Here is a 69,108-nt window from a genome sequence, read left to right as displayed (position 1 = left end):
ATCTACATCAACCCCTAGTCCCCAGGGTTCAGGAAACATCAAGGAAGGTAGGGCAGGAAGAACAAAGGACCTGGGATGGAGAAGAGTACTGCAAAATGGTACTTCCTGGGAAAGACATAGTTACTGGCCCAGGAACTCACTCTAGCTCTGGTCGCCTGGACAAGATCAAACAACATGATCAGTTCCTGGACAAGATCAAACAACATTCCAGCTAGTGGCACTAACTGGACTTAGGTTATAAAGTTGACAGTTGTATGAAGTGGGGAAGTGGACACATGATGGCTGGGGGAAACTGGAGGGGGGAGGGGTTGGTGGCAAATATGATGGAGACACATTGTTGATGTGCATAAAATTGAAAAAAAAAAAGATATTTTAAGGCCAGAAGGTAGAGGTTAAAACCAGCCCATTTTCTACCATGGGTCCATGAATTTGGACAGGAAAAACCTTTCTAGATGCTAAGAAAACTGGACTTTCCCTCCACTGTCAACGAGAAGGACAAAGCAAGGCGGCAGAAGCACCACAGCACGCAAGATGCTGTCACGTGACAAACCAAGAAAACTACAGAGTCGAGTGTGCCTAGTTTCGCTTGCTCTGCCCTGTCCTTGGGTCTTACTCAGCACACGAGCTAAGAAGTGCATATCTAACCGGTCACCACTCCGCTCAACACATTCTACCGAGCTTCACTGGGACTGCGCTCTTCCCAATCCTCGTGCTTTCCTCTGTGCTCTTAACTATTCTGAGGGGTCCAGGTCACTTCGCTGGTTGCCTCAGGTTCCCAGTTCAGACTGAGACTTCTCGGGCTCTAAGCAATGCCTCCCTCGGATCTTGCTTGAGGTTTCTGGAAGGCACAGAGCACAGGGCTCAGACCCTAAGCCTGTTCCTTCTACCTGTGGAGGTGTCTCGTCCAGCTGCCTCTCCAAGTACTCCAGCAGCGCCACCACCTCCTCCCCGCTGTCCGGGTGCTGCTCGCGCACCCAGGCCTGCAGCTCCCCTGGCAGGATGGTCAGGAACTGCTCCAGCACCAGCAGCTCCAGGATCTGCTCCTTGCTGTGCATATCTGGCCGCAGCCACTGTCTGCAGAGCTCCCGGAGCCGGCTCAGGGCCTGCCGGGGCCCAGCGGCCTCGGGGTAGCGGAAAGCGCGGAAGCGCTGGCGGGAGCGGTCGGGCTCAGGGCTGCCCAGCCAACTGGCCTCCTCTGCCAAGGGGGAGGCCTCTTCCTGTTCCACCTTCACCACCAGAAGCCCAGTCCCCTCTTGGGCAGATCGAGCGTTTAGGGCTGCACTCACTCCCGGCTCTCTAGCCATTCTGTGCTAAGCCTAGGCTCACGCTAGTTGCAAGCTGTGGATCCTCAGAGGATTCTCGGAAGATGGGAACTCAGTATGGACCTGTCTCCTCCCCCTATTCCCCGGGACACCCAGAGGCACAGCTGCACAGGCTTCTCCAAAAATCCTTGCCTTTGCAGAGTCCTCCTCTGCACCCCACCCTAACCCCACAATAAATATTCTCAACGAATGCCCCAGGGCAAATAAACTACATCCAGACACTGGCTGGAGCACAGGAAACATGGGAACCCAAGCCACTTCCTGGGCCATCTAGGATGCTCTTCTCAGTGGTTCTATTCGAATTAACTCATTAGTGACTCTATCAGTACCTCCGCTTAAGGGATAATTGTTGAGGAAAGGATTATAGCCCCTGAGTCCTACAGGAGTGGAGGTTTAAGCCCGGGATGTAGTGGTATTTTGCAAAGTAAGTTACCAGGAATCTTTGATTCTTTCCAATCTACAGCTTGCCTTCATAGTTGTCACAATGCTGACACGAAAATTCGGTTGGGAAGTACATTGGGCAGAATGCAAAGGTGAAACATGGTAGGAAATTTGGTACCTCTTAGAAACCACGAAAAAAGCAGGGCACTCACTTGTCTGGAGAGTATGCCTACCCCTGGTCCTGCCCTCTTCCTGCTGCTCTCTGTCCTCCCTCTCCAGGCCAAACTACCTGAGAGAAAATCATCCAGACCCTGACTTTAGACGCCCCCCACCCACTTCCCGCCACTTCATAACACACTGTAAGCAGTAAAGCGCCAGTGCAGCCGCGCTATGGCACCTGCCCAAATAACTAGAGTCCCGACTCTTCTGAGCTCTTCTTCGGCAACAAAGCTTGCATGTGACAAGCATCCAAGTTGCCTCTGTGCACTTCCAGAAACTCTCTAGTCTCCAGCCTCAGGGACATTCCGTTCCTGCTTCATTCCTTCCTGTTTTCTCTGCAGCCCTGACCTACCAGCAGGCACAAGTGTAAGATGCAGAGACTCCCTAACCTGAGAAAGGCAGACTGTCGTCAGTTAAAAGGAACTCAATAGACGGATCAGCCAGGTGCTGATAAAGATGATAAACTTTATTTCGACCCTAATTCGAACAAAACAACTGCCGTGATGGGCCCAAGATAGTGCATGAGTTCCTCCATCTTAAATTCCTGCTGAGGCCATTTCCAGGTGTAAGCAGAATGTGATCTCCTGGGGGTATCCCAGGAAACAGTACCCACCTCTGTTCTAGGAATTAAAGGTCAGGATGTCCTATCTAACTTACCTAACCTTTGTTGGAACTCCTTGTTTATGCGGAATCTTCTACAGATAACTCTTTGTCTTAGCTGTTTGTTTGTGCGGAATCCCCCTCGGGTGACCAGCCGCTTATCTTAGCTTCTGTTAAACTGCTCCTTCAAACTGCTTACTCTGCAAAGTCCCCACTGCAGCTGCCTAAGGAGATGCCTCGATGAGGTCTCTGCCCTTAAAAACATCACGTTCTGGACTCGACGGGCCGTACCTAGGTCCCAAGAACACTTGGGTATGGTCCCAGCTAGCTGAATAAAGACATCATTTGGCTATAGGCTGTGAATGAGTGGTCATCTCTGGTAAGCTTCCCATAATACTGTAAAAAAAAAAAAAATACAGCCTAGACAATGGGGAAAACTAGAACTCAGTAATAGTAAGCCATAATTGGCAATTTAACTGTTAGGATGATACTATCATTTTTATAAGATTTACTTTTATTTATTTGTGTCTGTGCATATGCCATATGTAGGCTGGTGCTTGTACAAACCAGAAGAGGATGTCAGGTCCCCTGGAGCTAGAGTGCAAAGCAGTTGTGACTCAAACTCAGGTCCTGTCATAGTTAGGGTTTCCATTGCTGTGATAAACAACATGGCCAAAAACAACTTGGGGGGAGGGGGGATGGGGTTATTTTCCTTACAAGTTCCAATCACAGTCCATCGTGAAGTCAGGGCAGGAACTCAAGCCAAGAACCCCAAGTTGAGAACTGGAGCAGAATCCTTGGAGGAATGCTGCTGAACCCTTGGAGGAATGACGTTCACTGGCCTGCTCTCCTGGTGTGTTCAATTTGCTTTCTTATATTCGCCAATACTACCTGGCCAGGGATGGCACAGCTCACAATGGGTTTAGCTCTTTCACCTCAATCATCAGTCAAGAAAATGCCACACACACTTGCCTACAGGTCAGCATAAGGGCATTTTTTCAGTTGAGGTTCCCTCTTCTTAGATGACTCTAGTTTTTGTCAAGTTGGCTCAGTAGTTAAGATCATTTACTGTCCTTCCAGAGGACCTAACTGCTGTGGGTGTCCTTCTGTACAATGTGAATATGTGTTACTCTCATTGGTTCATAATAAAAGCTAATTTGGCCTATAACCAGGCAGAACAAGGCTGGGCAGGAAAGCCAAAGAGAGATACAGGAAGAAGGGCAATCAAGAGGGTCGAGAGCCAGATGGAGAATGAGTCAGACATACAAAATGGGATAGAGATAAAGGGTACGAACCTGGGGCAGTACATGGATTAATAGAAATGGGTTAAGTTGTAAGAGCTAGTTAGTAATAAGCCTGAGCTAATGGCCGAGGATTTATAAGTAATATCAGCCTCCAGGAACTGGCGGGCAGGAGAGAACCGTCTGATTACAACTACCCAACATAGGTCCTCTGGAAGGACAGTAAATGATCTTAACTACTGAGACATCTCTCCTGCCTCTCTATCATTTTTAAGGTCATTCCTTAGAACCTTATATTGAAATACCTGTACAGATGGATGAGCCAATACAATGTCTGAGATTTGTTGAAGCAGATACTTAGCAAAAAAAGAAAGAAGGAAAGAAATAACACAAACATGGTAATTGTTGAAGCTGGGTGAAAGGCATACGGGGATCCATTGTAATGTCTCTATAGACTTACAAAAACAAAGTTTCCATAGTTATTTTCTTTTTAATTAACTCTACCTTCCTTCACTAGTGAATAATTCAGCCCAAAAACTATTACATCGATCTAAAAGAGATGGGAAAGGAGATGGCAATCCAGCCCTGAGTGACGTCCCATTCTGGCTTAACCAGTTGTGATATTAATCTTGTCAATTTGAGTGGATTCAGTGTGGGGGCCCACATGTGACTCAGTTTGAATCTGGAGTCCATTCTGACTTACAAGTCAAAAGAATTCAAGCTTGATTGCTCCATTCTCCTTGAGAGCTGTGAGAATGTCCTGATTAGCCCATGGGAAAGAACAAATTATCTAGCTAATGTGCAACCCTAGGCAGGCTGCTGATGCTAGCAGGAGGCGCATGATGAGATAAGGAAACTGCCTGTTCCTTGACTCCAAGGACAGAATAGGGATATGTTTTTTTTCTTCTTAAGATAGAGTCTGTCTGTGCTGTGCATTGTTCTACTTCTGCCTTTCAGTTTGTATATAAGCAGGCTGTGAAATAAACTTGAGACTGTTCAGCTTTGACTGGCAGTCCTCCCAACTCTGTTCTGAATCCTTGTCTCCTCTTTAATCTGCACGCCTCTATCCAGCAACTCAGTGGACTCATGGGAAGGCTCTGACAATTCAGGAAAAGCTAGGAGATTAATAAAACACACGCCTTCTGGACTGTGGTCACAAAGGCTATAACCCCTCAAGCAGTGTAATGTCTTGATGGATTCATTAGAAGACGATATAATTTGGGAGGAGGTAAAAAATCGGAGGCAAAGCCTAACTGGAGGAAGTAGGTCTTAGTGATTTTGCCCTCAGGGGCCATATCTTTCTCTGGCTCTCTCCTGTATTCCTTTCCTTTACTTCCTAGTTTGCTGTGGGACGGTCTGTATGTCAAATCTGTTGCTCTGATTGGTCAATAAATAAAACACTGATTGGCCAGTGGCCAGGCAGGAAGTAGGTGGGACAAGGAGAATTGTGGGAAGCAGAAGGCTGAGGCGGAGAGTCACTGCAGCCGCCGCCATGACCAGCAGCATGTGAAGACGCCGGTAAGCCACCAGCCACGTGGCAAGGTATAGATTTATGGAAATGGTTAATTTAAGATAAAAGAACAGTTAGCAAGAAGCCTGCCACGGCCATACAGTTTGTAAGCAATATAAGTCTCTGTGTTTACTTGGTTGGGTCTGAGCAGCTGTGGGACTGGCGGGTGACAAAGATTTGTCCTGACTGTGGGCAAAGCAGGAAAACTCAAGCTACACTAGTTAGCTGACATGTGAAAAGCCCCAGTCTCATACGACTGGCATCATTCCTTCCCTGCCATGATGGACTGAAATCCACCTAAACCCATGAGACAAAATAAGTCTTTCTTCCCAAGCTGTTTCTGTTGGGGATATTGTCACAGTGTGACAAAATTAACTAATATACCAGTGTTATTAGTTAGTTTCTCATAGTTATGATAAATACCTGACAATAAGAAGCAACTTAAGAAAAATGTATTTGGGTTCTCAGTTTAAGGGGACAGTCCATTCTGGCAGGAACATGACAGCAGAGACCTGATGAAGCTATTTGGTCATGTCTATATCTTGGCATATCAGGAAGCAGGGAGAGATGAATTCTGATGTCCATCTGCCTTTCTTCTATTTCTCATTTATTTGGTCTAGGATTCCAGCCTATAGAATAGAGCCACCCACAATCATTGTGGTTCTTTTTCCCTCAGCTAATCCTTTTGGGAAAAGCCAGTACATCAGACACATCCAAAGGTATCCTGTATCGGGGACTAGGGGGGTCCAGCCCCTCGATAGTCCCCTCCCAGGGTCCAGGAAGAATGTATAACTAGCTGATGATTAATCTCTGATGAAAAGAAATGAGTCTATGTGCACGAATCTCCTTAGTCCATACATTTTATTATTCTGTGTCGGTTCTTTCTCTACAAGCTTATACTCTGCTCTCATTTTTAGCTCCTTTCTTGCCCAATTTTTCTTTACATTTATCTGTTGTCCCCTCTAGGTTCTATCTTAATTCCTTCATCTAGTTCTGCCACTTCTAGGTTCTCATCCATCTAGTTCTTTCCCATATCAGTTCCTCTCCCATCTCTTTCTCTCTCATCTTGTTCTTCCTCATCTTGTTCTTCCCCATCTGGCTCTTCCTCATCTTCCATCTTGTTCCTCTAGTACTCTCTTCTAGCCTTTCAATCTAGTTCTTCCCATCTCAGTTTCTTCCTCTCAATTTATTACCCATCTAGTTCTTCCATTCTCTTTTCTCTTCTCCGACCCTCATACCCTGGAAGTCCTGGTATGTATACACTTACAAGCAGTATCCCCTTAGCAGTGCAAAACCAGGCTTCCAGGGTCAAATGGAGGGGTGATAAGAATCACATTGAGAGGCAATAACCATTAATTATCATTTGCAGCCCCAAAGGGAAGTGACCAATGGGGAAATGAATTAACTAAAGGCTAAATTCGGGTAATATCTAAGAAAAGGGATCTTATATGCTCCACTATAGTCTTAAACATGATTGGTAAAAAATGTTAAGAATCTGTAAGTTGCTAGGTCAATGGGAGAAAATAAAACTGCCTTCTTTTTTCCTGTGGCTCCTATCTGTTCAAGCTATCTGCCGTTTTTCTGCAGGGTGGGGGAAGTGTGCTCAGTCACTAGGCAACGTGTATACATCTAGATGCCTCTGGTGATAGTTAAAGCGAGATCTGGAACTAGAGGTAAAATTTGGGAAAGGAGGAAGTAAAGCTTAATTGGCACATCCGCCAGGCCTTCTCAAACAGGTAGTCTGGATGCTTAAGTCTGTTCTTAGAGAGTACAGAGGTATCTCTGATAAGGTACTTTCCTCCATCTGGGGATGGACCTGGCCGGATGCTGCCAATGATCATAATTACAGGGAGGCTTGAACTGGGGTTCTGGCTGAGCATAGTTGTTAGCGTACAGGTTATCTAAATATTCCTGGAAGTAGTTAGGTAAGGAGAGGTCTATAAAGTTAATAAGGCTGTAAGAAGAGAGGGTATGAGCTAAATTGTGTAAAGCTATTACTGAACATCCACCTGACCTAGGCAGTGTCTCCTTGTGGAATTTATCTTAAATCAGGAGACTTGCATGTGGGCTGTTATTACTGCTAGTCCTTGAAAGTGGCCAAGGGAGGTATCTGATTTCAGAGAAAGCCTTTCCTGAAGCAGTTCTCCAAATACCTGGAATGTGTATGTCCAGAGAGTGATCAGTCCACACTGTTAGCTCTTCTTGGGGAAAAGTCAGTTGGGAAAACTATGAAGGCACACATGATTTTCATAACAGAAGACAGCTGATATATAACAAGCCAAGTAACACCAAAAACTCCTTGGAATTTGGCTTCCTTTGGAAGATTCCTTGATCCCTCCGGGTAGTGACTTTGCCATAATCAACTGAGTTCTTATGATATAATCCTGCAGCCTGCAGCAATCCTGAATTTGTACAAGTTATTTATTTACTTGGGATAGGTGTGTGTACACATGCTTGAGCACATGTTCTGGGGTGTGGAGAGCACAGAAAAACCTTGGCATTTAAGCTCTGTTGGTCCAGAGCTCACCAAGTAAGCTGGGTTAGCTGGCCAAGGAGCCTCAGGGATCCACCCATCTCCACCCATTCCCACCCACCCCCCTCCCACCCCCCCACCACCCCCCCCACCCCCCGAACAAGGATTACAATTATTTTTACATGAGTTCTGGAGATCAAACTCAAGTCCTCATCTTTCACGGCAAGCGCTTTGCTGACTGAGCTGTGCTGACACCACACACATGCATGCATGTGCATGCAAATGTGGTTTTCTGCAGTTTTAACCGCTGAACAGACATAATACTGATTAAGGTTTTATCAACTTCATATTCTAAACATTATTCAATATCAGACTTTTTTCATTTTTATAAATAATTCTCATTAGCAAATGTCTCAATTGAAATGTAAAACATTGCCTTTATAGATGTTTTGTGAGCAAGTATATTAAATTTGCATATTTAACATAATATATATTGTATAATAATATAATATGTAGATGTTTTATGTGCAAGCATATTAAATTACATTAAATATACCAGTGAAAGCAGTCTAATGCAATTTGGAAAGCTGAATTCCAGCTTGCCCTTGCCCTTGCTATTAATTTGTTCATTAATTTGCTTGTTAGGAATTTCTTAATGAATACATAGTCAGATAAATTTGTAGATTTTACACTCCTCAAAGTTAGGAGAAGAAATGAAGTTGAGTCTTTTTTTTTCTCCGAGACAGGGTTTCTCTGTGTAGCTTTGGAGCCAGTCTGGAACTCACTCTGTAGCCCAGGTTGGCCTCAAACTCACAGAGATATGCCTGCCTCTGTCTCCCCAGTGCTGGGATTAAAGGCGTGTGCCACCAACGCCCAGCGAAGTTGAGTCTTTTTGATTGCTATAACTAAGTACCACAAACTGAATGACTTATAAACAACAGATATTTATTTCTCATGGTTCTGGAATCTGAGAAGCTGTAGGCCTTTTTCATTCTCAACTGAAGGCATCATCTAGCTACAGAAAGGGCGAGGCAGCTCTCTGAGACTTCTTTTATGACTGCACTGACTCCAATCATGAAGGCTAAGCCCTCATGCTAATAACTTCCAAAGGCCTCACCTCCTCAACACCAACACATTTGGTGATCTGATTTCAACATATGAATTTGAAAGGACAAACATGCAAGCCATTTATGGAGGTCCAGGCAGAGAAACTGTTACAGATTAAAGAGATTATATGTAACCCACAATCATTAAATGCATTTTCAATTGTTTTTTATTTTTACAGTTATTATTATTTTATGTGTATGGGTATTTTTCCTACATGTATGTCTGTGTATCAAGTGAGTACCTGGTGCCTGAGAGGTCAGTAGAGAGCATCAGATTTCCTGGAACTGGAATCACAGACTATTGAGAGCTACCAGGTGAGCACTGGGAACTGAACTCAGGACATCTGGAAGAGCAGCCAGTGCTCTTATCCACTGAACCACCTTTTCAACCCCTGATTCTAGATTGTTTTTAAAAATTTTTTTATTTGAAGGATATTTTTAAAACAGATGTCCTGTCCCATTTCTATTAAGTGTCAATTTATTTTATTGTCTAAGAGTCCTAGTATCAGAGCTGTGTGGTGACATATGCTTATAATCCAAACACTTCGAAGGCAGAGGTTGGAAGATCAAGAGTTCAAGGCTAGCCTCGGCTATTTACTGAGTTTGAAGTTACTCTGTACTATGTGAGACTTTGTCTTAAAAAAATCAAAAACAGAGGGCTCAGCAGTTAAGAGTACTTGCTGCTCTTGCAGAGGACCTGAGTTGGTTCCCACATCCGGTAGCTCAAAACTGCCTGTAACTACAGCTATTGGGGAGGCCCCTACAGGCACTCGCTGATGTTATACACTCACACAGACACACACATAAATAAATAAAATCCTTTCTAAAAGAAAAAACAAAAGCAGGTATCGCTTCAGCAAAGCGTCATTCCTAAATTTTGACTTATATTACTTGGGGAGTTTTTCAGCTGAGCTTGTTGTACCCAGAGTCCCCCAAAGACCACCAAGAGACTGAATCCGATGAAAAGCCAAGAGTCTCTGTACTATTACAAGTTAACTTGGGACTCTCTGTCCGTCTGATGCAGCAGCAGAGCAGGAGAGACAATGAGTAGCAATGGGGCAGGGATTTTAAAGCAAGGGGGGCTTGGGTGTCTATAGACTATGAGGAACAGACTCAGGATTGGTTTATGTGAATGGCAATCATATTAGTAACTTTTAATTGGCTAAGGTTAGTTGGAGGTTACAGTTACCATTTGGGAGCAGGCCTGGACAAATTTCAGCCTTTGTCCTTGAGCTGCCATGGAGACTGGCTGGCGTAGCACTTACTGACTGTGGGGGCCGACTCAGGGGCCCAGGCTCTGTCCTTGACTCATGCACATAGCTCTAAGTTGGTGAGGAGTCCCAGACAGTAAACAATTGGCTGAACCTTGAGCAGTCAGAGTACGTGCAGAAAGGGAGCTACTGCAAGGACTGTGTTCATGGCCCTTCCAGAAACTACTTGCTCAAGTCTCAGGAAACTGAAATTGAGGCCTGATCTCTGAGAGAAGACCGAGCAACCTAGTATGGCGTCTGCTGTGTCCTTTCAAGCTCAGCCTGCTAGACTGCAATGACTGCATTTTCAGATTAGGGAATAATTATCTTACATGAAAGTTTGCCATTTCAGATTATAGGATGTAAAGTGGTCTCCGGAGGTAACTCCAAGTGAAGAAATGTCCTTAAATAAAGAGGAACCTTCCAGACTAATGTGTCTATATCTCTGGAGCAGAAGTCTGTGAACCTAAGTAAAACAAGACTCTGGAATTACCTTTTACCTATTTACTTATTTATTTTCTATTATCAGAAAGTTAAGCTCAAACTTTGGTTCTAGAAGCAATCTGGTTTTTGCTTCTAAGAGGGACAAACAGGATTGCTTGCTGAGTCACCAGGCACTGAGCCTTCGCCTATGTGAACACCAGGCATACTCCACCGCTACAGCAACACTCCCAATGCTCTTCTGCTGTTTGACGCCGGATCTCAAGTTGCCCTGAGACCCTGAACCAGCCATCCTCTTGCCTCCGTGTCCTTGGTTGCTAGGATTGTAGGCCTGCCACACCAGGCAGCTGACAGGTGCCTTTGAAGCTGGTAATAGGAGTAAATAGGGATCCTTCACTAAGCAGAAAAAGTGGAGGCAGAAATGAAAGTGGTATAGTGAGCCCCATGGCGGTAAAACACAAAAATCCAGAGGACGAGATGGATGTGATACAGAGTTCGAATCCTCTGAGAAAGACTCAACTACCCAAATTTAGATTAAAATCAAATGATTTATTCTTCCCCTTAGCAGGAAGGATGACTGCCTTATAACCAAATCAAGAGCCAGAGATGGCTAGGGGAAGCATATTTAAGGTGGGCATTATGATGATCTCCCTTCGATGGGATCCACAGCTGCATGGGAAAATTGCTCTGCTCCCCTTAACTGTCTCTCACTTCCGCTACACAGGGATAGAGAAAACTGCTTTGTTCCCTTTCCCACCGGGATAAGAGGGTTTACAAAAGCCAAGGCAAGCAGTTATCTCACAGCTCGCTCACCATTCTTTCATTCTTATCTCACGGCAGTAACATCATTCTGGGGAGGACTCAGGCCTCTAGGAGACCATGGGAATTTTAGATAAACAACTATTGAGGAGGTGATTGGTACAGAGTTAAATGTTCTTAGCCATCACCGGTGCGGTGATGAAAATTTATAATCTTAGTGCTTGAGTGGTGGAAACAGGAAGACCAGAAGTTCAAGATCATCTTCTCTGCCTAGCGAGCTCCAAGCCAACTGGGGCTGCATATGCTCCACTTACTAATAATAGAAAATAAGCAGGCAATGGTGGTGCACTCCTTTAATCCCAGCACTCGAGAAGCAGAGGCAGGTGGATCTATGTGAACTCGAGGTCAGCCTGGTCTACAAAGTGAGTTCCAGGACAGCCAGAACTACAAAAAGAAACCCTATCTCAAAACAAAAGACAATAATAATAATAATAATAATAATAATAATAATAATAATAATAATAAATGTTATGCCCAGATCACAGGAAACCCCAAAAGACCACCACAGAGACTGAATCGAATCCCACATGTAAAAGCAAAAAGCCTTTATTCTCTTCAAGCTCTGAGCTTGGTCCCTCTGTCTGTCAGACACAGTGGTGAGTGAGAGCAGAGAGCCCTGAACCCAGGCAGGGTAGGGTTTTTATCATAGCAGTGGTTGGGGTGAGCGGATTTCCAGGGTTCACGACCCTGATTGACTGACAATTGTCTAGGGGTAGCTGTAAAACAAAAACAGGTGTGTGCTATACTCAGGGACATCTGGCCACCTTATCTAATGGTTGGAATGTTTGGGATGTCAGCTACTTCCTCACACCTGGGTGGATCCCTGGGTGGTATCAGCTTAAGGCTTTTCCTGGATCTGGGTGTTGCCTGCCAAGTAAGCCTGTCACAGAAGCTGTGTCTGGACCCCTAAGCCTGTCATGGCAGCTGTGTGGTCAAGCTATTTTGGGGCCCCTCCACAATAGAAAATACATACATACGTACATACATACATACATACAGCAGAAGGACTCATTAACTCCTTTTGTTACCCTGGGGGCTCAATGGAGGGAATGTAAATCATGAAACGTGGAATGAGTGAGTCTCCCAGAGGCGGAAAAGGGTTCTTGAGCAGCCTCCCGGCCACTTCCGCTTCCGTCAAAGGCTCTGCGCCTAGGAACCGACTAGGACCGCTCTGGGCCACCGGGCGGAGTTGCGTCCAGTGGCAGCCGGCCAGGCCGTTCCCAGTGCGCAGCCCGCGCGCGTCCCTGTGCGCCGGCGTGCGTGGCAGTGGCGTGTGTGGCCGTCGCGCTCTCCGTGATGTGGCTTCCGTAGTAACCGCGCTGCTGGCGGTTTGAGGCCGGCCCATGTCGCCTGTGTCCCGATCCCGCCCTAATGAGGACCCTCCGGGCTCTCCGAAAGGCGGGCGTGGCTCGGGCAGCCCACCGTCGGCGGCGTCCCAGACTCGACGATCCCCTCGGGGAGGCGGTTTCGGCCTCGCCCTCGGCGGGAGCGAGGGGCTCGGGCCTCCGCGGGGTCCAGAGGGGCCCCTCTCAGCGCACGCCGTCAGCCGCCCCCGGTCTGGAGAGCGGCCGCCGCCGCTGCCGCCGCCAGGGATCTGCATGTTTGTCCCTTCGTCCTCCTCTTCCATCTGTGGCGGGCACCGCTACCACCACTATGCGGGAGACCGTTTGTGGGCCGAGGACCAGGAGAAGGAAAAGGAGGAGAGCTATCGGCAGAGGAGGCTGAAGGAGAGAGAGAGGATTGGAGAGCTGGGAGCCCCCGAGGTGTGGGGATTGTCACCCAAGTTTCCTGAGCCAGATTCCGATGAACATACCCCAGCTGAAGATGAGGTGAAGAATCTGAAGAGCAGCGGCTCAGATCTCACCAATGAAGAAAAAAGGACAAAGACCAGTCACTCGACAAAGAGAAAAAGGAAGAAAAGGCCCTCCAAAAGGAAACATAGGAAGTATTGTGATGATGACAGCAATTCAGACTCTGACGTTTATTCTAGCTCTGGTGGTGATAAAAACAGAGCTAAAGCCAGGAAGAAAGAGAAGAAAAAGAAACACCGGGCAAAACAACCCAAGAAGAAGAGGAGGACTGAAAAGGAGTACGGTGACGTAAGCTGCAAAGCTTTAGAAAGGGAACTGCCAGAAGATGCGTGGATGGAACAGTCGATGAGTGCAGATGGCATGGATTTAATAGGTCCAGAAGCACCCGTGATACATACCTCTCAAGATGAGAAACCCTTGAATTATGGCCACGCCCTGCTTCCAGGTGAAGGTGCAGCTATGGCTGAATACGTGAAGGCTGGAAAGCGTATCCCACGAAGGGGTGAAATTGGGTTGACGAGTGAAGAGATTGCCTCATTTGAATGTTCGGGTTACGTCATGAGTGGTAGCAGGCATCGCCGAATGGAGGCTGTGAGACTGCGTAAAGAGAACCAGATCTACAGTGCTGATGAGAAAAGAGCCCTTGCATCCTTTAACCAAGAAGAGAGGCGGAAGAGAGAGAATAAGATCCTAGCCAGTTTCCGAGAAATGGTATACAGAAAGACAAAAGGGAAAGATGACAAGTGAGAACTTGTTTGTTGCAATGCAGGACTTTTAATAACAAAGGTTTTGTATGACCAAAACAATAGTAAATGACTTTACCATTTACCAGTGATATTGTACTTACTGTGTTACTAAGTACCCTAGAAAAACACTTTTTGAGATGTCATTAGAAATTTTTACAAACATTGCAGGAAATGAGTAAAAAGGTGAATGTCACTCCAGTCCCTGATTTACACCCTCCCCCCCACCAAGAGCAAAGTGTCTTCTGTATCCTTCCATGGTTTTGTGCATTTACAAGGTACCTGCTACTAAATGGGAGTGTGTCCCACCCCATCTGCTACTGTGATTTTAACCCCCTAGCAAGAAGATTTTACCTTTTGGAGTCATTTGTCCCAGGAGGATGAAAAGAACTTGAGCGCAATAATACCCAAGGAGGCAAACATTTGGATCTATTTGATTCAGTGGACTGTTTCTGCTGGCTGTAGTTAACAGACTTGGTTAAAGACTGCGGTTTATAACTGAAAAGCCTGGGAAACTGTTTCCAGCATAATGTTAATCGAACTTAGGACTTTTCTCTATCTTCCTTTTCCACCCCTCATTTTCTTTAGAGTGGTTTCCCTTATAGAAAAAAAGAGCTGCCAACTCTCTTGAAAGAATATTTCTTTGGAAGGAGTTGGACATTTTCTTACTTTGATACAATGCTATTTCTTCATAGTACAAAGTAGCACCTTCAACTGCAGTACATTGTAAAAGTAGGATAGTATTGTTCTTCATCTGACCCTAGGCCAGTTTCCCTCTGCTTCCACTTATTGCCAATGGGAAGATCATGGTTTGGGCCAAAATGGGATGCCTATAGGCAAATTACACTGGTATACAAGGCTAATGATAACAATATCCTGGTAATCTGTTAATATGTACTGTTGCTGAAATTATTGATGTAATAGAACTTTCATAACCAGTTTTTTAAAGTGATGTGTTCAAAAATTCTGAACATCAGAGCCTAGTTTAGTCTGAAAATAGATACAAAAATATGTATATTGTGTTTATCTGCAATCACTAGCAAGTTGAGGTATTTTCTCCCAGTAGCAGTATCTGAGTTATTTCTGCTCTATGTATATTACTAAATGTTACTGAAAGTTTTATCCATTATTAATTTAAGACAATCATATTGAAGTAAGTTGCTTCACAGTAGTTTAAGATGTCATATTCATTTCCATATTTTTGTGTATTTCTCATATGTTTCTTTACTGAGTTCTTCTAGTGAATGACTTAGAGCCATCTTTATGTGAAGCATTTTAAAACAGGATCTGCTGAGACACTCTGGGGTTTCTGCAAATTCTTCATTAACTATAGTTAATGAAGAATGATAGAGGATAGAAGAGCTCACTGGCAGCCTTCACATTTTCCAAAGCACCATCATTTTAAGTCAAGTCCCAACTTCCGGTAGACTATAGTAAACATCTCCCAAAGATTGCTCTGCAGAACTACCTATTCCCACCATTTTAATACCATTTTTGTTTTCCATTTGTTTCGTCACAGTGAGAGGAAGTGTGTATCTTGTGTAGTTTCCCAAGGGCCCCACCCTCAGCTACCAGCACCCAGTGAGCACACCATAGGCTGTATAGTCCATGCTTCTTACCACAGTGCCACATTTGTATGTGATTCTGAGATCACTGCCAGGAAAGAATATTTCTGACTTGGTATCCTTAACAATATTTTGCCTCAGTTGGATTAGTGTAGATAACATATCTACTTAAAATAAGTACTGTTGCCTGATGAACAGAATAGCTTACCCTGGGGTCAGTATGGAGGCTACATAGGAGGACATGACTTTCTTAAAATGCCATGTTGGACAGGGAAGATAGACAGCCAATAAATGCCTGCTGCAGTTCTGAATTTTAAAATGTGTGTGTTCATAACATGTGCTGGTAGTTTTCAAAGAAAAGCTTGATTTTATAGGTCAAATCCTGATTGAAATGGATGCAGGTTTTATCCATAAATCAATATAGAAAAGCTGAAGATCCAAGGTGCTGAAGTCTTCCAAAGAGTAGATTAGGACCACCTAGAAGGAAAAAAACACTTATGGAGATGCAAGGAATGAGATGCTTGCAAAGCATGTGAAGGAAGACCTTGGAGTGAGCTGCACTTAAGATCTACAATAAGGCTTTTGTTGTCCATTGGGATGATGATATTTACTGACACCGATATCTCAGCACTACCAAAACTAACTCATCTCATTTGAGAAACTTCCTTTGCAAGGCTCAAAACACTAGTAAGCCCCATAGAATTGACATCATGGAGAGAGTTCCAGAATCTTGAAGGACAGTACAGTATGGAAAGACACCTTCATTCAGTGTTGTAACTTGCTCCAGGCTGCCCCAAAGGAGGTTGAGGGAAATAGTCAAAGCTGTGCACATTCCATTTATAGAAACTTTACCTCACTATAAACAGGGGTGAACACTTTTTTTCACTTAACAGTAAATAATGGAAAATCTAATTTTTAAATGATTTTGTAATTTCCATTGTATGTAAGAGTTTCTGGACATGTGGGACTCTTCTGACTTAATGTCAAGAGAAATGAACTCAAGCCAACAAGACCTGTTGGTTCATGACATGGGTATGAGGAGAGCACTGAAGAAAGTCTGAGCAGGCTGGTACCTCAGGCAGGGCCAAGGACGGTGGAGGATTTCAGAAGTGGGTCATGGTCGTTCCTTTTCATCAGCTGTGAGAACCAACCCTGAAAGGTATTTTCTCTGTACAGATACTTATTGGGTAAAGAGGAAAATAGTGTTTTGTGTGTTGTAAGTACTGTAGATAAATCTGTAAGTTAGCCTTAGCCACTGCCACCATGGAATTTATGATCAACTGGGGTCAAACTGGAAAAAGTTAATTACAAATTGCAGCACACTATGAAAACATATAAGGCTAGAAATCTAAGAAATTGGCTTCCCTGGGACAGTTACTAGTGAAAATCTAAATGACACATTTAATCTCCATACTTTTGATCTTTAGGTTAGGGGATACTGCAATGGTGCTTTCTGGGAAGACTGACAGACTAACATCACCACCAGCATTGTACTCTTCAAAAAGCTTTATGTCTTTGTTTTTCTGGTCAATGAAAGTGGCTTTTCACTGTTAATTTTATTTTCCCTCTTCAAGAGTAAGGTAAAGCATCTTTTTCAGTATTTCTGATTTTGTAGTTCTTTTCATATAAAGTATTCACACTAATGTTTGGCCGATTTATTTGGGGAATGTTGACTTCTTATTCATCATAAAAGCTCATCAAGTAATAAAAAGTTAACTTCCTATCAACTGTCTTGCACATATATCTGTCACTTTTCTTTTTACTTGGTTTTCTGATCTTTGTCTTTCTCGCTTGAGAAAATAAACCAACTGAGCAACTACCAATTTTTGTTTGTTTGTTTGTTTTGTTTTTCAAGACAGGGTTTCTCTGTGTAGCTTTGCACCCTTCCTGGAACTCTCTTGGTAGCCCAGGCTGGCCTCGAACTCACAGAGATCCTCCTGGCTCTGCCTCCCAAATGCTGGGATTAAAGGTGTGCACCACCACCGCCCGGCCCGCACTATCACTTCTAAGTGTGTGCAACCTACTCACCATGGGATGTTGCCATCATAGAGACCAGGCTAGAAAATCTGCCTTCAAAGAAATGTAAAATTTGGTTACATATCATATTTGCCTCAGGGGACTATGATATAAACAGAGAACAGCTTTTTCTTTGAAGTGATTTTTTTGAGGAATTATGTAATTGTGGGTTGAAGAATAAAAATAGGACAAAATGTCTAACATTTTGATAAATCATTAGAATCACACACACCTTCCCTGAGGCAGGGTTTAATTATATAGCCCAGGCTTACCTGGAGTCTTGAACTCACTCTATAGCCCAAGCTTGTAACCAGAGGCTTTTCTCTTTCCTGCCCGTCCTGCAGCCATTTCCAAATAATCACTCAGAGGCTTATGTTAATTGTAAATTCTTGGCTGATGGCTTGGGCTTATTACTAGCTAGCTCTTACATTTAACACATTTATATTAATTTATGTATCTCCACATTGCCTGTGGCTTACTAGTTCTTTCACATCTTGCTTCTTGGGCAGCTTGCAGCATCTGCTCTGTCTCTGCCCTTCTTCACCTACATCTTCAGTTCGAATGTTCTGCCTTGCCATTGGCCAAACAACTTTATTAACCAATGAGCGCAACAAATATTCACAGCATACAGAAAGACATCCCACACCATATGTAGGTAGTCTTGCCATCAACTCCCAAATACCCAGCAGCTGCTTCCCAAATTATCACACGGAGGCTTATATTAATTATAGATACTCAGGCTTATTACTAACTAGTTCTTAAACTTAACCCATAATTCTTATCTATGTTTAGCCACGTGGCTTGGTACCTTTGTACCTTGGTACAGCATTCTCATCTTGTTTTCTCTGTGTTTGACTGGTGACTCTCTGACTCTGCCCTTCTTCCCATCAGTTTGGCTTTCCCACCTAACTTCTTGCCCAGCTACCAGCCAATCAACATTTTATTAAACCAATTCCAGTGACAAATCTTTACAGAGTACAAGAGGATTATTCCATAGTACAAGCTAGCCTCAAACTCAAGGTGATCCTCCTGCCTCAGCCTTAGCTTTCAGAATCAGTTTATCACTCTGCTGATACAGGAAATTGATCAAGTCTCCAGAATTATGCTGAGTTTTAGTCAGTGTGGAGAAACTAAATTAGTGTCACTACTGCTGATTAACTTATAATTTGAAGCATAATTTCTCATAGACCATTATTTTATGAGTTCATAAAAATACAGTATTTCACAAAATATAAAAATCACATAAAGTGACCTAAAATAAGTGTTTAGTGGTAGGAGTGTGTGTGTGTGTGTGTGTGTGTGTGTGTGTGTGTGTGTGTGTATTTGATTTGCTTTTTTGAAGCAAGGTTTCTCTGTGCATTCCTGGCTCTCCTGGAACTTACTTTAGAGACCAGCCTGGCCTCAAACTCAGAGATCCACCTGCCTCTGTCCCCTGAGTGCTGGGATTAGAGGCATATGCCACCACAGCCAAGCAATTTTTTTTTCTTTTGATATCTCTAGCATTAGGCTGGAGAAACGGCTTCATGGTTGAGGGCACTAGTTGTTCTTTCAGAGGACATGGGTTCAGTTCCCAGATCCACATGAATGCTCACAGCTGTCTGTACCCCAGTTCAGGAGACCCAGTACCATCTTCTGTCCCCTTCAGGCACCAGACACAAACATGGTGCACATACATAGATGCAGGCAAACACACACCAAAAAAATCATTCTTTATGTATCTACATCACAGCGAAAGGTATTTCTGGTCCTTGGCTATAAACAGCTTGTTAAGAATTGGGCCTGGTAAAACATATATGTAATACTAGCAGCACTCAGGAGGCAGAGGGTCAGTACTTCTCAAAAAAACAAACAAGCAAACAAAAACAAAAACAACAAACAAAAAATACCCCACAAATTTGGCAAAATTCTTTCTTGATTTTTTTTTTACATTTATTTATTTTGTATGTGTATGTACATACAAGTTTTTGTTCTTCCTTCCAGAAGTGGGTTTCAGGGATTGAATTCAGTTTGTCAGGGTTGGCAACAAATGCCTTTACCCCCACCCCCACCTGCCACGGCCCCCTGAACCATCTTGCTGGCCCAGAGTTGTCAAAATTCTTACCTTAGGCCTGTGGCAGGTAGAACATCGTAACAAGAGAGCCTGCTTTTCCAAACCTGTCCCTGCCCCTTCCCCTAACAAAGCAATTCCAAGGGCTTCTGTACCACATCATCAGGAATACTCACAGCAAGTCTATCCCTCATTACCAATGTTCTGCTAGATTTGTGTGGCTGTGACAGATGCCTAAAGCAGCTTAGGAGTAGGAAAGATTTGTTTTGGATTACTTTCCAAGGTTTCTGACTTTGGGCCGTTGACAGGCCAGGGCATCATGGCAGAGAACACTTGGCAGAGGTATGTTCACTTCATGGCATCCAGGAGACAAAAACAAGTTGAGGTCCTAGCATGTCCTCAAGGGAGTGCCCTTGGTGACCTAGATTCTTCCATTAGGCCCTTCATGAACGTTTTAACACAACCCAATAACAGGCTGGGAACGAAGCCTTCAGCACATGAGTCTTCGGAGAACAAAAGACAAACCCCTGTATGTTCTAACAAGTTCAGCTGGATTTTTATGTAAGTGCTTTTAATACTTCACCATCAAAAGGGAGCGTGGGTTGACAGTGTATTTATTTTTGCTTTATACAAGACGTGTCCCCTAATTCTTACTTTACTATTTCCTCTTGGTCATAAATGCATACTGAGTTTTACTAAAAATTTTAGCAAGAGAGAAAGTCACCCAATTTTATTTCATTTGTATGATGACTTAAAGTTACAGATTTGGTAATGTTTAACTTTGAGCTAAATGTATTAGGTTCATTTGTAAGATTTTTATTATTTATGATAATTATGGGTTCCATAATTTTCTGGGTTTTACATGTATTTTTATTTATGTGTATATGTTTGTGTGAATTTATGTCATGTCTGTGTGGGTAATTATGGAGGCTGGAAGAAGGTGCTGGATCCCCTGGAACTGGAATTACAGGCACTTGTGAGCTGGGTTTTGGGAACTGAACTGATCCCTCCCCTTTAAGATGTATTTATTAATATGTATGTTTTTGTGAATATATAGCAACTTTCTTTTTAAAAATTCAGAGTATTGGGGGCTAGGGAAAACAGTCCACTTGATGAAGAGCTCACTGCCCAAGCATGAGAACCTGAGTTCTTACCTAACAGTGGTGTAGAAAGCCAGACATGGCGGTGTACTTTTGAATCCAAGCACTAAGGAGGCAGATCCCTGAGGCTCACTGGCCAGCCTGCCCAGCTTAATTGGCAGGCCTCAGGACTCGGTTATAGACCCTGTTTCAGAAAACAAAGTAGACAGCTCTTGAGGAACAACATCTAAGGTTGACCTCTGTTCTCAACATGTACACACACACACACACACACACATTCAAAATAGTGACTGAAATACTGCTGTATTATAGAAGTTGAGAGGACAGAAAACATGTGGCTGGCAGTGCAAGGTAGTGCCTGGTAGATTTATTTTTAGCTTTTTGCTAATTCTCCCCCACTGACTTGACTCTTCACATAATGGAAAGGAAGAATGGACTCTGCAAGTTGTCCTCTGACCTCCATTTGCATGCTGTGGCTCACATGTGCACACACACATACACAAATACTTGTATAAGACACACAATAAATAAAGTAAATTTTTTTTTAAATCTCCCTCTGGGTGTAGTATCGGTGACTATGGGGTCCGGCCCGTCGATAGTCCCCTCCCAGGGTCCTGGAAGAATCTACAACCAGCTGATAATTAATCTTTGATGAGATGAAATGAATCTATGTACACGAAACTCCTTAGTCCACATATTTTATTATTCTATGTCAGTTACAAGCTTATATTTGTTATGCCCAGATTGTGACCCCCCAAAGAGTCCACCGTAGACCTTTGGATGTCCAGAATGCAACAGCAAGGTTTATTCTGCAGATACAAGTCTAGACAGGGACTCATTCCTACACCCAATACAGTGAGGCAGGGAGGAGTGCCTCTTTCTTGGGGAAGTTAGTTTTTATAGGCAAAACCCATAAAATTTCTTAGAGGGGAGGGGGTTAGTATGGGTCCATCCTTGATTGGTCAAGTTTTTCCCGGGCCTGGACTTTATCTTATTTTAGCTTGTCTGTTTGCCTTGTCAGGAGTTTTACAACTTCTCTCCGGGGTCAGGTCTTGTTATCTCTGGAGAGGGGCATCTCGTGGTTAATTGGTTACCATCAGACATCCTGACTCTGTTCTTTTGTTCCTGGGGCTGGCGCCATCATTTCTGGGGACTTGAAACTGGCCTGGCCTAGATCACAGTCCCCAAAGCCCCCACTGAAGACTTTAGGTACAGAATGCAAAAGTAAGGTGTTTTCTAAGTTTACAAGTCTCCAGAGAGGCTCTTCCAAACCTCTCACTCACAGCAGGGAGGTGGGAAGGAGGTCTCCCCTTTCTTTGTGAGGCTAGTTCTTAAAGACACAGACCATATAATTTATTTTAACCCGCCTCCCTTTTTAGTCTTTTGGTCGAATATCCTGACTGTTTTCCAAAGTCCCTGTAGCAGATACAGTCACCTGGGGAAAAGGGGTCTAAGTTCTTATCTACACTTAGGAATCCTGGTTTAAGCTTCTCTTTGTCTGTAGGAGATAGAGTGGAGGGTTTTACTGAGGTATCACATATTCGGCTGTTCTTTTCCATATCATCTCCTCTCCCATCTCCTTCTCTCTCCTCAGCTCATTCTTCCTCATCTTGTTCTTCCCCATCTGGCTCTTCCTCATCTTCCATCTCGTTCCTCTAGTACTCTCTTTTAGCCCTTCAATCTACTTCTTCCCCATCTCAGTTTGTTTCTCTCAAGTTCTTACCCATCTAGTTCTTCCATTCTCTTTTCTCTTCTCTGTCCTCCTGTGCCCTGGAAGTCCTGGTATATATACACTTACAAGCAGTATTCCCTTAGAAGTGCAAAACCAGGCTTCCAGGGTCAAATGGAGGGGTGATAAGAATCACATAGGGAGGCAATAACCATTAATTATCATTTGCAACCCCAAAGGGAAGTGACCAATGGGGAAATGAATTAACTAACGGCTAAATTTGGGTAATATCTATGAAGAGGGCTCTTATGTGCTCAACTATAATCTTAAACGTGATTGGTAGAAAATGTTAAGAATCTATAAGTTGCTAGGTCAATGGGAGAAAATAAAACTGCCTTCTTTTATCCTGTGGCTCCTATCTGTCCAAGCTATCTGCCGTTTTTTCTGCAGGGTGGGGGAAAGTGTGCTCAATCGCTAAGCAACGTGTATACATCTAGATGCCTCTGGTGATAGTTAAAGGGAGACCTGGAACTAGAGGTAAGGTTTGGGAAAGGAGGAAGTAAAGCTTAATTGGCACATCTGCCAGGCCTTCTCAAACAGGTAGCACAGATGCTTAAGTCTGTTCTTAGAAAGTACGGAGGTATCTCTGATAAGGTACTTTCCTCCATCTGGGGATGGACCTGGCCAGGTGCTGTCAATGATGATAATTACAGGGATGCTTGAACTGGGGTTCTGGCTGAGCATAGTTGTTAGCGCACAAGTTATCTAAATATTCCTGGAAGTAGTTAGGTAAGGAGAGGTCTATAAAGTTAGTAAGGCTGTAAGAAGAGAGGGTATGAGCTAAATTGTGTAAAGCTATTACTGAACATCCACCTGACCTAGGCAGTGTCTCCTTGTGGAATTTGTCTTAAATCAGGAGACTTGCATGTGGGCTGTTATTACTGCTAGTCCTTGAAAGTGGCCAAGGGAGGTATCTGATTTCAGAGAAAACCTTTCCTGAGGCTGTTCTCCAAATACCTTGAATGTGTATGTCCAGAGAGTGATCAGTCCACACTGTTAGTCCTTCTTAGGGAAAAGTCAATTGGGAAAACTGTGAAGGCACACATGATTTTCATAACAGAATACAGCTGATATATAACAAGCCAAGTAACACCAAAAACTCCTTGGGATTTGGCTTCCTCTGGAGGAATTCCCTGATTCCTCCAGGTAGTGACTTTGCCATAACCAGCTGAGTTCTTATGATATATTCCTGTGGCCTACAGCAGTGTAGGACAAGATTAACAGCCATGGGGGTATCACTGAGCCCATACACTCCTTTCCACCCGTCACCTCCTGAATTAAAAAAACTCAGGGCCATCTTACTAGGAAGACCACACAAGAGGGCTGATTCCCTTAGCTACATTTTGCCCTTCTTACTTTTGCTCTAATTGGGCAGGCATGCAGGCCCTGCTTATCCTCTCAATCCGACTTGAGCAGGCTGGTACTGGATAAGGGCAGAAGAGGAAACTGGATGCCTGCATCAAAACAACTGGTCAGGACTCTTTCTCTAGCCTCGAAGACAACTGGAATTTAAATCGAAATGGGCAGCAACATTCAGAAAGATATTGAAGATGTATCCACAAAGGACTTAGACAGGGGTCCCAAATCTGGGACTGAACAGAGTTCTGATGTTATAACAAAAATCCAATGAAGACAAAATTCTTGAAGCAACTTTATGAATTGTGTCAGAAATTGCCAATATGGATTCTAACCTGCTGGAAAATGTCATGATTGTGAGTATGATCTAGATTTCACAAAGTATCCCTGGTGTTAGAAAGAAATTACAAAAGGTAGGTTCTGGAAGAATGGCGAGGTTCCGACTGAGGTAAATCCTGAGGTCTGAGCATCCGAGGAGCTAAGGGCCAATGGTACAGTGAAGGAATCAGTCTGGTAATTTAAATTTTCTTGCAGTAGGATTTATTAGGTTATTTTCTGAAATCAGACTTATTGGAAATACACCCACACATTGCCAATAGTATCACTAATGGAGAAGGCCCAGTCTCATGAGTGCATTTGTATAGACCTCAAGGCCATTCTTGATGTTTTGCCAACTATACACTCGGCCCTCCTTTCCTAAGGCAGTCTGATGAACCACATTCCCTGAGACGACTCCCATTATTATTATTGGAATTGGAAGATCCTTTTCATTCTTCAGTGGTAAGACCAGACTCAACAATTTACAACTCTAAATTGTACAGCTTAGTACTTTGGGGGATTCGGTGGGGTGACTTAGAATTCAATGATCTTTGGAGAGATACTGGGTCAAGATGTGCCAATTGTCTTGTGTGTGTGTGTGTGTGTGTGTGTGTGTGTGTGTGTGTGTGTGTGTACTGATTCCTGCAGGGGGTCAGAAGAACCACTGGATCCCGGGCAGCTGGAGTTCCAGGCTGTTGTAAGCTGAGAACCAAAGTTGTGAACTGGGTCCTCTAGAAGGAGCTCTTAACTGCAGGACCATCTATCGAGGATAAGATTTAAAGGCCTAATATTGCAGGGAGGCATGTTACAGCATGCCATTCTGGTAACTAGAAACTAGGAGACTTTAAACCACTTACTAGGACTCTTAGCCTGCAAGGCCCAAATCTGTCAGAAGGCTGAGAAATTATTGGGTTTCCTCCTCCAACCTGGAAAGAGGAGCCTGTTTGGAAATCAGTAACAGACAATTAGACAAATGGAAAAAAAACTATTGCAATTCTCAGGCCATTAAAAGTATTCCTAGGCATGGCAGATTATTGTAGAATTTGATCCCAAATTTTGATCTCACAGCTAAACCCTTTATGAAGTTTTGAATGGACCCAGGAATATTTGTCGGTTTTTGAACCTTTAAGAAGGGCATTGACATCTGCTCCTGCTGTGAAAATTACAAGCTTGCAAAAGTCTTTTCGGTTATATGTTCATGAAGAGGGTAGAGTCCTATTGGGAGTTCTCACTTTGATGATTGGAGATGAACCTCAAACTGTAGCCTATTTATCAAAGTAAATGGATAATAATGGGGAATGATGGGAAGAAGAGGGTGGTAGGGGACTTTGTGTTAGACACCATGGGAAGGACTCTGCACTTACACAAAATGGTTTGTTTGTTCTGAGTTAATCTGCACACAAGCCATCTTAATGCCCTGTTTGTTCTGAGTTAACTCTACATCCCATTGGTCTGGAAGACTGCAGCACTCGTATCTGACACCACGGGACATTAACCAGACTAAAAGAATTGTTGGGTGCCCGGGTTCAGAAGTCAAGCAACGGGGAAGGCGCACATTGACGTCTTTGGAACTCGGTAGTGAAAAGGTGAGGAACAAAGAATAAGCTTGAGCACTAATAATTAACTTTGTATGCTTCACTAGGAAGCTTCTGGTTTGAGACGGGGTATTAAGGTGACTTCTTTGGAGTGGTGGTATTAAATCCAACCTTCATGATCACACCAGCCGTTGACTGAAGTCCAACTGAAAGTGTCAATTCCTGCCTCCGTTCGTTGGTGGCTGGAGTTACGGTGCGAGCTTGGTTGTTCGCTCCGTACAGTGAGAGATGACGCTGTACGTGAAAACAGTCCAATGGAATGAATGGCCTGTTTCGTGTAAATGAAATGCTTCAACTCGACCCAGCCAAGGCACCATCGAGTTGAATCGTAGTCCTCCCACTGTCCTAGAGAGGAGCCGGAAGCTACTGGGCTGGAACGCGGAGGGGACATGTGACTGACCCTGCAGCCAGGGCGGGTGGACTAGGGTGATCGAGTGTCCGCGGGGTCAGAGCGGCAACCTTGGGACTCTGGAGCGGCGCGGCGCGCCTGGCAGGTACACAGAAGCCGTCCACACCTCGGAGCGGGGAGAGCAGAAGCGGGTGCGTGGCGGAAGCCCCGGTTCTCGGGCATGGGAGAGGGGTGCCGCCGAGGACGCAGTGAGCTCGCAGTTGGTTGTCGAGACAGTTTCGTACTTACCCTGGAACACACTATGTAGCTTAAGCTGACCTCAGACTCCTGGATGTCCTCCTGCCTCAGCATCCCGAGCGCCGGGATTACAAACGTGAGCCAACACGCCTGGCTTCCGTTGGTTTTATTTTTGTTGTGGTTTTGTTTTGAGAGCGTTTCGTGAAGCCCAAATTGGCGTCCCTCCTGTGGTGGAGGACAGCCTTGATTTGAACGCCTGTTTCTCCTTCTTCCACCTCCAAGCGCTGAGCTCATAGGCCGGCGCTCCCACACATGGTTGAAATGGTGCGTGTTTAAGTAGTTTTCACTGTAAGTAACCAGAGTGTTTGCAGTCGATCATCTGAGGAAGATGGATGGACGCAGGTGGCTTTAAGAGGCATGCGCGAGAGAACGGCGAGCACAGAGGCCCGGAAACGAGAGCTTGTCTATCTTATTTAGGGAATAACAAGGTCACCAGGATGTTTCGAGTGCAGTAAGATTGCCAGAAGGAATAAGTGTGTGGAAAAAGAAAAAGTGGGCATTTTGTTGTGTGAGGAAGTTGGTCTTGGGGTGAAAGACATAATACGACAGGTTTTGAAGCGTTTATAATTGGAAATTCATAATAGGAATAGATGGGAAGGCGAGCAGAAATGAAATCGAGAATAATTCAAAGTTGGGTGCAATTAAAAACCTGCATCTGAGCATGGTAGCTAATTTCTATACCACTAGCACTTGGGATACTGAGGCAGGAGGATTGCCATTAGTGGCTACAGAGGGAGGCCCTTGGAAGGAAGAAGAGAATTGGCAGGAATTCTGGTGGGCAGTGAAGACTGACTGTTGTGGTAGTTGTTTGTGAGTAGGCAGAGCCCACAGCATTCGCTTCTGGATCAGATGCACACCAGCAAGAGAGAAGGGGAAAATAAATTCAAAATTTTGGGTCTGTGGATTAAAAACAATTTTTTTTTGGACAAAAAGATCTAAAGTTCAGCTTTTAGACCTTGTGTAAATTCTTCAACTCTCCATGTCAAGTTGTCAAGTTTCCTCTGTAGTATAAGGTTAAAAGTAGTTCTTTTTTTTTTTTTATTTTTTATTTTTTGGTTTTTCGAGACAGGGTTTCTCTGTGTAGCTTTGTGCCTTTCCTGGAACTCAGTTGGTAGCCTGGCTCTGCCTCCCAAGTGCTGGGATTAAAGGCATGCGCCACCACCACCCGACTAAAAGTAGTTCTTAATAGGCTTCTGTGGAGATTGAATTAACAAGTGAAGAGCAGGTAGAGCACTTCTGTTGGCCTGTTTATTATGCTGGGACATGAGGCATGAGTTGTCATTAATAAGGAGAAAAAAATGGAAGGGGTTTTCCATTAAGAGTGAGATTTATATTATGCCGAGTGGAGATGGCTCACACCTTTAATCCCAGCACTTGGGAGGCAAGAGGCAGGCCGATCTCTGTGAGTTCAAGGCCAGCCTGGTTTACAGAGCAAGAGGCGCAAAGCTACACAGAGAATCCCTATCTCGAGACCCCCCCCCACCCCCCAAAAAAAAGTAAGATTTATGCCGGGCGGTGGTGGCTCACGCCTTTAATCCCAGCACTCGGGGAGGCAAGAGGCAGGCCGATCTCTGTGAGTTCGAGGCCAGCCTGGGCCATAAAGTGAGTTCCAGGAAAGACGCAAAACTACACAGAGAAACGCTGTCTCGAAAAACCAAACAAACAAAAAAGAGTGAGATTTATAAGGACCCAAGAAGAACAAACAAACCAAAGTACTGGAGAAACTGAGAGTAGTTCGTTAAAGCATAAGAAAAGTTTAGAGCGTATGAAATGTTTTCAACTTGATCTTAGTGGTGACGGCCAGTCATTATGTGCAACAGGCGCGATGGAGATATGATTCATTTCCTCCCTAGGAAGATCACAAGTGCAGTGTGGGAAATAGGTTGGTGTCAGGAAGACCGCTCAGAGCAGTGGGTCTCAACCTTCCTAATGCTGCACCCCTTGAATTCCTCATGTTGTGGTGACCCCCAACCACAAAAGTATTTTCATTGCTACTTTGTGACTGTAGTTTCACTGCTGTTATTAATTGCAATGTAAATATTTTGGAAATAGAGGTTTGCCAAAACGGTCATGACCCATAGGTTGAGGATTGCTGGGTTAGAGTCTTCCAAGTAGAGCATGTCATCAAGAAACATGTGGTTTCTTGAACACAAGAAGGATGTATTTATTTGAATGATATGAAGCTGCGGAATCGAAAGAACTGGGGCTGCTGGAGAGATGGCTCAGCGGTTAAGAGCGCTAGCCAACCTTCTAGAAGACCCAGATTCAAATCCCAGTGCCCACGTGGCAGCTCAGCCATTGGTAATTCCAGTTTCAAGAGATCTACACCCTCTTCTGGCTCTCTTGGGGCACACATGCGTGCAGACAAAACACCCATACACATAATTTTTTAAAGGAACTTGATTAATTCTATACATACAGTATGAAAGGAGGAGGAGAGAGGAGGTTTTCTGGTTTAAATGTCAAAGTAGATGAACCCTCCCAAAGACCGGTTAAACCACTGCGTATTGTGTTGTTATATTTAACCACATTTTTAATACAATTATTGATCTATTTAATACATTAATCCAATTATTATAATTAATCTAATTACTAATCACATATTTAATCTGATTAATTAAGAGTCACCGTTAATTTATGTGTTATGCCTGTACTAGAGTTCTTCGTGCCTTTAAATTGTCTACATATGTCTGGGTGTGTGCACTGAGTACAGTTGTCCTTGGGAGCCAGAAAGGTATTCAGATCTCCTGGTGTTGAAGTTGCCAGTATTGTGAGCCACCCAGCAAGGGTTCAGGGACTGACCCTCAATGGTACCCTCTGTGAGCCATCTCTTCAGCCCCTTTATTAGAGTTATTTAAAGAATGGGACCAAATTTCATATTAATTTTGGTCAGTAGATGTCTAAAATGAGACTTATTTTAAAAAGTGAAAGTAGAAGGGGGGCTGTTGGGGAACAGGATCATTGGGGGGGCAATTAATCAAAATACATGTGTATGACATGCCATGACGAGATCCTTTGTTGTGCATAGTTAATCAATGCTCATTTTAAAAAGAATAGGAAAACAGTCAAAGATTTATTACAAAGGTTACCTCATGATTATGGCAGCTATCAAGTTCTAAGATCTTCAGGAGGAATTAAGCTAACAACAAACTAGCAAATGATTTCATTTTAGTGTACACTGAAGACCTCTGAACCCCCAAAACTGATTATTTAGTTCAGATCTGAAGACCAGAGACTTCGGACCCAGAGGAACCGAAGTCTCAGTCCAGAGCTGAAGGCAGAAGGAAAACACTGGTATCTGCGTTTCAAAGCTGTTAGAGAGGAAGTCTTATTCCCTTACTTGGAGAGGATCAGTCTTTCTGTTCTCAGACCTTCAGCTGATCGGGCGAGGCCCACTACATTATGAAGGACAATCTGTTTTACTCAGCCCACAGTCTATTAATTTAAATATTAAATCTCATCCCAAAACACAGAAACATCCACAATAATGTTTGACCAAATATCTTCACACCATGTGTCCCAGAATTGACATATAAACTAGCCACAATAGCAAACCATATTTTATGGCTAATAATCATCACTTTCTTGGACTTTTTCAAGCCTCTACTGATAGGACAGTAGCCTCTCACATCCTTGTTACTTGAGAGGATGAAATAGAGAGCCTCAGGCACATGAGGCTACATTGAGTAACATAGCCAGACTATATCAGAAACATACAGAAGACGATTACTAGTAGTGGCTTTTACATTTAATCACTTATTAATGCAGGATCCCGTTATGTAGCCTAGGTTGGCCTCAAAACATATAAGCCTTCTGCCTCAGCCTCTGGAGTGCTGGAATACAGGCCTGAAGTACCACCTCTGGTTTTAGATGTTTGGTGTTTTGTTTTAATATAAGCACCAATGCTTATATTTATATTTAGTTATGTCTCCTTAACCTAGACAATGACATCCTAGCATCTGCTTTTTGTGTGGGGGAAATTGGATCCATGCCTGTTGTAGATGAACTAGAGTTCTTGATTTCTCAGAAAGTTTCCTCAGTGAATTCATGATAAATAATATTTATTCAAGTGTTCTCTAGGTGATAGGATATTTGGTGTTGTATCCTATCACCTTACTATTGCTGCTGCTGAGTTCTCCCTTCATGAATGTGCAGTGTGGTGGTCAACACAGAGAACATTCTATTCTTCCCTCTTTTACCACAGTGGTTTTAGCATTCATTTGTGTTTCTCAACTAAAGCATTTATTTTGAGATTTTAAAAGTGGTGATTTTTCAAGCCAGGCCTTGGTGGTGCTTGCCTTTAATCCCAGCAATGGGGAGGCAGAGGCAAGCAGATCTCTGAGTTCGAGGCCAGCCTCGTCTACAGAGGAGTTCCAGGACAGCCTCCAAAGCTACGCAGAGAAAACTGTCTTGAAAAACAAACAAACAAAAACTGGTGGTTTTTCAGATTTCTTACTATTGCTAGGCTGTATGGCAACCTATAAAAGTTTTTTTACTTTGTTTATGTACACTTAGAAATAGCTGTTTTAGAGAAAACAACCTAAAGAAAGATCACTTGTTGCTGTTATTACTACTAGCACTGCTGTTTCTGTGACTCTTGTGTTCTTAGGAGTCCCTCAGGATACGGTGGAGAAAGTTCTCCAAAACAAAGTGCCTGAATTCAACAAGGGATGGCACTGGCCTTGGTAAGTGTGTATCCATGTGCATTCTTCTTCTTCTTTTTTTTAAAGTTCTTTGAGATTTTCAACAACATGTTCTGATCATATTCTATTCCCAAACATACCTCTTCCCAGATCCACCCTAGCAAGCGTGCATACTCTTTGGCTCCCCTGGGTCTGAAGGAGGAGCTTCAGGTAATGAGGGGATCACTTCTGTTCATGGAATCAGAGGGCTGACCTTGGGGGTCCTAACAGACTAAATTTAGTGACTTACCACTCAGTCCAGTGAGAGAGGTGAGTGGAAGTGAAATAAGAAGGGAATTTATTACTTAGCATGTCCATATCGTAAAGCAACAGGAAGAGGGTGTCCTAAGCCCTGTCTTAGGGCCCTGACAGGAACTCGAGGATTAAATGGGAAAAGGACAGAAGCTGAGAGGAAGGGGGGCAAACAGCATACATAGATAGTCCTTGCTGATCTGTCGTGGACAAATGGATCAGTCGTTATTTCATGCTGGTTCTGTAAGGTCCTGATAGCTCCAGCGAAGTGGTTACTGCTGAGGCAGCCAATGCTGGTACCTGTGGATCCCATCATGGGTGATCTATCTGCAAAGTTCTTGGTCTCTTGAAAATAACTTAGTTATTCTTACCTTGGTGACATTAGCCTTAAAGGGGGACTAGAATCGTGATTTAGGACTTTAATCCCAGCACTCAGTGGCAGGTAGATTTCTGCGAGGCCAGCCTGATTTACATACCAAATTCCAGGCCAGCCAGAGAGCTGCATAGTGAGATCTTGTTTCAAAAAGAAAAAAACGAGGAGTGGGGGTACCAGCAAGGCTGGATAAGTTAGGAGCTATCAAGCTTTGTTTGCCAGTTGTCAGAGAGACACTCCTTAAATGATTACCTGCAGAGCTGAGTAGAAATCTGACTCAAAGTTTAAGGTCGCAAAAGAGATAATAGTTGCAGATCCAAGTCTGTGATTTGAGCCACTGTTAAAACTACTGTGCTTGGGAACAGGGATTCAGAGTTGAAGGAGACAGAAAAGGCCTTGGGCAGGAGCCGTTGAGCAGACAGTTCAGGCAGCTGCGCTATGAGGAAAGCACTGGACCGCGAGAGGTTTTACGCCGACTCAGGGAGCTCTGCAGACAGTGGCTGCAGCCTGAGACCCGCAGCAAGGAGCAGATCCTGGAGCTGCTGGTGCTGGAGCAGTTCCTGACCATCCTGCCACGAGAGCTGCTGGTCCGGGTGCTCGAGCACCACCCCGAGACTGGGGAGGACCTGGTGGGAATACTGGAAGATTTGCAGCGAGACCGTGGAGGAGCAGGACAACAGAAGGTAAGGGGTGTAGGTGTCCTTCTGCAGGAAAGTAAGAAGTGAGCCCCCAGGTCACAGAGGTGGACATGAGCACAGCAGTGGGAGGGCACTGCGCACTGCTGCTCATTCAGCCTCACCTCACCCTTCCGTCCCCTGGTGTGCGGAGGCTCTCCATTCCTCTGTAAAGTTCCTCTTTGTTCTCCTTTCTAATACTGAGATAGCTTCTTGTAAACCAGTTTCCTAATTATCTGTACTTATCTCTAGGACCCAACCCAAGGAAACAGACAGACTGTGCTGGTCCTGCCTGAGCGGGAGGTGCGGAAGCCTGAGCCTGAGGTGCGGGCGCCTGAGTGGGAGGTGAAGAAGCCTGAGCGGGAGGTGCAGAAGCCTGAGCAGGAGGTGCAGAAGCCTGAGCGTGAGGTGCGGACGACTGAGCAGGAGGTGAAGAAGCCTGAGCGGGAGGTGCAGAAGCCTGAGCGGGAGGTGCAGAAGCCTGAGCGGGAGGTGCGGAAGCCTGAGCGGGAGGTGCGGACGACTGAGCAGGAGGTGAAGAAGCCTGAGCGGGAGGTGCGGAAGCCTGAGAAGGACAAGGGTAAGAACTAAATGGAATCTTTTGCATTTGAGTTAGGGTAGACCATGCAGTGCCCTCTGCCTTGACACTCCTAGCTTTTTGTGTTTTGATTTGATCAGATCTGTTGTGGAATAATTTATATACACAGTCCATACGGTAGCCTCGCTAGTCAGTGAGTTGTTTTATATATACAATAAACTTAGTCAGTACCACAGTCAAGATTTAAAGGATGAACCACAATTTAAATAAAGAGCACGCCAAGGAGAAGTGGACCTGGACCTGGACTTCCCTTCTTTTCCTACCCAAGGCACAGAAAGAAGCTCAGGCACGAGTTTCCTCATTCATTGTCTTATCTCTTGCACATCACTATAAATGGAAGTGGTGAGGGTGGTGACTCGGCCTGGTGTTTGTTTGTTTGTTGTTGTTGTTTTGGGTTCTCCTTTGCTGCTGTTCTGTTCCTTATATTTTTCTCTGTAGACCCTTGTCTCTCTCCCTCCCCTACTTAGTGTCCTTTTTTTCTTTTGTGGAGATAGGGTCTTTTTCCTCTGTAGGTCAGTTGATAGTTGATCGCAACTATGTAGACCAGGCTAGCCTTGAGATCTCCGAAGTGTCTTCTTGATACTTCCACTAAGTTACCCTCTGTTCTTTTCTGTTGCTTAAATACAAATGTATTGTCTCCCCCTTCCTGAAAACTCATAGTGAATTGGGTAATGCTCTTCTGTTTTTTCACATGAAAAACTGTGACCGTGTTGGGAAGAGGAACAAAGAGATGCAGCTCACCCCCCAACTTCAATAACAAGTTGTCCCCTGCCTCCCATTCATAGGTACTCCATTGTGCCCCATTTCATTTCCTGTTTTCTCCTTCTAGTTTCTCTCTCTTCTGGGTCTCCCCTGCCTCATCCCTTCTGTTCCCTGTTTTTCCAAGTCCCCTCCTTGCTCCCTTTATCCTTCCTCTATCTGGTCAGTGTCCCACGTGTGCTCTCTGTTACATTATGTTTTTATAGTTTCTGCCTGGCTTCTCTTTGTCCTTCCATAGTTAAAGGGCAGGGTTTTGTATTGTGCTCTGAATCTGTTACAGCCCCTAACCTTGAGTAAACAGTATCTGTTGATGACTGGCTATTCTTATTTTTAAAGCTGACCTCTGCTGTCTTCTCTGTTCAGTATTTTAGAAAAACTTGCAGTATATGAATAGGTTAAGAAACCTCTGTTCCCCTCTTGGAGGGCAATACTTCATATTTCAACAACATGATGTTTTTGCAAATTCATTATTCTCAGGGTCTTGTGGCCCAGGTGCTATTGATTTATTGAGAAGGACTTAAATTACTTTTCTAAGATTACATTCTACTCAGTGATAAATTGTCACTATGCCAACACATTTTCATTTTTCAAAGTATCATCCCTTTTTAATGTGATGGTCCTCGGGTGACCTAGTTTTATGCTTTTTGTTCCCCATGTGACAAATCGTGATCAGGAATGTACAGTCATGCTTAGTAGCTTCTGTGTGAGTTATGTATATCACATAATAAAATTTAGAACATTTAAAATAAATTGCCTCCTACCACGACCCCTATGCTTCCGTCAAGGCAGTCATGGTTAACAATTTTTTGGATGTCAAGCTTGGTATGTTGACACCTGACTAATCTCCGGACTTGAGAGGCTAAGGGAAGAGGGTTTATGTTAGGCCAGGTTATTCTGCATATTGAAACCTTACCTCAAGAAAAAACAAAAATCAAAACCACAGTTTCTTATAAATCATCCCATATATATTTTAAATAATCATAAGCAAGCAATTTTTTTAAACTTTGTAGGGATTAAAGAGAAGGCTCAGCTGTTAAGAACACTGGCTGCTTTAGCAGAGACCTGGTTTCAGTTCTCAGCACCCACATGTCCACTTGGGTCTCCATGGGCACTGCATGCATGTGGTACACGTGCAGGCAAGACACTCATGCACATAAAAGTTTTTCTTTTAATCCTTTTAAGTTTGTACACATGGTTTGACTTAAATATTTCTTCCTATTTGCAGATTCCTTTTCCTGAACATGAAAAATTAAATAAGTAGTGATGTATATATATATTTAATGTTTCAGGTAAGGAAACAAGGAATGGGAGTGGGAAGCTTGTTATAGTGACAGACCATTGTGGAAGAATCAAATCATCTTGTACAACATCTAAACCCATGGAGGCCCACAGTGAGAACTTGCACTTCAAAAAGCAACCAACCATGCCCAAGGAGAAAACTAGCAGCCAATGCTTGGAAACTAAGGAGGGACTTGTCCAGCACTCAGCCCTGACTGAACATGAAAGGGCACATGCAGGAGAAAAGTCTCGTGAATCTGTAGTGTGTCAGAGTTCTGTTCCTACTGAGCAACAGGAAGTCCTCTCTAAAGAGAAAGGTCACCCCTGCCACGAGTGTGGGAAAGTCTTTCAGAGGAGTTCACACCTCATCAGACATCAGAAAATCCATCTTGGTGAGAAGCCTTACAAGTGCAAAGAGTGTGGGAAAGTCTTCAGCCAGAATGCAGGCCTTTTGGAACATCTCAGAATCCACACTGGAGAAAGACCCTATCTGTGTATCCATTGTGGAAAGAACTTCAGAAGAAGCTCTCATCTTAATCGACACCAAAAAATCCACAGTCAGGAGGAGCCCCGTCAGTGCAAGGAGTGTGGGAAAACCTTTAGTAAGGCCCTGCTCCTCACCCACCATCAGAGAATCCACGGCCGTGCCAAAAGACATTATTGTAACGAGTGTGGGAAAGGCTTCAGTTTGACTTCCGACCTTATTCGACATCACAGGATTCACACTGGAGAAAAACCTTTCAAGTGTAAAGTGTGTCAGAAAGCCTTCCGTCTAAACTCACATCTAGACCAGCATGTCAGAATCCACAATGAAGAAAAACCCTATCAGTGTAGTGAATGCAAAGAAGCCTTCAGGCAGAAGTCAGGTCTCTTTCAGCATCAGAGACATCACCACAAGAGCAAACTGGCTTGACGAGGTTCTCTGTTTGAGATATCGGAACGTTACATTGACAAGCAAACAGTGCTTTTTAAAAAGTCACCTTGGCAAGAGTTCTTGGAGGCCAAATTGGAAGCCATTTGCCTCCATTGTTTTTCTCTCCTTTGTTTTAAAGCCATAATGAGACTATAATAATTTCACTTTAGGTGGTGGGATCAGAGTTAAACAATTCTTCACTAGAAGACTTCTCAGAGCTTTTAATGTGATAAGTACATGATTATTTATTTCTAAGTAATAGCCTCATGTATGAATGAAATCTTTGAAATCAGCAAGTCAAGTGCCTACAGATTTATACAGAATGAGAGCAAGCTGATTATTTTTGCAAGTACTATAGCAGCAGGCTCCTGTAAAATAAAACTAATGAGGGTGGGGGGATGGTTCAGTGGCTAAACCAGTTCCTATGCAAGTATAAGGACAATATTTTGGATCCCCAGCCCCCATGCAGAAGTCAAATGGGTAGAAGTCAAATGGGTATGGTGGCCTGAATGTGGTCCTACCCCTCAGGAGGCAGAATGGAATCTTTAGAGCAAGTGGATTAGCCAGACTAGCGTTATCAACAAACATGGATTCAGGTGGGAGAATTTGGAGAGCAGTTGGTGGAATGATCAAGGAAGACTCCTGATATTAATCCAATTACACGTGCACCCACACACATGTCTACCCCACACATGCACACATCACACATCACACACACACACACACACACACACACACACACACACACACACACACACACACACGATAAAACAAAACCCCAAGGGCTGGAGTGGTGACTTGGCAGCTAACATTGCCTGCTCTTGCAGAGGACCCATCCGTTTGCAGTTCCCTACACCTACATAACAGTTCACAACCCCAGTTCTGGGGATCTGATGCCCTCTTCTGGCCTCCTTGGGCTCCTGTACACAAATGGTCCACATAAACTCACACAGATGCACACATACACAAATAAAAAAAATGGTTAAAAAAATTAAGCCCAAAATAAATCTAATAATGCTTGGAAATAGACATTCTCAAGAGTCTAACATAGGTTAACTAAACGTTTTCCTACTGGTTTCACTCACACACTGACCTTGTATCCACTTTACCCATGAACCATCAGTGAGTGCCCTTCAGAAAGCAAAGATAGTTTTTTTTTGTTTTTTTGTTTTGTTTTGTTTTGTTTTTTTGTTTTTTGTTTTTTGTTTTTGTTTTTTTTTTTTGCTGTTTAACTATGGAGCCTGCCCCTCCTGGGTTGGCTCCTATCATTTTACATTTCCTACCTATTTTAACCACAGTGTCACACTGTTATAAATCAAAGTTTTACGTGAACTATGCAGGAGACTGAGTCATTTGAGTGACCTGTGTTGAATTAATCTAAACAGCAACTTTCTTGCTTAGCAGTTTCTAGTGCCATTACAGTGACTAATTGAAAAACACTTTTTAATGAATGTCCCATGGGGGAAAATGACTTTCCCTTTGATACCAATGATGACATTTTAAATGATATTTATTTTGAAATAATTTTGACCATTAAGATCATCTTGGAGAGATGATCGTGGTCATTGTGTTATTGACTGTCTTGCTAGTGATGAAAAATGAGCTTGGAGGAGTCTTCCCAGGCATATTACCAGAATGGTAGACTTGCTTCTGGGTTGGGAATAGCACAGGGTATAGTTCTCCAAACTCTCCTTTGTAAGTTATGCAACTCTGGGAAGGAAAGTGGACCCCTGTAGTGATTCCAGCTTGGGGTCATACACTTCTTGTCCAACAGAGAAAGCTGGAGTCAGTCAAAGACTGATCCATGGTATCACTACTGTCTGAGTCTCGGGCCTTTCAGCCCCGTCATCATAGTCACTCATCAGTTTTTAAGAAGGCCATGTGATGGCTGAAATTGCAACTGTCATGGAAAGTGTGGACAGAAGGTTAAAAAGAGGCTCCTGGTTAAGTCGGCCATGTTGAGCAGCTTTCCCCAAATTTGCTTAGCATGTATATCCTAGGCCAAAACTTTGACAAAGGAAGCAGGCAAAGGTCTTGTTTTGTGCAGAGCTAAAACTGTGGCTGAAGGGATAAAAGGGAAGGTAGATGTCAGAACCGCACCTGCCAGTCCCTGGCCTGTCCCTCCACTTAGATCTGACTGGCAGCAAGCTGACCAGAAGCACAGCACCGTTTTCTATGGGGAGACCAGATGTGTGAGCAGTAGATGCGGCTCATTGAAACACTGAAAACCTCCATGCAAAGTCAGTCCTGCTGCTTATAAGCTAAGAAACCTATTTTTTCTTCTGCCTTTACAAGAAAATTAAGTTGAGGTCATGGGTACTTTTCCCAAATAATTTGAGGGCTATACTGAGATCAGTGCCTAAACACTTAGCTCCGTGTTAAAATTTAAAAAAAAAAAAAAAAAAAAAAAAAGATTCTTTTCAGTTTAATGAGGAAGCATATAGATGTCTTGTTCTTATGGAAAAATTTAAAATCTGAAGCCCTGTATACTCTGAATTACTTGGATATTTGGTCTAGGCTTTCTCATATTTGGTCAGGAATTTCTCTTTGGGTAGTATCTGTCCCTTCAATATCCAAATACAGAGTGAAGTAGAAGACTGGTTGTCGCCACCCACTCAGTTCTCCCATTTATAGAAGATAAATGCAGTTATATGGCTTACCACTACAGAAAGAATATAAGCAAATAAAAATAGGAGGAAGTTGCCAGGCAGTGGTGGTGGTGGTGGTGGCGGTGGTGGCGCCCGCCTTTAATCCCAGGAGGCAGAGCCAGGCGGATCTCTGAGTTCAGGGCCAGCCTGGGGTACCGACTGAGTTCCAGGAAAAGGCGCCAAAGCTACACAGAGAAACCCTGTCTCAAAAAACCAAAAAAAAAAAAAAAAAAAAAAAAGTAACTGGTTGTCTACATCATATCTTCATAAATTCTTAATTAGCTTATCTTTACTTCTGCCTCAGCCACACACACACCCCAACTCTGGGATTAAAGGTGTTCACCATCATGCCCAGCACTTGTGATAGAAGATAGATTTGTGATAGAAGCTTGTATTGTATTTTTTTAGTAATTTTTAAAGATACATATCTTTTTTAAATAATATGGTGTAGGGGGTGTCCAAGTAGGCCAGAGTTGTTAGATCTCCCTGGGAGCTGGATTTATAGGCAATGAGCTACCCAGTGTGGGTGTTGGGAATTGAACTCTGTATGTTTTGCTAAGTCATCTCTCCAGCCCTATAACAATACAGTAATATAATACAACCAAAACACAGCCTGGAAGCTGACACTGTGTTGTATAGGAGACTGAAGCAGGGGGATCACAGGTTCAAATACAGCCTGAGCTACACGTTAAGACCCTGTCTCAAAACAAGCGCTAAGGATATATCTCAGTGGTAGGGCATCTGTGCAGCATGTGTATGGGCCTGGCTTAGGTCCCCAGCACCACCAAGTTAAGTCTTAGCATATGACGAATCTCCTTGATGTTTAACTCTTACATCCATACAAAAACCTGCATGTAGGTATTTATAGCACTTGTCATTCCTCAACCTCAGAAGAAAGCTAGCTATCCTTCAGTAAATAGAGCCTATTTTAGAACATGCTTTCTGTGTCTATTGTTGAACATCCGTTTACATGCCGATCAATCATTTATCACTGGTTGTGTGAAAGTGATGGTCTTTTTCTGGCTTTTCTATTAACATCTTCTACTCCTAAACAGCATGGCCCTTAAAACTTAGAGAACTATCAAAATTTTAAATGTATATTACTTTTTGTCAGTTTGTGTGTTGTATTTGCACAACAAATATATTTAAAACACTGTAAAAACATAATTTAATTATTGATAGTATAAAGAATACTTTCTTATGGAAATGGGAATGTTGACAGTACTGTGAAGAGTCTATAAAGAGTTTAAAGTTTCAAAGTCATTTTTAATAAAATTAAGCTTTAAAAGAATGTAAAGTTTTTTGAATGGTGTTTCCTATAGCATTACTTATAAAGAATATAACCTAAGCCTACATTAATGAGGATATAGTAAGTATATATTATAGCCGATACAATGGAATACCGTTGTTGTGATGTCTATAAACTAAGCTTACGGGGCTGGGAGAGGCTCAGTTGGTCAAACGCCTGCCACACAAACATTTGAACCTGAGTTCAGATTCCCAGAACCCATGTGGAAAGGTAGAGATGGTAATGCACAGCTACAATCCCTCTGGGGTGTGGAGATCCCTGGAGCTTTCTGGCCAGCCTGTGAGGCTGCATCCGAGTTCCAGATTCGGTGAGAGACCTTGTCTGAAAAATAAGGTGAAGAGTCGAGGCATCTGGCCTCGACTTCTGGCCTCCACACCCACGTGTGCACGCTCATGAGAAGGCATACAAAACAGTATTTTTTAAGAGGCTGCTATGGAGAAATTACACACTATCTCAGAAAAAAAAACTCAAGTGCAAAATTACATTGTGATTTCCAAAAGTGCTTCAAACGCTAATATACTGTGAACAACACGTTTCAAGGGGTGTCCTGAGAATTTATAAAACAGGGAGGCTGTGGAAATGGGTCCGCGAGTGTCTGACAGGTAACCCGAGTTCAATCCCTAGGACCTACATAACAAAAGAAGAACCGACTCTAGGTTGTCCTCGGACCTCCACACGACCACCAATTCGAACACCCACACAGGAAATAAATGTAAATATGGATAATTCTTGAATTCACGCTACCTGGGTTTTTGTCACCCATATAAAATCTGTATATTTACTCATCCGGCTCGCCGCGCAAGGCCTGGTGAAGGCCGACCTGGTGGCTGTCTATGGATGCCAATCTGGGGAAGAAACTCCTTCTCTTGGGTGCTGGGGACTGAACCCAGTAAGTACGTCAAGCAAGAGCTCTCCCACTGGCGCATCCCACAGGTTTGGGGTTGAAATGATTTATGTAAATTACGCGTGATTGGGCGATTTGGAACCACCAGGAGAGGCTGGCTCCACCGGAGCACCAGAGACTGGGACCATGCTCCTGAGGTGCACAGCGGCAGCCGGAAGTTGCCTCTGGGTCTCCAGCTCCGTCTACAGGAAGTGCCCCCTCGGTGCCCCGCTCCAGCTGCAGGAAGTGCCCCCTGTCCCTCATCCCGCTGAACTGCACCGTCACCGGCTCCGCTAACAGCAGGCACCACCAGGCTGTGGCGCTCTGGCCTCCTGGCTCCGGTAGCAGCCTTTCCTGAGCTCGGCACATCCTCGTTGCACACCTTCCCTAAACTTTTGAGCAGCAAATAGACACACTTAACGGCTGGGCGCTAGGCGCTGGCTTATGTGTCTTGGCGTAGATTGGGCACGCTAGAGCCCTGGCTATAGCACCCCAGGCACATCTATTACATTCGTCAAGAAGTCCATCAGTCTTTGTGGGTACCAGGTCCGGGCTGCGTTTGAAGAGTCTATGCAGAGGACTGCGAGGGGCAGGGATGGCTGTGCAGTGATCTGTAATAGAACCCGGAGAACCCGCGTGGCTGAGTTTTCCCCATCCCTACATTAGGTTTGAGGGTGACCCCGAAAGATTATGCACGTACAGAGTAGGTCGCATGCCAGTGGGAATTCACATTGGAAGGATGGCCCACTACAAAGCGGGGAGGGAAGAGGTCAGGGTGTGGTGAATGAGGAACTGGGAAGACCATGGTTTTCTTGTAGGTGGGAACTAACTTCTTTTATTCCAGGATTAACTTTACAAGTGGAAAATAATTAGGAGCTTAATATAATTGGTGGTAAACTAAAAGTAAGACTCAGGTAAAATCAGATTCTGGGAGTTTGAAGTTAGTTCAAGGAAAAGTGTTTGAAACTCTGGTGGTGGTGGTGGTGGTGGTGGTGGTGGTGGTGGTGGTGGTGGTGGTGGTGGTGGTGGTGGTGGTGGTGGAGGAGGAGGAGGCGTCTCTCTCTCCTTCTACCCACCCCATCCCACCCCCGTGTTTAATGGCAGTCTGTAGCAAGAAACGATTTTTCACTCCTCACACTACAACAGTGTGAAACGCTCTTGTGACCTCAAAAGGTCATAGAGATTTGTCCCCACCAGCACAAGCAATTGTTTGCCGAGCACCATATGATGTCCCCTAAGTCAGTGCAGATGGATGGATCCTATATGTTGAAGCTCAAGTATACAAGACGTAAGACTGGTTCCCATTTTCAACATCAGTTGTAAGCTCCAGTTTATTTTGCCTGTGCTTCTGACCCACTGGCTGGGAAGCAGGTTTTTACTGCCCCTCCCAGAGCTCTCTCAGAACTCAGGAAACGTTCTTACCGGTGTGTTATAAAGTATATTGCAAAGGATACAGATGAAGCAGAAAGTGCCTGAGTGATGCCTAGGATAAGATTAAGGGGTGTGGTGTTTCCATGCCCTCTGTGGAGGTGTCAACCTCCCACTGTCTGGAAGCTCCACAAATCCTGCGTGTTTGGTTTTTGATGGAGACTTTATAATATAGGCATGATTAATTAAATAATTATTCAGTTTAACTTACAGCTTATCCCACCCAAAGAATTTTAGGAGTTTTGTGCAAGAACACAGTAAATAACAAACGTATTTCACACTAACACCCAAGTCATGTTGAAGTGTGATCAAAAGTGTGCTTTAGGAAATATTAATCCAATGATGGGAGGTCAGAAGTAAGAAACAAAATGATCGTAATAGTGGATAAAAATGGTAACTAAAGGAACGGAAGGAAGGGATAGCTGTAGGAGGCATTTTGTAGAAATAATTAGCTGAACTCGATGATGATATGGGACCTGATGTTAAGCCTAAATACATGGGAAGTGCTGACATCGATAGAAACGGAGAAATATATAATGAACACCACTGTGAGGGGACTCTGGTTTCCTTTCGATGTGTGATGAAATGTTGGTGCAGGACAGGCGTGAAGCTGAAGGCATCCTGCTAGCCCGGGAAGATGCGGGTCTGGAGTCAAAAGGCAAGTTGGAGCCAGTAAAGGATGCACATGTCCTTGAAACAGGTATGCTGAAATTGAGGTCACCAAAGGAGAAAGTGAGATGAGGGAACTAAAGAAACTGCTGCGTGTCTGCTGTGTCAGGTGTCTGTTGTTCTAATCAAAAAGACAATAAAACCCTAAGAATGGAAACGGCTTCTTGGGGCTCTGTGGGTCGACTGCCCAGTTCTACTGCTGGTCCTACTTAGAGTTACTCATGTCGCTGGGTTAGCCAATAAATTATCAAGGCCCTAGGCCCGGGTAGGCTTTAGCTTAGGAGCCCTGCCTCCAAGTGACCTCTACATGACTAGCTTGGGTTTCCTCACAGTGTGGTTGTCTTGGGGCAGTGTCTCAGGAGCTAGAGGGACACTTCCTTTTACTGTGTCATGTCATCATACTCTGTTTACCGAAGCAAGTTATGGGCCAGCACAGATGTGAGAAAGAATCATGGGAGGCATGCCTGGCAAGGTCTCACTACAGAAGGCATTTGGTGATCAGAAACTTTGGAAGAACATTACCATATCTGCACTTAAAGTGAAATATTCAATGCATATCGATAAATGACCTTCTAACGGTACTGTGTTTCTTCCAAGACAGCTCTCTGGTTTCTCCGTGTGTCAACTTACCCCTCCTCTCTAGCTTAAGAGTAATACATTCGCCGGGCGGTGGTGGCGCACGCCTTTAATCCCAGCACTCGGGAGACAGAGCCAGGTGGATCTCTGTGAGTTCGAGGCCAGCCTGGGCTACCAAGTGAGCTCCAGGAAAGGCGCAAAGCTACGCAGAGAAACCCTGTCTCGAAAAAAAAAAAAAAAAAAAAAAAAAAAAAAAAAAAAGAGTAATACATTCAAACATCCTTACTGTTTATTAGTTTATTAGTTTGGGAGGTCTTGCTGTTTTCAGTTTCACTGAGACAGAGTCTCTATATTTAGCCCAGGCTGACCTTGAACTTGCTAAATAGGGCACACTAGCTTCTGCTCCTGCATGCTAGGATTTTCAGGCATGCACCACCATGCCTGGGCAGTCATTCTTATTGTTAGCCTTTCTCCCCTCGAGGTATATCCCTTACCTCTGGGCTCAACTCCTTTAGTGTTCAGGATATGATTTTGGTGCATGGAACCCTATGTGCACAGCATACTGGAGACAAAAATAAAAATATGTTTCATAGGGTTTTGAAACTCTTAGCTTTATCTGTTCAATTTTTAGACTGTAGAGGTTCGTTTAGCAGTACATTTCTGAAGCACAGACTTCAGCCAAATGAGCCTTACCGCACCTTCTAAGTCAGACATGTATGAAGCTTTGTCGGGGTCCCCTGCTGACAGTGAAGACAGCCTTGTGACAGTGAAGGTGGAGGATCCCACCTGGGAGCAGCCAGGCAGCTCACAGGCGGCAGGACCCATGCTCGGGAACTTCACCGTCTGAGATTTAGGCAGTTCTGTTACCAGGAGGCCCCTGGGCCCCGGGAAGCTCTGGCCCAGCTTTGGGAACTTTGCCGTCAATGGCTGAGGCCAGAGACCCACAGCAAGGAGCAGATCCTGGAGCTGCTGGTGCTGGAGCAGTTCCTGATCATCCTGCCCAAAGAACTCCAAGCCTGGGTACAGATGTATCGTCTACAGAGTGGGGACAAGGCAGCGGCATTGCTAGAGAATCTAGCCTCAGATGTGGAGACTCAGGACAGCAGGTGGGAAAGTAATGAATGTGCTAGTGTGAGAGAAATAGGGGGAGGCATGTGCGTTTGCTAGTGCTTAACCTTTTATTCTGAATTAATTAGAGAGGGACCACAAAGACAGCATAGAGTGCTTTGTCCTCTTCACACAGACGTAGCTGTTGCTAACACTAGTTCCATGATATGCCCCACCTACCCCATCCATTTTTCTACAAGCCAAATTCATTATTTTTGCATAGGCATGCACATTTATGCAGACTTTCCCCCCCTTAACCAACTGTCAATTATTTATTCCATTTAAGATCAGGTTTTTCTTTAAACGTTTTAGCTCCTTGAGTACTGGACTTAGCTCCATTATACTTCCTAGTGCTCCTTTTCTCCTCAAATTATACATTCTGTGTTTTTCCTTGCTCAGTTTGCTCCATTTCATTATAGATCTACACAGCAAACTCACTCAGACAGGCTCTCCTCAGTATCCGGGGACTCAGCAATCAAGGCAGGCAAGACAGACAAAGGATCTGTCCCCAGAAACACACAATGAGCTACAGGCAAAAATGTAATGAGGACTAGGGTCTGTACACTATCCCAAAATATCTTCCACACACTACAAAATAACTACAAAGGGGGAAAATGATAATTCTCTAGAGAAGACATCTTGACAAGCACTCCCTTGACCTTGTGAGGAAAGGGCAAAATCCTCCCTCCGTGCCTGTGAAGACTGACAGGAGAAGGCACTGCCCTCTGTGCAAGATATGGAGCAAAGTGGACAGCGAGGTGGTCACATTCAGATTGTAAAAGCATTTCCTTGATCTTCATAAATATATACTGACATACTTGGAGGTAAAGGGACATATTTACAATTAATTGACAGTTGGTTAAGGGGGGGAAAGTCTGCATAAATGTGCATGCCTATGCAAAAATAATGAATTTGGCTTGTAGAAAAATGGATAGTCATGATGAGAGCAATTTATATAATGAAATCTGTAATCACTAATATATCTATAATCACCACACAGCAGAGTCAGTACTAGCCTGACTTGAAATCTCTCTGCCAATGCCATTAATCCAAAACTCTTCAATTTAGCCTCAGGCAGATTTTTTTGGACAAGGGCAGAAAGCAGCCACATTCTTCACCAAGATACCAAAAGAACTGTCACTGTCTGAGTGAGTTTGCTGTGTAGATCTATAATGAAATGGAGCAAACTGAGCAAGGAACTAGGCCACTTACTAATGTCTTCTCCGCTGGAACCTCTTGAGTTAGGCCATCATAATATAAATTGCTCTCATCATGACTATCTCCCATGACCCTACTAGAATGTCCCATTAAGCCCCACTTAAAGCATTCAACTGCTTTCCTAATGCAAGGTCCCAAAGAACACGTTCTACCAAGTAGCATGGTCAGCCCTGTCACAGCAATACCTTACTCCCTAGCACCGACTTCTATCTTAGTTGCTGTTTTTATTGCTGTGAAGAGACACCATGGCCATGGCCACTCTTAAAAAAGAAGGCATTTCATTGGGGCTAGCTCACAGTGTCAGAAGTTATCATGGAGAGAACTCGGCAGCATACAGACAGACATGGTACTAGAGAAAGAGTTGAAAGTTCCACATCTTGATCTGCAGGCAGCAGGAAGAGAGACACTGGAACTGGCGAGGGCCTTTGAAGCCCCAAAGTCCACCCCCAGTGAGACACTTCTTACTCCAACAAGGCCACATCTCCTAACCCCTCTCAGGAAATGCCACTCCCTGATGAACAAGCATTCAAATCTGTGAGCCTGTGGGGGCCATTCCTGCTCAAACCACCTTACCATCTTGAGCTCTTCATCCGCTTTTTTCTTTTTCTATTAGATGCTGGTGAAAACTGGGAAAGAAACAGCGCAGGCCTTTGCCTCAGAGGAGTGGTTCCGTCTGGCTCTGAGGAGGCTCTGTGGGGCCTCAGCTCAGCAGGAGGCCAGGGGTGTAATAAGTAAGGACAGCGGCTCTGGCTGGCTCCATTTGTGCTTTTCTTTTCCCATCACTGACCCCAGCCTCCTTGGCCGTTGGGGGCCCACACATGCTGTGGGTTCCCGCCCTCCCTCCTGCCTTCTGCCTGCAGACCTATCTATCGTAGCCCTTGCTGTTTTACAGCGCCTGTAAGAATACAAATACTTTATTGTTTCCTATAACAGACACTTGGAGGTAGCTAGTCTGATGTATCGGTCCTAATGTGATTTCAGAGGTCAAGCCTCTGGAGCCCCACATTCCTCTTCCAGTCCTACGTCCTACCCTTCTCCCTTACCTCACTCTTCCCCGTTTCCCACTGCCAGATCCTGACCTCACCACATCGGCCCTAGTGCACCATGGCTCTTGGGATTTAGATTACATCATTGAAAGGCTTTAATGTCGTGACGGAATTCATAATAGCATCTCAAAAGGAATGTATTGAGCCGGGTGTGGTTGCGCATGCCTACAATCCCAGGACTTAACGAGGCTTGGGCAGGAAAATAGGATTGCCTTTATTTCAAGCTCAGCCTAGGCTACGTGGTAAGTTCTGGGCTACAGAGTGAGACTGTCTCAAAAAAAAAAAAAAAAAAAAAGAGCAATAAGGGGCTGGAGAGATGGTTCAGTGGTTAAGAGTTCTTGCTGCTCTTTCAAAGGATGGAAGTCTGGCTCCCAGCACCCACTCTGGGTGGCTCACAACTCCTTGTAACTCCAACTCCAGGGGATCTGACACACCTGGCCTCCTTGGGCACCTGAGCTCACATGTACGTTCCACACACATATACATGTAATTAAAAAGTCAAATAAAAATCTTTACACAAAAAGCCAGCAGGCTGGCTGAGCAGGTAAGGGTACTCGCCGTGCAGGTCTGATCGAGTTTCATCCCAGGGTCCCACGATGGAAGGAGAGAGCCAGCTCCCAAAGCTGTCTTCTGACTGCCACTGGTTGCCCAGAGGCTCATGAACTTCCTCTCCCAAGTCACACAATAGCAAATAAAATGGCAGCTGACTCCGTAGCAGGTGAGGAGCGCACCACCCAAGCCTGACGGCCTGACTTCAGTCTCCAGAACCCACAGAAGGGGAAGGAAGGGACTCCACAAGGTGTCCGTTGACTCCCACGCAAGCACTGTGGCCCACTCAGACAGCAGTAAGGAGTAAGGTTACCTGTGCCAAATAAGACTTTTCATCTTTAGTTTAGCTTGCTTCCTGTCGATCCCGCACAAACTCGTTCAAGTGCAGTGACTCTGAGTTTCTGTTTGTTTCTCCTCAGAGAAATGTATCTACCAAGATGAATATAAAGCTAAGCGATGCTAAGTCCTTCCTTGCTCAGAAATCCCAAGAGTTGTGAGGAGACCTAGTAAATAGTGAATTGACATAAGATCGTGTCCAGGTAAAGAGAAAACAGGGACACAGGAGAGGGACAGATGGTTCTGGAAATCTCAAGTTCCTGCTACCAGAAGCTAGCCGGGATAAGGAGGTTGGAGGCAGAGCTAACCAGGCTCTTCGTGGTAGAAGAGTGCTCCTGTAGAGGCCTGCCAGCACAATAGGTGCCCCGAGCAGCCTAGACGGTCTGCATCCTGCTCCTGTAGGACCCAGGGGGCGGGGGGAGTGGGGGAGGGGCAGGGGGAGGGGCCAGGGGCAGGGGGAGGGGGCAGGGGGAGGGGGCGTACGGTGCTCAGTGGGCCAGCTTCTCAGATTCTGCAGTTAGTTATGACACAGGAGTGGGTGAAAGGCGGGGAGAGGTCAGAGTGCCAAGTGTAGCAAGTCTTCCCTGGGAAACAAGGAATAGAAAGTAGATCCGCCCAGAAAAACAACGATTCTACTTTGTCTTTGTCAGGTGTGGAGAAAGAGATTTGGGTTCTTTTGTTTTGTTTGTAGAGCATGTTCTGTTTTCTTTCTCAGAGCTTGTGCGCCCCACATTCCTGGTTGTACTACTTTCCCTACGGAAAAGACAGTCTCTCAAGGTTGAACACTCTCAGGAACTGCCACCCACCCCGAGACTCCCGGGCCAGGATGCACATCACATCCTTGCAGTATGCAGCTGGAGACATCACTCGGAAAGGGAGGAAAAAGACAAATCTCGAGTGAGCGAGCTGCTTCAGGGCCTCGCGTTTTCTGATGACTCAGAGGCAGAGGAAGACAATGAGTCTGGGGTGCAGCCTCAGAGAAAGAAGCTAAAGGTGTCCACTGTCCCCGAGAAGAACTGGACTAAAAGAGACATTAAGCCCAACTTTCCAAGCTGGTCAGCACTGGATTCTGGACTTTTGAATCTCAAGAGTGAGAAGTTGAACCCAGTAGAGCTCTTTGAATTATTTTTTGATGATGAAACGTTTAACTTGATTGTCAATGAAACCAATAACTATGCTTCTCAGAAAAATGTCAACTTGGAAGTCACAGTGCAGGAAATGTGGCGTGTGTTTGGTGTCCTGCTCTGGAGTGGACTCGTAAGGCATCCCAGGAGGGGAATGTATTGGGAAATCTCTGATGCTGATCAGACCCTGGTTAGAAATGCAATTAAAAGGGACAGATTTGAATTGATTTTTCTCATGCCTGCATTTTGCTGATAATAGCCACCTAGATCAAAAAGATAAGTTTTCAAAATTGAGGCCTCTAATGAAGCAAATGACTAAGAATTTCCTCCTGTACGCCCCACTAGAAGAATACTGTTGTTTTGGCAGGTCAATGTGTGAATGCTTTGATAATGACCAATTTCTGAATGGAAAGCCTCTTGGAATTGGCTATAAAATGTGGTGTGGTACAACCACACAAGGCTACCTAGTTTGGTTTGAGCCCTACCAAGAAGACTCAGCTGCGGAAGCAGATGAGGAGCTGGACCTTGGGCTAGGTGGGAATCTAATAATGAGCTTTGCTGCTGATCTTTTGCAGAAAGGTCACTATCCCTATCCCCTGTGTTTCGATGGCTTCTTTACAAGTGTTAAACTGATGTCAGCTTTGAAGAAGAAGGGAGTGAAGGCTACAGGATCAGTTCGTGAAAACAGGACCAAAAAATGCCCGCTCATGAATGTAGAACACATGAAAAAGATGAACGGGGGTATTTTGATTTCAGGGTGGGAGAAAATGATGAGATAATTTTATGCCGTTGGCTTTGTGATGGCTTTATTAGTCTGTGTTCGAATGCTGTAGGCATAGAACCAGTCAGTGAAGTAAACTGTGTTGCTGATGATGAAGAGCTCCTTCAGGTAAGCCAACCATCCATAGTGAAATTGTATGAGGAATTCAGGAAAGGTGTGGCTAAAATGGATCAAAGTATTTCCAAATATAGGGTGGGATTAAGAAGTAAGAAATTGAGCCGGGCAGTGGTGGCGCACGCCTTTAATCCCAGCACTCGGGAGGCAGAGCCAGGCGGATCTTTGTGAGTTCGAGGCCAGCCTGGGCTACCAAGTGAGTTCCAGGAAAGGCGCAAAGCTACACAGAGAAACCCTGTCTCGAAAAACCAAAAAAAAAAAAAAATGCAGGCAATATCATACCCTATAGAACAGCACTGAATCCATAATCCAAAATAGATATACTGCTCATGAGGGAAGAATGTTCTGAACAAGACAGGTGTAAATATCTCAGCTGAATCACACCATGTGTAGTTGAGACAGGGCCAGTTGTGAAATTGAAGTACAGGGATGGAAGTGTGAAACTGTACCTTTGAATACTGAAGGAAATGTTATGACTATGAGTTGGAAGAAGTCAAAATGAGAAAGGTCATGAAGCAAGTTGAGTAACAATAGTTATCTTGAGAAGAAAGCAAGTAGAGGGCTACTGGCAAAAGCCCATGGTTAAGTCCCATAAGATGAATGAGTCTGGATTGAGGTCATCATTGATGTTTATCTAGTGGGAGACATTTGGAACTATGACTCCATAGTGCTAAAGTCTCATAGGGGTGGCTTAGGCTAAAGACAAAGATTCTACATCATCTCTGTGTTTTAGACAATTTTCTCTCAATATTTGTTTTATTATGTATGTATCTGTGATAGAATGATATCTTAGTTACTTTTCAATTGCTGTGACAACTTATAAAACAATGTGTTTATTGGGGGTTGCATTTCAGAGGTTTACAGTTTGTGACCATTACCATGGGGAGCATGGCTGGCAGGCGTGGCACTGAGCAGTAGCTGAGAGTTTAAACCTTTATCCACAAGCACAAGGCAAAGTGCCAATTAGGAATGGTCTGGGCTTTGAAACTTCAAAGTCAGTCCTCGGTGACACACCTCTTCCAACAAAGCTACACCTAATCCTTCCCAAACAGTTCTACCAACTGGGGACCAGTATTCAGCATATGAGCCCATGGGGGCCATTCTCATTCACATCATCATTTTTTGTAGTTTGTTATTGTTTTCAGTGCATGAGTCTTTTGTTTGACATATGTCTGTGTACCATATGAGTACCTGGTACCCAGGGAGGTTAGAAGAGGGTGTTGGATCCTCTGGAATTGGATTTACAGGTGGTTATGGGCTGCCATGTGGGTGCTAAGAATTGAATCCAGGCCTGCTGACAGAGTAGCCAGTACTCTCTTAATCACTGAGCCATCTTTGCAGTCCTCTTGAGAGGCAAATTTAAGCCATGTGTAATAATACATTCATCCATGTTTCAGAATATTTCTGTACACTGTGTGAAGATGTGTCACTGTGATTGGTTTACTAAAGAGCTGAATAGCCAATAGCTAGGCAGGAAGAGGATAGGTGGAACTTCCAGGGACAGAGAGGACTCTGGGAAGAAGAAAGGTGAAGTCAACAGCCAGACATGGAAAGGAAACAGGAGGCAGAAGATGGAGGAGAGGTAATGCCATGTAGCAGAATGTAGATTAATATAAATGGGTTAATTTAAGTTACAAGAGCTAGTTGAGACAAACCTAAGCTAAAGGCCAAACTTTCACAATTAATAAATAAGTTCCCATGTCATTATTTGGGGGCTGGCTATCCAAAGATAGTACTGCTACACATGCATTCCAAAAGTCCCTGCCAATCTGTACAAAGGGTGGTCGTGGTTTACCTTGTTGTGTCCCTGCACTAAACACATATGATACTTCTGTCCATACTGTGTTCACTATGCTGTGGGAACAGTGCCTTACAATGTGACTATTTTTATTTAGTGTTTGTCCATTACTAGAAAATAAACTTCCAAAATATGTCTTCTACAGCCACACGGGACATGAAATTAAGTGCTATGTACTATTCAGGGTACTTAAACTTCATTGTCACTTAATTGAAAAATTTAGCTTATCCAAAAAAAGCTGTATCTTTTTTTTCCCAAATAGTCAACTTAATTCTTTTATTACATTTATTTGTGTGAATGTATGTGGGTATACACATGGTGTGTATGTGGAATTCAGGGTACAGGGGGTCCATCCTCTCCATATGGGTTCTAAGAATCAAACTCAGGTCTTCAGGGTTGGAAGTAATCTCTAACCTACCAAGTCATCTTATTACCCTGTCACTCTACTTGAGGACATCAGAGTAAGATAACTTTAGTGAGAAAAAAAAATGCAGGGATCTAGTCTTGGAATTCTCTGAGTATCAGTCAGTGGTTACAAAACTTGGATTTCTGGTTTGCCTATCTGCTTACATATCCTGAAATAAGGTCCAGACTTAGACCTCAGGCTGGGACATCCTAAATATACAATATAAGTAGTAGGGAGTAATTTCTTTACTAAGGCTTCCTTCCCTTCCTTTCCATACAGGGAAATCACAAATGAACATGGAACTTTGTACCCACATGGAATGTCACAAAGGCTAGGAATCTGGGTCTAGAAGAAAGACAATGCCCAATTCAGCTACATGATAAAATTGCTCTCCTGGTTGTATTTACCAGAGTCCTAGGGTCAACTAAGTTTGTGATGATACTGTATACATACCTTAAATTTATCTTTCAAGTTCAAGCTTGAGTCAGTATCAAGGCAATCTCTGGGTCTGTTATCTATCATGTGGCATTCCTCACCTGTAGGACACAGAAGCCTTTGAAACATTTGCTGGTACAAATGAGTTCTGATGTCTAGCATGGTCCTGTGCTGTTGTTCCCTTTGGGGGAGGAGACCAAGTAGGTGCAGAGCCAATGACACAGACTCTGGGAGAATGTTGAAACAACAAGCTCAGTTTATCTAGGAAGAGGCAAGCCTTATATACCCTCCACCCTACCGTGGGGGAAGGTCTGATGAATATGCATCTGCTGGTGTGACATGGCTGCCTCTTATTGGTACAGGTCATCTCCAGATCATGTCTCCTGCTGTTGCTAAGGCCCCTAGGCAGACCCAGGTTGGCTCTCAGGAAGTATCTTATTACGGGTTTGGGCCTGCTGGCCCTCAGGCCTATTAGGGATGAGTCATTCCACACTGATGAAAGACAATTTTTATACCAATGGATCATTCTAGTTGTGAGGATTAGGTTCTTCAGTTTCACTGAACAATCTAGCTTTACCTATGCTTTTTCTAAACTAGGAAGTGTTGTACTCTGAGAGCATTGCTGGATTCCTTATACCAACAGGCCCCTGGTCCTTGGGACCTCTCTGGTATTTCACAGTGCTAGAACTCTGGTTAAAGGAAGGTTTGGCCTCTCTAAAACTTCTAAAACTCATATATTCTCTCATCTGTGTTTAGTCAGTGCTGAACAAGCCATCCCAGTCTTCTCATGGTGTGGCCTGCTTTACTTGTGACACACTAGTTGTCTTAGTTAGGGTTTCTATTGCTATGAAGAGACAACATGACCACAGAAACTTTTATGAGAACAACATTTAATTGTGGGGCTTCCAATTTCAGAGGTTTAGTCCATTAATCTTCATGGCAGGACATGGCAGCATGCAGGCAGTCATGGTGCTAGAGAAGGAGCTGAGAGTTCTACATCTTGACCTGCAGGCAACAGGAAGTGGTCTGAGACACTGGGTATAGCTTGAGCATAGGAGACCTCAAAGCCTGCCTCCACAATGACATACTTCCTCCCACAAGGCCACACCTCCTAATAATGCCACTCCCCGTGAGCTAATGAGGGCCAGTTATATTCAAACTACCCCACTAGTAAAGCAAAGACAGAACAATGAGAGTAGAGACAGCAGTGGCCGTCTGGCATTGCACTTCACATTACTGCAGTGCCACTGTGCTCTTTGCCCTTCTCCATCAGGACTGGGCAGGCGCGTCAGGCCTCTCTGTCAGGTTCTGAGGTATCATCAGGCGAGGCTGCCACCACCACCCAAGTGCTCAGTCTAGTCAGAGGCTGTGCCAATACAGCATGGCACAACTTTCTCCTGGTGTGTATCCTTAGGTGGGTTTGGAGGTCTCGTGGCTGTATAAGGTCTTCCTACACTTACAACAGGTGGACCTTTTCCATTGTGTGTTTGTCCACTGACCACTTCTGCCCCCTTTGGAAATCTGAAAGGTGTTTGAAGTCTGCCTGGAGTTGCTAAAGGGAGTTCTGTGTCTTCAGATGTTTTCTGCTTGACAACCAGCTCATTTTCTTGCTCTTGGTCTCCACATTTTTGACCTTGGGAAGGTATGGGTTATAGCTCAGTGCTAGAGTGTCTGCACAAGCCAAGGTTCATTCCCCAGGACACAGTCGGGGTGGGGAGCAACTTCGGATTCTTCATCTGAAATAAAAGAAATTTGTTAGCTATTCCCCATTCTGAGAGTGGGAGAGATGATTCAAACGAAGCTACTGTAAGCATGAATACCAGCAAAAGACTGCAAAGGGGCCCTGTTGTAGGAACCAGGGAAAACCAGGAGGGTGGGCTTGGCTAGGTGTAGAAGTCTGGTAGATGTTTAGATAGGAAGGACACCACAATGCAGAGAACTAGAGATCACCTAGAATGAAGATGAGCTGAGCTTTGAGACTTAGTCATAGAAAAGGGGCTTATTGAATAAAGCTTAAAAAGAAAAAGGGGGCAGAGACACGGCTCAGTGTCTAAGAGCACTTGTTCTTGTAGAGGCCCCAGATTTGATTCCCAGCACCCACATGGCAGTTCACAACCATCTGTAATTCCAGTTCTAGGGGATCCAACAGCTTCTTCTGATCTCTTTGGGCACTGGACACATACATGCAGACAAAAAAAAAAAAGTAAAAAACCCAAAGAATTGTACAGTATAATACCTGGGTTACAAGTTGGTAAGAGCAGTACCCTAATGCCAAACAAACAGTTGTTGCAGATAAAAAGTGTGAAGACCATGAACAACCTGATGGTGTAATACAGAAGACTCCCAGGAGGGAAAGAATGGGGTGAGTTGATCATACAGACTAGAAGGCACTGAGAGATTCTTAACCAGAGGAGCCAAAGAGATGCAGAGGGGGCTAGTGGGCTACATAGTCTGTAGGGCTACAAACGAGTTGAGTTACAAAAGCATTTAACAAATTATCTGAACCAAAAGCTAAAGGGGCTGTTGTGAGACAAAGTGAGAATAGGCAACTTTGGTTCCTCTGACAGAAGTTGGAATCATCAGGGATGTGACTTAGCACCAACCTTTGTGTGTTTGTGTGGCTGTGTCTCTGTGTGTGTATCTATGTGGTGTGGAGTGTTTCTGTGTGCCTGTTTATACATATGGAGACCAGAGGACAACCTTCAGTGTCCTTTCTCAGGCACCACCCATACCTTGCAGGCTCTCTCACTGGCCTGGACCTCAGCAGAAAGGCTAGACTAGGTGCCCCACTCCAATCCCTGCCTTCTGCCACTGGGATTACAAGCCCAGATTAGTAAATATATATCCTTAAAATATATATGTTTTAAATACATATTAAGTGTATATATTTTAAATATATACTTTTAATAGGTTATGGGGATCAAAGTCCTCATGGTTTCAGGGCAAGCACTTTACCAACGGAACTCTTCCCAGCCCAGCACGTAGCTTCCTAAGCCATAGGCTGCAAATGCATATGAGAGTCATATAATTTAATTGAGTGGGGACTGAAAAAAAAATGCAACCATACAATGTTTCTGAATGACCAAAAATTAAATAAAAATGCATGAGTGAGAGGATTTTCTTGTAAATGAAGGTAGAATTTTTCTGTCCCAATGGCCCAGTCCCAAATAAATAAGCAAATGCTTATATTAATTACAGAATGCTTGGTCGATAGCTCAGGCTTATTACTAACTAGCTCTTATATTCAAATTAACCCATTTCTATTAATCTATGTATTTCCACATGGTCCTTGGCTTTACCTATCCTCTGGCATCTAGTTTATTAGACAGCTAGCTCACATCTCTTTTGACTCTGCCCTTCTTCATCCCAGTCCTCAGTTTTATTGTCCCGCCTAACTTTATCCTGCCTTGCTATAGTCCAAACAGCTTTATTATTAATCAATGAGAGTGATACATATTCACAGCATACAGAAGAATCATCCCATAGCAGTTTCTGGTAACTCTTGCCTATATTATACTGCACAGCTTCACCATAGTCTTGGTTTTGAACACATAATAGGAATATTCCATTGTGCATATGTAATACCAATAAACATTGCCTAAAATGCCTCAGCTCAGATTTGAAAATACTCTATGTTATACATTGAGGTGTTTTTACTGCACATATAAAGCGTTCTGCTCTTATAGAAACACAATGGCTTATGTTCACATTGGCAGCACATACATAAAAAATCAGGACAATGCACAGAAGAGTAGCATGGCCTTTCTGCAAGGATGACACTCAAATTTATGAAGTGTTCCATACTTTTTAGTAAGGAAATGGAACCTGCCTAGATGTCCATCAACAGAAAATGGATAACAAAACTGGGCATATGTACACTTTGGAATTTTACCCAGCTGTAACTAGATGGGAGACCATGAGCGGGGAGCAAGAGATGTTGAGGAAGTCTGGGAAGGAGGGCAGAAGCACTTTCACTTATGAAAGGGGAAAGAAGGCTTCTGGGAGTGGGTTGTGAGAGAGGGGACAGAAGAAAAACAACCCAAACAAAATTTATTTGAAAAAAGAAAAATGCTGTAATAGAACCTAGTTCTTTATATGCTAGTGAAAAAAAGGAGGGCAAACCTGGTTATAATCTAAAGAACTATTTTTCAAATATACAAAACTTTGGGCCTTAGAAAATAAAGTGGATTAAGGGTGTATTTGTGATGCTATCTGGATTAGAAATAAAAATTAGGTTTTTTGTTTGTTTCTTTTTAAGAAACTCCCATTCATATACACAGTGGAAATACAACTCGCATCTGTCCCCAGCAAGTATAGTAGGTTGGATGTAAGAGAAGCGGGTAAAGAGACTTGTTGCTAAACCTGATGACTTGGGTTTGATGCCTGGGTTCCACATATTCACAGGAATTAATCAACTTCCACCAAGCTATTCTCTGACCTCCACATACATGCTGTGGCATTCATTCACCCACATATTCACATAAACACAGATAAAGAAATGTAATTAAAAAGAAAAAAACCCTATTGGCTTAGTTATAGAATACAAAGACTTAATATGTTCCTACTATCATTCCTCAACATGTAAGTATCAGATTTATGTATCTTTAGATTATATTATACTGTATTATAGAATTGCTGCGGGATAATGCTCTTGTACACTGTAAAGATTTGTCACTTGTATTGGTTTTTAATAAAACACTGATTGGCCAGTAGCCAGGCAAGAAGTATAGGTGGGGTGACCAGATTAGGGGAATTCTGGGAAAAGAAAAGGCAGAGGCAGAGTTGCCAGACAGAGGCAGAGGAAATAAGATGAGACTGTTGGACTGAGAAAAGGTACCAAGCCACGTGGCTAAACATGGACAAGAATTATGGGTTAATTTAAGCATAAGAGCTAGTTAGTTATAAGCCTGAGCAATAGGCCAAACAGTTTATAATTGATATAAGCCTCTGTGTGTTTATTTGGGACCGAATAGGCAGGACAGAAACTTCTATCTACATAGAATATTTGGTTTTAAAAACTGCTGTTTGAGTTATTGATTTGAGTTTCTTTTTTAAAACCTTTAAATTAATTTTCACTCGGGATTAGAACATAAATTTCAGTGATTTCCCAAGGGATCCTAGATACACTTCTGCCATTTTGTATTATGTGAAATAGTGTTCTCGGCATTGACAATGATAAAATCAAACTACATGGGCCAGCGAAATAGTTCAGGAAGGGAGCTGGAGAGATGGTTCAGATGTTCAGAGCTTTTGTTGAAGAGGACCTGGGTTTGGTTCCTATCACCCATATGATGGTTCAAAACCATCTATAACTTCAGTTCCAGGATATATGATGCCCTCTCCTGACCTCGGCAGGCATGAGGCACAGATGTGGTGCACATACATACATACATACATACATACATACATACATACATACATGCCAAATTCTCATATAAATAAAATAAAATAAAATCCTGTTTAAAAATCAATGGGTTTAGCCGGGTGTTGGTGGCACACGCCTTTAATCCCAGCACTTGGGAGGCAGAGCCAGGCAAATCTCTGTGAGTTCGTGGCCAGCCTGGTCTACAGAGTGAAATCCAGGACAGGCACCAAAACTACACAGAGGAACCCTGTCTCGAAGGAAAAAAAAAAATCAATGGCTTAGTGGGTAAAGGCACTTGTCAAATTAGCCTGAAAACATGAGTTCAATCCCTAGACTCTACAAGGCAGAAGGAGAGAACAACTTCTGAATGCATGGATTAAATGAACTAGAGATTCTCAAAAGAGGCATCCAAACATGACAGTTAAACACATTAGTGATGAGGTCAGAACCATCGGCATATGCCCATGTCACACTAGAGAAACCTGAAACTTCCTTCTGAAGTAATTTGTCCAAGAATGAGCCCAAATTTGAATTTGCTACTTCTCACCCTATGTCTTCCACCTCTCTATAACTTATCTGTATATTCTGAACTTGTCTGTTATCTACTGGCCTATCTGGATTCTGTTGTTTGGGTCTGAATCTGTGTCCCCATGCCTGCTTGATGACTGGCTGTCTAGTCTGTCATAGGAGTCTGAATCTGTCCTTGCCTGAATGTTGTCTTCCTTATAGATCTCTCCCTATCCAAGGGCTTTTACTCTGTATTTATTGAAGAGATCATAGAGCATCACATGGGAAGGAATGAAGGATACTTTACAGAAATCTTTAGTGAAGTTTTATGAGGGATTATACTTGACTCACTTCAACTAACCCAGAAGCACTCAGAAAGGCAAATATAACTGTCATCATCAAGGAATACCCACATGTTTTTTCAGCATTTATAGAAGGTATTTATTTTATAAAGTTGCTTCCATCTTGCTGTTTTCAAAACATGATTATTATAACACAAAGACATATATACATATATATGCATACACACATACACACACACACACACATATATATATATATATATATATATATATATATATATATATATAGAGAGAGAGAGAGAGAGAGAGAGAGAGAGAGAGTTTTCTGAGTCAGGGCCATGGAAGAGTACATGACTTAAGACTACAGCTATGCGCTTAGGTTGTAGAAGGTGATAACATGGAAAATTCATGGCAAGTAAGATTGACTGTTACATTGTTCTCTTAAAGGCAAGTTAAACAGATTGAATATACAGCAGGAAATCAGTCTTAAGTGACCTCAACATGTATTATTAACTCAGCTATGAGGTCCACCAAAAGTTCCAGTCTCTTTAGACATAAGAGATATTTTCATAGTAATCTATTGCCACACGTGAAATTTGTCCTCTGGTCTCCACATGGACACACATTCTCATACACATATACATGTTAAATAAATACAAATTCAAACTGTCAACCAACTCTAAAAAACCGTTGAAGATGGTGCTGGGAAATGGCTCAGCATTCAGGACACTTGATACTACTTACTGCAGAGCCCCGGGCTCAGTTCCCAGAACCCAAGTCAGGCGGCTCACAACCACCTGTAACTCCAGCTCCGGCAGATCTGATTCCCTCTTCTGACCTCAGAGGCCACTTGCAGGGACAGGGTGCACATACACTAAGGCACACATGTATGCACATAAATAATTACAACTTTAGAAAACGTTGAACATATTGTGTCCTACAGCATCAAACATTCAGCCAAGGTTTAATTCTTTACATAAAAGTAAGCAAACACATCACTTCACAAATTTCCTTTGTTTTTTTTTCCATTGAAAACATATTAAAATGATTAGTGTGTACGAACATAATGTGTGTGTGGGGGGGGGGCATGTGCACTATGGCGTCTATGTGGAGGTCAGAGGACAGCTTTGTGGGGTCAGGTCTCTTCATTAACCTTGTCGCTCTCTGGGGTTGAACTCAGATCACCAGTCACAGGTGGTAAGAGCCTTTTACTGACTGAGCTACGTCACTGGCCCCACCCTGCTCATTTTAATAAGAATCTTATCTACATGAAAGCACTGTTTTAGTCTTTCATGGTTTTTGAGATGGGGTGGCAGTGTTGCCCAGGCTGGTCTTGTGCTCATGGACTAAGCCATCCTCTCAGCTCAGCCTCCTGAGTGCAGGGACTATAGGCAGCCACCACCACGCACAGCATGGGGACCCACTCTGGATCCTGATCTTCTCTGTATAAAGCTCCAGAGTTAAAAATAAAATGACTTTTGAGTCCTGAAAAGTTATGTGGATGCACCGGGCGGTGGTGGTGCATGCCTTTAATCCCAGCACTCGGGAGGAAGAGGCAGGCAGATCTCTGTGAATTCGAGGCCAGCCTGGTCTACACAGAGAGTTCCAGGACAGCCAAGGCAGTTACATAGAGAAACCCTGTCATGAAAAACTATTAAAAAAAAGGGGGGGGGGAAATATGTGGGTGCTTAAAATGTAAGTCTATGGGTTTGTGGGTGTGAAATGAAAGTTCCCTGAAAAAGCCATACCTGGATTACCTTGAAGATTATGTCTCCCATTCTCCACATCTCCATTTCCCAGATCTTCATTCCATTTTTGCTTCAGCTAGCTCCAGAATCCCTGCACTTCCTCTCAGTCTCCAACTGTCTACCCTCAAACTGCACCCATCACATTGATAAGGGAGACCATAGTAATGACTTCCTGTGTAAATGTGGGTAACTCTTACTCCCCAAAGCATTAAGTCCATTTATATCTTACAGAAAAATACCCAACTTTATATTATTTTTTTAACTCACCCAATCTTTACAAAGTGCACACAAATACTTATAGAGTTGTTCAATATTTAATATTATTCAAGAACAGCTTCTCTATTCAAATGTATTTCCAGATTTGCTTGCTTTAAGAGAAATCACTAGGGATGAACCAAAAAAATAGAGGATAAGAAAACTGACTGGAGGATCCAGAAGAAACCAGTAGCTGATTCTTAGACAGCTATTAATTTTGCTAAGAACAGAATAGACCAGATGAACATCTTATTTTCCAAGATGGCCCCATTTAGACGACTGTTAGGTCCCAGAGGTAGTCTACAATATCCAGAAATGAGCAATGTGGTTAGATCAAAACCGGCATTCCTCGGGAACTTGTGAAACCAGTTCCCACCTGCCACAAAGAGTCATTTCCGGTCGTCTGGCAGAAGGGGCATATGGCTACCCGTGGTGCCTATCAACTTATCAAAGCCCGCGCTGCCGCCTGGCTCCCTCAGCATCACAAGTAACGGTTACACATTTCAAAGCCCACACTAGCATCCTAGCCCTTCTCACCTCCTCTATCCTGAACCCCCTTCAGCTCACAGGCTTTCCTCCCCCCAGCTACTCCCCATATTCTTAGAATCCAGCTTTTCTCACCATGCTCTCTCAAGTCTCTGTCCCCTGCCATTCTCTCCTCTCTCACAGATCGCCCTGGCCAGTCCAGTCTGCGGGCTGTGTTCAGTCTACTTCCTTCTCTCTCTGCTCGGGACTCTTCCAGGTGCCTCTGGCCGCTCTCTCACATTTCTACAATAAAAATCTTAACCATATCATGGAGCAGTCATGTTGGCAGTTTCTTTACTGAACCCCCTCACATAAAAGGACTGCAAGTCCACAGGATGAGTCCAAATCAGCAACTGTATGTGCTCTAAAATACCTAATGAGGTTCCAGTGATGACTGGAACCTTGCCCACACTTCTCACATTTGTAAGGGTTCTCTCTCCAGTGTGTCTTCTCTGGGATTCATAAGGCGTGCCCGGCTACTAAAGCTTTTATTGCACTGACGACACTGATAAGGTTTCTCACCAGTGTGGATACGAAGATGCTGAAAAGTCCCGCATTCTGAATGAAGGCAGGCTTTGCCACACTTGGTACACTGACAGCGCTTCCCTCCAGTGTGTATCTGCTGACACTGGACAAGGCGTGAGATAGGGCAGATAACGCATGCTTCACATTCATTGGGCTTTTCCCCTGTGTGGATTCTTCCATGTCTAATGAGATCATTGCAGGTACTGAAGGCTTTTCCATACTCCTTACATTGATAAGGTTTCTCTGCAGTGTGGCTCCGCTGATGTTCATTCAGGCCTGATTTCTGGTTGAAGGCCTTCCCACACTCTTTACATTCATGTGGCTTCTCCCGGGTATGTATTCTCCAGTGTTGAATGAGGCTTGAGCTTTGAGTGAAGCTTTTCCCACATTCATTGAACCTGCATTGTCTTTCTTCAGCAGGGGTTGATGCAGCCTTTCCATCTTCGTGTATTTACACGTTTCTCTGTACATAGAATCCAGAAGAGCATCTCTTTGGAGTCTGCTGTCCCCAAAATGTCATGATTCTTTTAAGACTTCTTGCTTTGCTGTCAACCCCTGGTTTACAAGTATAGGTTCACTACCTGGAACAATAACCAGAACAAAAATAAATGGATCCTTATCAGAAAGATACTTTCCTAGAGTGTGGATAAGTTTACATAATGTAAGGATGACTTAAACAGGGCTATCGGAGTGACCACATCTCCACAGCTGAAATTCAGGCTGGAGAAAAAGCAAGACTCACAGAGAGACTATGCAAAGGCAGATGCTACAGAATATCCACCACAGGAAAAGCACTATTCTAGGTGTTCCACGCATGTTAACTTGTTAAATCTTCAGTTAACTCTTCACTTGAGGTGCTTCCATGTTTCTATGTCAGACACACATAAACTGAAGGCACAGGAAGTTTACCTAACTTGTCTACTGTCAAAAGCTACTTAGTTGCAATGCTTAACTCCAACCCCTGTAATTTGGCCCTAGAATCACAATCTTAACCCTGTTCAGAGCTACCAGAGCTCCCTTTGAATGGAGGACATGTGCCTTATTCTTGAAACTGGTGGAGGTCAGAAGGTTCACATTTGAGCTGTGTCAGTGTGGAATGGTTGACTGTTGATTCCTGCTTGACCTTCAAAAGCACTACATCTTCTGAGGGCACTTCAGAACGTTCTTGCTTCTGACCTAGCAAATAGTGGGTTTATAAGAGAGCTGTGAGAGCCCAAGCTAATGATTCATGCAAGAGATGATGTGGAACCATATGAAACATTCTGTAGAGGGATGGCTCAATGGAAGGACCAAATTCTATAACCCACAATAGCAGAAAGGAAAGAACAAAGTGAACCAATAAGACGTGGTCATTTTAAACAGGTCAAGTTATTTGATTGATTGATTGTCCTTTAAACAGGGAAATCCAGCTGGGCTTGGTGGCACAGGCCTGAAGTCCAAATTACACAGAGGGCTGAAAAGGATTACAAGTTCAAAGTAATGTGGAGAACTTGGTGAGACTTTATGTTAAAATATGTAATTTAAAAGGGGGTGAGCATAGAGCTCAATTGAAATGCGCTTGCTTGGCTTGTGCAAGGCTATGGGTTCAATCCTCAGTCCCAGAAGCAACACAAGGGGGGTCGGGGTGTGCGGGAATCTGATTTCTCTCTCCTTGAGTGCGTGCTGTATTTGATGGCTCCTTTCTACTGAAATATGGCAGAAGTGATGGTATCTAACTTCTGTATAATAATAGTTTTTAAAAAGCTTTGTGGTTTTCCTCTTTCTCTCCACTGGAGAGAACTAGCTGAAATGTCATGAGAACAAGCAATTCTATTGTAATGTACCTTATTAAATATAATTTACGTTACTAAATTGCCACATGCTGTTTGGGCTCACTAAAAAGCTGGTTTTGGAGGAGGGCTTGGCTCCTCCACTTCAGGCCCAAGCATGTTGGTCTAGAGGTATATCCTTCGAGACCGCTTGTCTGGAGACAGACAGACTGTCCACTCCCGGCCCTGAGGCAGGAGGGAAAGAGAAAAACAGAAAAAGAGAGTAAAACAGCCCAGAGTAAAACAACCCTGTCCTTGAGAGCCTGCCCTGCTTCTGAACTCACAATCACCCCAGTTCCAGGGGATGTTACACCCTCTTCTCACCTCTGTGGATGATAGGCATACACATGTAGGCAAAACACTCAATAAAATGAAACAAATCTAAAATAAAATTTTAAAAAACAAATAAATGCATGTGATTTTTTTTTTAATGCAAGTGGTGGGAAGTCTCACCACAGGAAGAAATTCTGCCTGGGACCTTCTTTGTTGATCAGAGGCTCCAACTGACTGTGTATGACTGGGCCTCCAAGTCCTTTCTAGTCTTTTCCTGATGTTCTATATCTGCTGCTTGCTGTTCTGTGCTCTTCTGCTTATGTTTAATAAGCTCACTCATTTGGAAACCAAAAGCATGGCTATGCTGGATCATTCTCCATGATGAATATAACTGGGAAAGTTGTAAGAATCTGCAAAATGCCATTACTGTTTCTAAGGAGTAAATGGTCCAGTGCTGAGGAAATCCCCAGATAGGGATATCTCTCCTTGTGTGTGTTGGCTCAGGAATGAGCAAAGCGGACTAATCTTAGTGAGCAGTAGTGGAAGCTACACCATGTGGCCGAGGCTTTGCCAATGGCTACTGGGAGAAATAATACGATCTTTTTAGCCAGGTGGGAAAGCTATTGAGGAGCAAGGTTGAATAAGACAGTAAAAAGTTCGACCAGAAAAGGAGATGGTGGACTTGTAGAGCTGTCTGGTAATGTTGCCAAGAAACCTGAGTCATAAGCAGAGGAAAGGAAGGGGAACATCATCACTGCAAGAAAAGTTCATTTTGAAATTGGCTCTGTGAGGGGGTACCAGGGCCAAAGACCTGACTGATAACTCTCGGCTCTCACCTGATCTCCTATGGTACTCCTTAAAGACTGTGTGCAAGAAGTTAAGGAACCTATGAAGCAGGAAGTGTTCACTGGTGCGGCTGGTAACTTCACAGCAAGGATGTGGATCAGGATTATTAAAGCTGCTGCTCTTGTCAATAAACAAGTTACTATGACTCTCATAGTGAATGAGACAAGAAATCCAATCAACCAAGTGATTAAAAAAATATAACTGGGGGAGCTGGGCAACTGATGTATGTGAAAGTGATTCAAGCCACCCCCTTTACACCCCTGGTGAGCAGGGAGAGCCCTGGACAAAATACATGGAGTGACCTCCTGATTCTCAATGGCAATTCTCTATGGCAGATTCTTCAAAAGAATGGATTGTGAGCTTCAAGGGGTCTCAGTGGGTAAAGGTGTTGGAGACCGACTCTGGACAGCTGTGTCTTGAACCTTGTGTTACCTGCCACGATTTATCAAGCCTCGTGTAAATAAGAGGCTTTTAGTCTAACCTAGGAATGTAGGATTAAATAAACCTCTTTAAATCAGCTAGCTGCAGGGGCCTGGGACCAAAGCGACCTCCTGCTGACCCTCCCTTAGGAATTTTCTTTGTCCTCTCCTCACTCCTGCTCCCCCTCCCTACCTGAAGCCCTGTTTATAAGCTCTAACACCCAGTCAATAAACTGAGACCTTGACACAACTCAGACTGACTCTGTCTTTCTTCACGCGCTTGGTCTCCTTTCCCTCTCGCCCCCCATTGATTCCCAGGTGGTCCCTCCTCGAGACCCTCGAATAACCTGGCCTGCTGGACGGGTCATAAAGGCACTTGGGAAGCAAGCCTGATAGCCTGGGTTTGATCCACAGAATCCACGGAGTTAGATGCAGTGGCTCACCTACACTCCTAACGCTGTCCATGGAAACTGGACATGGGATTGTCCAGAAGGTTACAGACCAGCTAGCGTGGAGAACACAGAAGAGCAGAAGCAGCAAGAGAGACCACGTCTTAACAAGACCAAAGAAAGAACCAACTCCCAAAACACTGTCCCCTGACTTCCACACCACACTGTGAACACATGCACAGTAGTAAGTATTTTTAAAAAAATAAAGGCTAGAGCCCCTGACTGATGCTTCCCAGGCCATTTCTGCTGGATGATGCATCTGACTTGACATTCTACTGTTTATCTGCTGCTTGTCATTTTGTTCTTTTACTTCTGCTTGCTCTGTGTTTAATAAACTCATTTGAAACTGAAAGGCCATTGTGGGTCATTCTCTATGTGGAACACCTGGGATGAGTCAACGTGGCAAAGACCTAAAACTTCCTGTCGGCAGACCAAGAGCAACTGAAGTTACTAACAACCACAACTGGGTTGTCCCAAAAAGGATCTGTCAGCCTTAGTTATGCTATCAGATGGCTATACTAGTCTTGACTGACATCTTCATTGAAAAACTCAGGAGATCCTCCTAAGCAGCAGCCAGATTCCCAATTCACAAACAACACTGTATATATGCTATTAAGATTTAGGGGTTACAGGGCAGTGGAGGCACATGCCTTTAATCCCAGCATTTGGGAGGCAGAGGCAAAAGAATCTGTGAGTTGGACTATAAAGGGAGTTCCAGGACAGCCAGGGCTACACAGAGAAACCCTGTCTTGGAAAGAGGAACGGGGAGGGGAGGGGAGGAAGAGAAAGGAAAGAGGAAAGGAAATGAAAAGATAAGAAAAAGAAAAGGAAAGGAAAAATATTTAGGGGGTGATTGTTTACACAGAAGCAGAGAACTCAGACTTGTAGCCATAGGCATCGGAGCTTCGCTCTTTGTTCAGGATTCAGTGTCTAGAACCCCAGTCCTCCTCATCACACCTTAGTGAGTTTCCAAGCTCACTAAGCTCTTGCTCCAGATCTTCAAGCATAGCCACTGCCTCCTCCCCACTGTGTGGGCTCTGCTGTTGTACCCAGGCCTGCGGCTCCTCGGGCAGGATGGCCAGGAATGGCTCCAGCACCAGCAGCTCCAGGATCTGTTCTTCGGTGTGGGCCCCAGGCTGCAGCCACTGTCTGCAGAGCTCATGTAGCCAGCTCAGAGCTCTCCGAGGCCCAGGAGTCTCTTGGCCAGAAAAGCTGTTCCCTGGAGGATAGCTTTCTTGGTCCCAGAGAGGACCTTCCTCTACCTTCACAATCTTAAGTACATCCTGTCCTGCTGTTGAAACCGTTCTGGGATTCATTTAGAAGGCTCATAGCACTGTGAGTTGAAAGAAAAATTATGATTGAAGACTCTTTGATTCAATCTTCTTAAGGAACTTTAACTTGACAACAGAATATTATATACCAATGGCAAATAAAAGTAGTGAGAAACATGCAATAAAAACAATGAATAGAATTATTGCCTAGGCAAGTCTTCAGATGATATAAGACACAAGAAGAGTTAAGTCACCCCACCAAATATGACAGCACTCTAGACGAGCTAAAATGGAGAGGCTGATGATCACGTGGGTAGGCCTAACTTGAGACCCGTAGAATTATGTGGCCACTCCGTGACTGACAGCCAACGTACAAATATGTCCTACCCATCCTTGGGCCCCAAGACCCAGTACCATTTATTCCACCACACTGTCATAGCAACAGGTAACAGATACAGAAGTGAGGATGCAGTGTAAGTGTGGAACAAAAGAGGAAAGTGAGTAAACTTTTCACTGCACAGTTTGTATATCTTTATACTTTTCCTTGATTCTTGTTAAGATTTGGGATAGAATATGTATTCCAAGGAGAGAGGGGAGGGGCTCAAAGTGTAGTGGTTGAAATATCTGGTAATATATGGTAGCTTCAGGTAGAAGTAATTAAGGACAAAAGGAGCTAAAAAATTCTCACCAGCCATGAAATGTTGAAAAAAATATATGGATTAGGCCGGGCGGTGGTGGAGCACGCCTTTAATCCCAGCACTTGGGAGGCAGAGGCAGGCAGATCTCTGTGAGTTCGAGGCCAGCCTGAACTACAGAGTGAGTTCCAGGAAAGGCGCAAAGCTACACAGAGAAACCCTGTCTTAGAAAAAAAAAAGAGGTGGAGCCACTGTCATGGACCAGACAGCTGACATGAACAGAAACATTTCAGGGTACACCTCACGTCTCTAAGGACAGGCAGGGGTTCTGGTGACTTAGCTATAAAATGGAGTGAAAAAGTGGGTGACATAGGAGGTCAAAAGATTCATTAGAGGACCAGCAGATGCCACCAATCAAAGTGCCTGCCACCATGCCTCACAACTAAATTAGATACCGAGAAATAGCCAGCTCCTAAAAGTGGTCCTCTAGCCGGGCGGTGGTGGCGCACGCCTTTAATCCCAGCACTCGGGAGGCAGAGGCAGGTGGATCTCTGTGAGTTCGAGGCCAGCCTGGTCTCCAAAGCGAGTTCCAGGAAAGGCGCAAAGCTACACAGAGAAACCCTGTCTCGAAAAAAAAAAAAAAAAAAAGTGGTCCTCTGGTTCACTGGAGCACCAGAGTGTGTGCACACAAACACATGCATACCAGATTCAGTATACCGAAATAAAAAGCTAAACATTTTAGACTCTTATGGAAAACTGCAGGGGTGGAAGGCTGGGTATCATTTAAGTGGAATCCTTAAGTGCAAAGGGAGTGAACTACACATTTGGACTGAGGGTACGAAGAACACTGGAGACTGTTCAAAGGCCTTGCCGCAGGCCAAAGGAATGACAGGAGGTTGGAATGTCTACAGCCAAGTCAGAAGAAAGTGGCAAAGCACTAGGCTGGCAAGACATACTAAGAACACAGGAGCTTAAACTTTATAAGTGATCAGGAAACTCTAAAGCAGTGGTTCTCAACCTTCCTAATGCTGCGACCCTTTAATTCAGTTCCTCGTACTGTGGTGACCCCCAAACATAAAATGATTTTCGTTGCTATTTCATAACTGTAACTTTGCTACTGTTATGAATCATAATGTACATATTCTCGGAGATAGATAGATAGGTTTGCCAAAGGGGTCTAGGCCCACAGGTTGAGAACCATTGATCTAAAGGCTTTCCAGAAGGAAAGTGACAAGACTGGATTGTGTCTTGAGAAGTTCTGTACTGAGTGGAAAAAATGAGAACAAAAGCAAGAACAGAAGCCAGAAGGATGGTTGGACAAAGGTAAGAATGGAGGCTATTGCACTTAATCCAGAAAGACTTCCATGTGCAGTAAAGGAATTTTGAAAAGCAGATACAACTGAAAGGAGAAACAGTGTAACATTGAAAATGCAGTTGCCTCCTCCAATAGATGTCACCGGATCTGGGACTAGCTGATAGCTCCTAGATATAGTTAAAATACACCGAAAGAAAGGCTGGAATTTGGAAGGTGTATTCAAGGTATATTCCTGTAAGAACTACAAGTGTCCTTCCTAAATTTAATATTCAGTTTCTACAGATTACCTGTAATCCACAAAGAAATCATTTCATAAGTATTTACTAAGTGCCTAATGTGTGTCAGGCGGTGAAACAATTGCAGTTTGATGTGTTCATATTTTCCTCCTCCAGTGAACTAAAAACATGAAAGTATAAGAACTTTTTTTCATTAACTTTGGTATGCTTATCAATAACAGAAAAACAGTAACGTCAACCACCTGTGTTGCAACATAATTCCCAAAGGATACTGGGTCACAGTTACAAGGAAATAGAGGAACAGCTCAAATACCACAAAGACTCAAGCAGATCTGTAAGCAGATAATTTACAGGAGAGCCAGTGGAGTCTCAACAAGACCACGGA

At 43.8% G+C, this 69,108-nt stretch overlaps 5 protein-coding genes and 1 non-coding gene across 17 annotated transcripts in view; 4 read left to right on the top strand and 2 right to left on the bottom strand.

Annotated features, from left to right (window-relative positions):
• Positions 1–1,644, bottom strand: part of LOC102909838 (zinc finger protein with KRAB and SCAN domains 4-like) — a 13,328-nt gene extending 11,684 nt beyond the window's left edge. Inside the window, exon 1 of the mRNA XM_006988880.4 lies at positions 888–1,644. Within this exon, the coding sequence (XP_006988942.1) occupies positions 888–1,304 (417 nt within the window). The 5' untranslated portion in view covers positions 1,305–1,644. The remainder of the gene's footprint in view (positions 1–887) is intronic.
• A 10,896-nt stretch (positions 1,645–12,540) lies between these two features.
• Positions 12,541–17,304, top strand: Nkapl (NFKB activating protein like). The gene has a single exon (XM_016007328.3). It carries the CDS (start codon positions 12,706–12,708, stop codon positions 13,918–13,920), a length of 1,215 nt encoding a protein of 404 aa, XP_015862814.1. The 5' UTR covers positions 12,541–12,705; the 3' UTR covers positions 13,921–17,304.
• Positions 17,305–25,999: 8,695 nt separating this feature from the next.
• Zscan26 (zinc finger and SCAN domain containing 26) lies at positions 26,000–39,756 on the top strand. Of its 12 annotated transcripts, none has more exons than XM_076572993.1 (7): positions 26,031–26,182; positions 30,898–30,973; positions 31,082–31,141; positions 31,961–32,278; positions 32,522–32,719; positions 32,804–32,849; positions 34,916–39,756. In XM_076572993.1, exons 2-7 carry the CDS (start codon positions 30,959–30,961, stop codon positions 35,815–35,817), a joined length of 1,539 nt encoding a protein of 512 aa, XP_076429108.1. In that variant the 5' UTR covers positions 26,031–26,182; positions 30,898–30,958; the 3' UTR covers positions 35,818–39,756. The 12 variants fall into 12 exon arrangements, with proteins under 12 accessions (XP_006988945.1, XP_076429110.1, XP_076429113.1 ...); XM_076572992.1 differs by having other exon boundaries at positions 32,522–32,740; XM_076572991.1 differs by having other exon boundaries at positions 32,522–32,761.
• A 3,875-nt stretch (positions 39,757–43,631) lies between these two features.
• Pgbd1 (piggyBac transposable element derived 1) lies at positions 43,632–49,627 on the top strand. Its single transcript, XM_076573609.1, is given in 5 exon segments — positions 43,632–44,488; positions 46,269–46,417; positions 48,280–48,470; positions 48,473–48,939; positions 48,941–49,627. Coding segments are annotated over 5 exon segments (1,488 nt in total). The 5' UTR covers positions 43,632–44,356; the 3' UTR covers positions 49,490–49,627.
• A 6,317-nt stretch (positions 49,628–55,944) lies between these two features.
• Positions 55,945–56,052, top strand: LOC121829878 (U6 spliceosomal RNA). The gene has a single exon (XR_006072939.1). It is a non-coding gene; the product is annotated as a U6 spliceosomal RNA (small nuclear RNA).
• A 4,483-nt stretch (positions 56,053–60,535) lies between these two features.
• On the bottom strand, positions 60,536–66,582 carry Zscan31 (zinc finger and SCAN domain containing 31). The gene is given in 4 exon segments (XM_076573607.1): positions 60,536–61,409; positions 61,412–61,919; positions 61,922–62,052; positions 66,246–66,582. Coding segments are annotated over 4 exon segments (1,173 nt in total). The 3' UTR covers positions 60,536–61,212.
• Positions 66,583–69,108: the final 2,526 nt, after the last annotated feature.

The sequence above is a fragment of the Peromyscus maniculatus genome, chromosome 5 (assembly GCF_049852395.1).
Source record: "Peromyscus maniculatus bairdii isolate BWxNUB_F1_BW_parent chromosome 5, HU_Pman_BW_mat_3.1, whole genome shotgun sequence".
NCBI lineage: Eukaryota > Metazoa > Chordata > Mammalia > Rodentia > Cricetidae > Peromyscus > Peromyscus maniculatus.
The sequence above is the reverse complement of the archived record's forward strand: the minus strand, read 5'-3'. Positions and strand labels throughout refer to the sequence as shown.

Coding starts and splice junctions, on each gene's coding strand:
- Nkapl (XM_016007328.3), top strand. CDS start 12,706: ATGTCGCCTGTGTCCCGATCCCGCCCTAATGAGGACCCTCCGGGCTCT.
- Zscan26 (XM_006988883.4), top strand. Junction 32,279..32,521: donor GAGGAGCAGGACAACAGAAG/GTAAGGGGTGTA, acceptor ACTTATCTCTAG/GACCCAACCCAAGGAAACAG. Junction 32,850..34,915: donor GAAGCCTGAGAAGGACAAGG/GTAAGAACTAAA, acceptor TTAATGTTTCAG/GTAAGGAAACAAGGAATGGG.